The sequence below is a fragment of the Pseudophryne corroboree genome, chromosome 8 (genome assembly GCF_028390025.1).
Source record: "Pseudophryne corroboree isolate aPseCor3 chromosome 8, aPseCor3.hap2, whole genome shotgun sequence".
NCBI classification, from domain to species: Eukaryota; Metazoa; Chordata; class Amphibia; order Anura; family Myobatrachidae; genus Pseudophryne; species Pseudophryne corroboree.
In genome coordinates, this window is record NC_086451.1 from 165,186,661 (window position 1) to 165,250,398 (window position 63,738).

The 63,738-nt window shown below is 46.3% G+C and overlaps 20 non-coding genes and 2 pseudogenes across 20 annotated transcripts; 9 read left to right on the forward strand and 13 right to left on the reverse strand.

Moving 5' to 3' along the window:
• The first annotated feature begins 14,791 nt into the window (after positions 1-14,791).
• Positions 14,792-14,955, forward strand: LOC134951865 (U1 spliceosomal RNA). The gene has a single exon (XR_010184525.1). It is a non-coding gene; the product is annotated as a U1 spliceosomal RNA (small nuclear RNA).
• A 152-nt stretch (positions 14,956-15,107) lies between these two features.
• On the forward strand, positions 15,108-15,270 carry LOC134952201 (U1 spliceosomal RNA). The gene has a single exon (XR_010184775.1). It is a non-coding gene; the product is annotated as a U1 spliceosomal RNA (small nuclear RNA).
• A 674-nt stretch (positions 15,271-15,944) lies between these two features.
• Positions 15,945-16,108, forward strand: LOC134951867 (U1 spliceosomal RNA). Its single transcript, XR_010184526.1, has one exon. It is a non-coding gene; the product is annotated as a U1 spliceosomal RNA (small nuclear RNA).
• A 152-nt stretch (positions 16,109-16,260) lies between these two features.
• On the forward strand, positions 16,261-16,423 carry LOC134952272 (U1 spliceosomal RNA). The gene has a single exon (XR_010184832.1). It is a non-coding gene; the product is annotated as a U1 spliceosomal RNA (small nuclear RNA).
• Positions 16,424-17,093: 670 nt separating this feature from the next.
• Positions 17,094-17,257, forward strand: LOC134951426 (U1 spliceosomal RNA). Its single transcript, XR_010184169.1, has one exon. It is a non-coding gene; the product is annotated as a U1 spliceosomal RNA (small nuclear RNA).
• A 152-nt stretch (positions 17,258-17,409) lies between these two features.
• On the forward strand, positions 17,410-17,572 carry LOC134952522 (U1 spliceosomal RNA). The gene has a single exon (XR_010185027.1). It is a non-coding gene; the product is annotated as a U1 spliceosomal RNA (small nuclear RNA).
• A 670-nt stretch (positions 17,573-18,242) lies between these two features.
• On the forward strand, positions 18,243-18,405 carry LOC134953081 (U1 spliceosomal RNA). Its single transcript, XR_010185416.1, has one exon. It is a non-coding gene; the product is annotated as a U1 spliceosomal RNA (small nuclear RNA).
• Positions 18,406-19,076: 671 nt separating this feature from the next.
• Positions 19,077-19,240, forward strand: LOC134951195 (U1 spliceosomal RNA). The gene has a single exon (XR_010183981.1). It is a non-coding gene; the product is annotated as a U1 spliceosomal RNA (small nuclear RNA).
• Positions 19,241-19,392: 152 nt separating this feature from the next.
• On the forward strand, positions 19,393-19,555 carry LOC134952009 (U1 spliceosomal RNA). The gene has a single exon (XR_010184635.1). It is a non-coding gene; the product is annotated as a U1 spliceosomal RNA (small nuclear RNA).
• A 2,025-nt stretch (positions 19,556-21,580) lies between these two features.
• On the reverse strand, positions 21,581-21,744 carry LOC134951052 (U1 spliceosomal RNA). The gene has a single exon (XR_010183863.1). It is a non-coding gene; the product is annotated as a U1 spliceosomal RNA (small nuclear RNA).
• A 672-nt stretch (positions 21,745-22,416) lies between these two features.
• On the reverse strand, positions 22,417-22,577 carry LOC134952680 (U1 spliceosomal RNA). Its single transcript, XR_010185152.1, has one exon. It is a non-coding gene; the product is annotated as a U1 spliceosomal RNA (small nuclear RNA).
• A 152-nt stretch (positions 22,578-22,729) lies between these two features.
• Positions 22,730-22,893, reverse strand: LOC134951820 (U1 spliceosomal RNA). The gene has a single exon (XR_010184489.1). It is a non-coding gene; the product is annotated as a U1 spliceosomal RNA (small nuclear RNA).
• A 695-nt stretch (positions 22,894-23,588) lies between these two features.
• On the reverse strand, positions 23,589-23,730 carry LOC134953435 (U1 spliceosomal RNA; annotated as a pseudogene).
• A 145-nt stretch (positions 23,731-23,875) lies between these two features.
• On the reverse strand, positions 23,876-24,030 carry LOC134953625 (U1 spliceosomal RNA; annotated as a pseudogene).
• A 671-nt stretch (positions 24,031-24,701) lies between these two features.
• Positions 24,702-24,864, reverse strand: LOC134953006 (U1 spliceosomal RNA). The gene has a single exon (XR_010185356.1). It is a non-coding gene; the product is annotated as a U1 spliceosomal RNA (small nuclear RNA).
• Positions 24,865-25,016: 152 nt separating this feature from the next.
• On the reverse strand, positions 25,017-25,180 carry LOC134951603 (U1 spliceosomal RNA). Its single transcript, XR_010184312.1, has one exon. It is a non-coding gene; the product is annotated as a U1 spliceosomal RNA (small nuclear RNA).
• A 671-nt stretch (positions 25,181-25,851) lies between these two features.
• LOC134952523 (U1 spliceosomal RNA) lies at positions 25,852-26,014 on the reverse strand. The gene has a single exon (XR_010185028.1). It is a non-coding gene; the product is annotated as a U1 spliceosomal RNA (small nuclear RNA).
• Positions 26,015-26,166: 152 nt separating this feature from the next.
• LOC134951523 (U1 spliceosomal RNA) lies at positions 26,167-26,330 on the reverse strand. Its single transcript, XR_010184247.1, has one exon. It is a non-coding gene; the product is annotated as a U1 spliceosomal RNA (small nuclear RNA).
• A 671-nt stretch (positions 26,331-27,001) lies between these two features.
• On the reverse strand, positions 27,002-27,164 carry LOC134952153 (U1 spliceosomal RNA). Its single transcript, XR_010184737.1, has one exon. It is a non-coding gene; the product is annotated as a U1 spliceosomal RNA (small nuclear RNA).
• A 152-nt stretch (positions 27,165-27,316) lies between these two features.
• Positions 27,317-27,480, reverse strand: LOC134951923 (U1 spliceosomal RNA). Its single transcript, XR_010184569.1, has one exon. It is a non-coding gene; the product is annotated as a U1 spliceosomal RNA (small nuclear RNA).
• A 673-nt stretch (positions 27,481-28,153) lies between these two features.
• On the reverse strand, positions 28,154-28,316 carry LOC134952789 (U1 spliceosomal RNA). The gene has a single exon (XR_010185212.1). It is a non-coding gene; the product is annotated as a U1 spliceosomal RNA (small nuclear RNA).
• Positions 28,317-28,468: 152 nt separating this feature from the next.
• On the reverse strand, positions 28,469-28,632 carry LOC134950497 (U1 spliceosomal RNA). Its single transcript, XR_010183406.1, has one exon. It is a non-coding gene; the product is annotated as a U1 spliceosomal RNA (small nuclear RNA).
• Between the last annotated feature and the right edge of the window lie 35,106 nt (positions 28,633-63,738).

Sequence of the window (63,738 nt, forward strand, 5' to 3'; positions counted from 1 at the left end):
CATCCCCTCAGATAAGGCATTTGTCCATGCCGCTACAGCACTACACACCCAGGTCGACGCAATTGCCGGTCTGAGTAAGGTACCTGAATGTGTATAAATGGACTTCAGGGTAATCTCCTGTTTGCGGTCAGCACACTCTTTGAGGGTAGCCGTATCCTGGGACGGGAGGGCTACCTTCTTGGATAAGCGTGTTAATGCTTTGTCCACCCTAGGGGAGGATTCCCATCGTAACCTATCCGTTGATGGGAAAGGATACGCCATAAGAATCCTTTTGGAAATCTGCAGTCTTTTATCTGGAGATTTCCAAGCTTTTTTACATAACTCGTTCAGCTCGTGTGAGGGGGGAAAGGTTACCTCAGGCTTCTTTCCCTTGTACATATGTACCCTCTTGTCAGCGACAGGGGGTTACTCTGTGATGTGCAAAACATCTTTTATTGCCATAATCATAAATCGAATGGATTTTGCCAATTTTGGCTGTAACTTTGCATCATCGTAATCGACACTGGAGTCAGAATCCGTGTCGGTATCTGTGTCAACAAACTGGGATAGTGGGCGCTTATGAGACCCTGACAGTCCCTGCAACATAGGATCAGGCATGGGATGAGACCCTGACTGTCCCAAAGCTTCTGCCTTGTCTAATCTTTTGTGCAATGAGTTTACACTAGCATTTAAAACATTCCACATATCCATCCAATCAGCTGTCGGCGGAGACACCACATTCATTTGCTCCCGCTCCTCTCTAATATAGCCTTCTTCCTCAGACATGTCGACACACGTGTACCGACACACCACACACACAGGGAATGCTTTTTCTGAAGACAGTTTCCCCACAAGGCCCTTTGGAGAGACAGAGAGGGAGTATGCCAGCACACACCCCAGCGCTATATAACCCAGGAATAAAACAGTAACTTAATGTTTGCCCAGTAGTGCTGCTGTATGTAATTTGCGAATTATGTGCCCCCCCCCCTCTTTTCAACCCTCTTGTCTAACGTGGTATAAGCAGGGTAGAGTCCGGGGAGCTTCCTCTCAGCGGTGCTGTGGAGAAAAAATGGCGCTGGTGAGTGCTGAGGGAGAAGCCCCGCCCCCTTGGAGGCGGGCTTCTGTCCCGCTTAAACTGTAAAATTGGTGGGGGCTCATACATATATACAGTGCCCAGCTGTATATATGTTATATTTTTGCGAAAGAGGTTTATATTGCTGCCCGGGGCGCCCCCCCTGCGCCCTGCACCCTTACAGTGACCGGAGTATGTGAGGTGTATGGGAGCAAAGGCACACAGCTGCAGTGCTGTGCGTAACCTCAGTGAAGATCATGAAGTCTTCTGCCGCCTCTGAAGTCTTCTTTTCTTCTCATACTCACCCGGCTTCTATCTTCCGGCTCTGCGAGGGGGACGGAGGCGCGGCTCTGGGACGGACGGCGAGGGTGAGATCCTGCGTACCAATCCCTCTGGAGCTAATGGTGTCCAGTAGCCTAAGAAGCAGGACCTTGCAACTCAGAGAGTAGGGCTGCTTCTCTCCCCTCAGTCCCTCGATGAGGGAGTCTGTTGCCAGCAGTGCTCCCTGAAAATTAAAAACCTAACAAAATACTTTCTGTCAGAAAGCTCAGGAGAGCTCCTGAAAAGCACCCAGTCTCCACTGGGCACAGTATCAAACTGAGGTCTGGAGGAGGGGCATAGAGGGAGGAGCCAGTGCACACCCAGAACTAAAGTCTTTCTTAAAGTGCCCATGTCTCCTGCGGAGCCCGTCTATCCCCATGGTCCTTACGGAGTCCCCAGCATCCTCTAGGACTTTAGAGAAAATAGGATTTTAATACCTACTGGTAAATCCTTTTCTCTTAGTCCGTAGAGGATGCTGGGCACCCGTCCCAGTGCGTACTGTGTCTGCAGTTATTAAATGGCCCTTAACTCCAGAACATTTATGTGGAGACAACTTTCCTGACTTGAAAATCTTCCTTGGATGTTTTCCCCCTGTGTGACTGCTCTCCAGCCTCGGAGGGTTGCATCCGTGGTCCCTAGGATCCCGTCCTGGATCCCAAACCATCACCCCTCTAGGTGGTGAGAACTGTGCAGCCACCAATGGAGTGAGATTCTGGTCTTGGAAGACAGGATTATCCTCCGGTGCATGTGTAGGTGGGATCCGGACCACTTGTCCAACAGGTCCCACTGGAACACTCTGGCATGGAGCCTGCCAAACTGAATGGCCTCGTAGGCCGCAACCATCTTCCCCAGCAACTGAATGCATTGATGGATTAACACTCTTGCTGGTTTCAGAATTTGTTTGACCAGACTCTGGATCTCCAGAGCCATTCCACTAGAAGAAAACCTCTTCTGTGTCCAGTATCACTCCCAAAAACAACAACCGCGTCATTAGGACCAACTGCGATTTTGGCAAGTTTAGGAGCCAACCATGTTGTTAAAGAACTGTCAGGGAGAGTAGATGTTTTGCACCAACTGGTACCTGGATCTCGCCTTTATCAGGAGATCATCCAAGTACGGGATAATTGTGACTCCTTGCTTGCGAAGGAGAACCATCATTTCCGCCATCACCCTGGTGAAAATCCTCGGAGCCGTGGACAGACCAAACGGCAACGTCTGAAATTGGTAATGACAATCCTGAATTGCAAACCTCAGGTAGCTTGATGCAGTGGCTAAATGGGAACATGTAAGTAGGCATCCTTTATGTCTACCAAAACCATGAAATCTCCTTTATCCCCCGGACTGGAGATCACTACCCTGAGAGATTCCATCTTGAAATTGAATTTCTTTAGGTAGAAATTAAGGGATTTCAGATTTCAGATTGGTCTGACTGAGCCGTCCGGCTTCGGGACCACGAAGAGGCTTGAATAAAAACCTTCTCCCTGCTGACTAAGGCTGATTTGAACAATCGGTGAGGGGGAACTTCTTGAAACCCCAGTTTGTACCCTTGGGACACTATTTGTAAAACCCACGAGTCCAGGTCCGAATGAATCCAGAACTGACTGAAGAGTTTTAGACGTGCCCCCCAGTGGCGGAACTAGCGAGCAGTGGGCCCATGTGCGACAAAATGGCTTGGGCCCCCCCCCCATCCCATCCCATCCAAGTCCACCCCCTCACCCCTGGAGAGGATCTGGTGAGGGGGGCCTGCTCAGGGAAGTGGATACCTAGCAACAGTGCCGTAACTAGACATTTTAGCAGTGTGTGCAAGAAACGGCATTGGAGCCCCACCCCTGCATGCAAAACAGGGGCAGTGCGCGCCGTAGGCGCGCGCAAAAAAACATAGTGGCGTGGCTTCGTGGTTAAGCGGTGTGGCCACAAAATAATACCAATTCATAACACGGTGCACAGTAGTCTACATTATTCAAATTACGCCGCACAGTAGCACCACTACACCAGGTTGAGACCCTTTTACACCTTACGGCGGACAGATTCCTCTTTTTACACATTACAGCAGACAGCGTCCTCTTTTTACACATTACAGCAGACAGCGTCCCCTTTTTACACATTACGGCAGACAGCATCCCCCTATTTTACACAACGGCAGACAGCGTGCCCTTGTTACACATAGCGGCAGACAGCGTACATTTTTTTCACATAACGGCAGACAGCCTGCCCTTGTTAAACATAGCGGCAGACAGCGTACACTTTTTACACATAACGGCAGACAGCCTGCCCTTGTTAAACATAGCGGCAGACAGCGTACACTTTTTTCACATAACAGCAGTCAGCCTGCCCTTGTTACACATAATGGCAGACATCGTACACTTTTTACACATTACAGCAGACAGCTTGCCCTTGTTACACATTACAGCAGACAGCTTGCCCTTGTTACACATTATGGCAGACAGCGTGCCCTTGTTACACATTACGGCAGACAGCATCCCCCTTGTTACACATTACGGCAGGCAGATTCCCCCTTGTTACACATTGCGGCAAGCAGATTCCCCCTTTTTACACATTGCGGCAAGCAGCTTCCCCCTTTTTACACATTGCGGCAGGCAGATTCCCCCTTTTTACACACTGTGGCAGGCAGTCCCCCTTTTTACACATAGCTGTAGGCAGATTCCCCCTTTTTACACATAGCGGCAGGCAGATTCCCCCTTTTTACACATTGCGGCAGGCAGTCCCCCTTTTTACACATAGCTGCAGGCAGATTCCCCCTTTTAACACATAGCTGCAGGCAGATTCCCCCCTTTTACACATAGCTGCAGGCAGATTCCCCCTTTTTACACATAGCGGCAGGCAGATTCCCCCTTTTTACACATAGCGGCAGGCAGATTCCCCCTTTTTACACATAGCGGCAGGCAGATTCCCCCTTTTTACACATAGCGGCAGGCAGTCCCAACAAAGAAAGAAAGAGACGAAAGAAAGAAAGAAAGAAAGAAAGAAAGAAAGAAAGAAAGAAAGAAAGAAAGAAAGAAAGAAGAATTATACTTACCCTCTCCGCTGGCTCAAGCTCCTCGTGCAGCTTGACGATTCCCGGGCAGTAGAGAAGGAGGAGGAGGGAGGTGGAGGAGGGAGCAGCAGCAGCGCTGTGTTATTGGTGGAGGCGCTGCTGCTGCTGCCCCTCTGCTTCACTATAGGCTGTTCTCGGAAGACAGCCTATAGTGAAGCAGAGGGGCAGCAGCAGCAGCGCCTCCACCAGTAACAAAGCGCTGCTGCGGCTCCTTCCTTCACCTCCCTCCTCCTACTCCTCCCCCCCGTGCCGCTGCTCCTCTCATCTCCAAGCGACCCTCCTCCCTCTTCGTGTGTTACAGAGGCGGCAGCGTGTCTGGTGCTGCGGCTGCTGCCCGTAGTGCCCTGGCCTGATCTGTTCGTTACGACGGGCGGGCGGCGGGAGTCGCAGGACGCAGACCCGACGGGAGCGCTGGTGTGCGGCTGCGGCATGATACAATGAGTCATTGTGACTTATTGTAATGCCGGCGGCTGTGGGCCCTTGAGTGCGGCGGGGCCCCAGTGCAATGCACTGCCTGCCCTGCCAGTAGTTCCGCCCCTGGTGCCCCCCACTGGTGTGGGCTCCTGCAAGAGAGCCCCAGCGTCATGCAGTGGATTTGGCAGAAGCAGAGGACTCTGCTCCTGCGATCTTGAAGAGGCTTCTTGGAGTCAGCATCAGCATTCCCTTGGTGAATCCACAATGCCCTCCTATCCGAGACTGCCATGAAATTGGCCCGTGTGCACTTGTGCCCGGTGTAGGATTTTTAAATATGTGTAGTTTACTGTATGCAAGGGTTTAAAACCTTTTAGGAACTGAGATCTAAGGTGTATTACATGTAGTTTAAAAAAAACAAAAAAGGTTTATTTTATGGCAGTAGTTTCCAAACTGGGGTTCTTGCACTGGTAGCATAGTTTGGTGGTCCAGGACCAATTAAAATTATTTATACTTTATTAAATTGCCAAAACCATTCCCTCACAACATAACTGAACCTGAGGATGACATGCTATAAACACAATTTACTTAATTTTATATTTTTTTCTGAATTTCTCAATAAAAAAAACTTTGGCCTAGGGGTGCCGTGAAACAAATTTTGATACTATTTATTTATATAGTGCTCTTTCTCCAACAGGACTCAAGGCGCTTGAGATATGGCTTCTGGAACTGAACACAGGATTCTAAATGTGGCAGTACCAAGGACCTATACAGTGGCATTACAGGTTGAGTATCCCTTATCCAAAATGCTTGGGACCAGAGGAATTTTGGATATCGGATTTTTCTGTATTTTGGAATAATTGCATACCATAACGAGATATTATGGTGATGGGACCTAAATCTAAGCACAGAATGCATTTATGTTTCATATATACCATATACACACAGCCTGAAGGTCATTTTAGCCAATATTTTTTATAACTTTGTGCATTAAACAAAGTGTGTGTACATTCACAGAATTCATTTATGTGTCATATACACCTTATACACACAGTCTGAAGTTCATTTAATACAATATTTTTAATAACTTTGAGTATTAAACAAAGTTTGTGTACACTGAGCCATCAAAAAACAAAGGTTTCACTATCTCAGTCTCACTCAAAAAAGTCCGTATTTCGGAATATTCCGTATTTCGGAATATTTGGATATGGGATACTCAACCTGTATTACTTTTTTCTGCTACTGGTTCTTTACCTATGCAAACAAGCATCTGACTTGCCTTTCCTATTGCTTTGTTACATTGCTCACCTGAAATAGTAATACTTAGATAGCTTTCCTCTTGCCATTATAATGCCCTTAATATTATAGTTAGCCTTTGTATTTTTGAGACGTGTATGATTTTGCATTTTTTGGCATTAAATGTTGCCATGTTCTTGACCATTCCTCTAGTCCAGGGGCGGAACTGCCAGAGACAACGGAGTCAGTTGCCGCCGGGCTCCAGCCCTAAAGGGGCTTCCTCCATTGCCCTCCGGCTGTTACGTGCCCTTCCTATTAAATAGACAAAGGCGCTACCAGCAGGGTCTCGCAGTTTGTACATTCCATGCCGTAACACCCTTCTTTCCACCTTTTTCAAGACCCAGCCCAGCAGCCTCGCCGCTGCCACCACCGCTAGCTGCAGCACTGCCAGCGGTGGGGTGCCCCTGCTTCTTCTCACACCACAGATAGCTGGGCAGCACTGCAACTGCCTGCCTGATTGCTCCGCCCCCTTCCGGCTCCCAAGCACCTCTGCTGCCCAGTGATCCAGGAGCCTGCTGCTAGGAAGAAGTGGCCGAGCTTCAGCAAGCGAGTCTGGACACTGGCGGAGGAAGCCATGATAACCAGATAATGGGGAGTGGAGAGCCAGTTCCAAGGAAATACTTTATACAGCTGGTTGAGATCCTGGTCGGTGGATATGGATTCCAAGAAAACCCTGGAGGTGCTTCCTTTCAAGGGAGACACTCTCTTTGGAGAAGACCTCAATAAGATTGTAGCTGATCTGGCTACTGCTAAAACAGCTTGCCTACCTAGTATGACTCCTACCACGCAGAAGGCTAAAAGTACTTTCCCTTGGCCCTTTCATCCTCAAGGTAAAGCGTACCCAAGGTCAGGCATACCCAAAGCAAGCTCATGCTTCCAGACCTGCCAAGCCCAGACTGAAGCAAGCCTGGGCTGCCCATCAGCCTGCTTCCAAAACGGACAAGCCTGCCGCATGACGGTGCAGGCCTCCCTCTGGGGGATCCCAGGGTGGGGGGCCCGACTTCTAGGTTTGGCATAATTCTAAGCTAGAGAATTCTGTTTGGAGCTCACCTTGTACTTTGTGAAGAAATAATCAGCATTGTGGCTGAGCAGATACATGTAGTGTGTGGCTGCAAACTGCATGGATCTGCTGCGTTGTAATGCTGATACTTTTTTTTTCAAAGTACCAATAGCTTCATATAATGTTCACAATTTTTATGCAGGATCAAATAGCTCAATAGGTAGGGTGTTTGATTAGAATTCAACAGGTTATAGGTTTGAATCCTGGGTATGGTAGTTTGAGATGTGTTATTTAATAAAGTATGTTGTTCTGACTGCCGGCATCCTATCACCTGGGATATCATACTAAATAAATGGAGTTGATCAATTTTTTTTTATTTTTTTTTTAAACTAGGGACAATTTCCAGATACTTTTCTTTATAACTGAGATTGCCCCCTGGAACTTCACATCAGTTGACAACTATGCATGAGTGGGCAGTGCTTGCTCTGGATCTGCCCACCCATTTATGTGCCGTCATAAAAGAAAGCACAACTGACAGTTATCCTGGGCGTACACTACACAATTATCTGTCAGGCTATCTATCCAGTCTGGATGGATGGAATGAAAATCTGGTAATGTATCGGAGCAAATGTCAATTAACCATTTGCTCCCAAACACTAGAAAAGTGGTCAAAAATGGTCATTACACAAATTGGTTAAACCCAAAATTTAACCAATTTGTTTAGGGGACCATTTTTGTCCATTTTCTAGTGTTTGAGAGTAAATCGTTGATGGTCATTTGCTCACATAGATAACCGGATTTCTATTCCAACCAGCCAGTGTTGGAGATATGGTCTGCCAGATTACATAATGCATACCAGAGCCATAACTAGACTTTTTGGTGCCCTGTGACAGATAATTATATGCGCCCCCCCCTCCCCATTTTTGCAATATGGACAAAAGGCGCATGCCTTGTGGGGAAGGGACATAACAAGATTGGTCTCAGAGAAAGCACATGAGATATGAAGATATATCTAGTATACTTGACACTCAATGGTTTGTGGTATTGCCGGGGTGCCCTCCTTAAATGCATATACAGTCACACATGGCGTGTTTGTGCAAATGGCATATCAGCAGTCAGCACTAACTGGTGACATGCCATTTGTACAAGTAAGCCATGTGTGACTAATATATAAACATACTTTATTAAATAACACCTCAAACTATCATACCCAGGATTCAAACCTATAACCTGTTGAATTCTAATCAAATACCCTACCCATTGAGCTACTTGATCCTGCATCTATTCTAACCTCCAAAAACAGATTCAGTTGCATTTTCCAGCGTGTTTTGTTTGCGCCTTTGCAAATGTCTTACATCGACAAACTTATTTAGTACTATTTTGCAAATAGGGTTACATTGTCGCAACATTGTGTTCCCTAATTGCTTGATTTTTTTAAATGCAACAATTGATAAAGACACCTGATAATTGCTCTGTGGAGTCTTATTTTGTGTCTACTTCTTATCTACATTTAATTCCCTACCTCTAATCAAGGCATTTTTAAATGCTGGGGGCTGCCAGGACGTGAGGCCTACCTAGACTTTAGATCTGAATTTGAATGTACTTGTGAACTAACTTAATTTCCTACTTCTAAATTCATTCCTAAATTCACTACTTACATTAATCCTGTAGTTGGGCATTTTGAGCCTTCAATTGTGGGCATTGTTTTGTGTCCAGACCAGCAGCTGGTGGTGTGCATTTGCTGGAAAGGCATCGAAGACCTCCGATATGCTGCATCTCCTGATGTGTGTCTCCCTCAAGTGGCTGTCAGCAAATGCATGCTAGACACCCCATTCCAAGCTGATTGTGACATCACGGAACATGCATCATAGAACAGGCATGCTAGAATATGGGTCTTCAACCTGCGACCCTCCAGCTGCTGTGGAACTACATATACCAGCATGCCCTGCCTCAGTTTTAGCATACCTTAATAGCAAAACTGTGGCAGGGCATGCTGGGATGTGTAGTTTCACAGCAGCTGGAGGGCCACAGGATGAAGACCCATGTGCTAGAGCCAAGCCGCAGGTATATTGAATGCTAGCAAGCTGAATGTTTAAATCATTTTTGTTCCGCAGCATTCCAATGCGGAAGATTCCATGGAACCAGAGATTATTCCATTGAGAAGGACATGCTGCCTGGATGACTACACTGTGCAAATTAAATCACGGAGCCAGTTGGTTTGTGGGTGGCTCTGGTGACTGGGTGGTTGGGTGGGTGGTGTGTCTGAGGTGGAGCACATGCAAATGATTGTGTATCATCCAGCTAGTGAGAGAGAAAACTCATGCAGGAGTGTGCCTGCTTGTCAGTGGGTTATGCACCTTGCCAGACGTCAAATCTACATAGAGCAGCTGGAGTAGACAAGAGCAGGTTTGCAAAATATAGATAGAAGAGCATATATGCTGGCACATTCTCCATGATTGTGTCAGCTTATGTTTTGGTGCACTGCACTTTCCTCCACTAAGTTTTAGCCATTTTTGTTAAGCTCAAGTGTAGTTGCTTCTCGGCCTTTTGGCTGTGATCTTGTATCGTGGTTGAAGGGTCTGCTGGAGGGAGGGATTGTTTTCTTCATTGGCGAAAGACCAAAGATATTCCAGGTAGTGATGGGAAATCTAGTTCAGTTCGGTGATTAGTTCATTATGATCTAGTTCACTGAAAAGATTAGTTCAGAAGATTAGTTCATCTAGTTCATTTAGTTCATCATTTCACTCACTGACTCTGAGACTGAAAGGAGTGATTAGATTTAGAACTAGTCTAGACTATTACACATAGAGTAGGCATTTCTAATACTAGCTCATTGTAGGAGTTATAATCTTTTTCAAATGATCAGATGTGTGTAATATGTCAGATTTTTTATTTTTAAGAAAAGCAATAAGTTATATAGCAACCTTATACTGACATATGTATCTCTGCAATATTAATCCCATTGTTGGTACTCCTTTTTACTTCATAATAGGCAAGTGAAAGACCCAAATCCAGAGTAATGTCATAAATCACTTTTAGTTTTTTCTGCTTTTAAAATATAGTAATTAAAAGAAAAAGTCCCTTTGCCCCAATGTAACAGACCTTAGAGAGATAAAGTGGAGATGTTGCAAAGCAACCCATCAGCTTCTGTCATTTATGTTCAACAGTATATAAAGTGACAGAAGCTGATTGGTTGCTAGGGGCAACTGCTCAACTTTATGTCACTTGAAGGTTCATAGTACATATACCCCTGTGTCTTGTGTGGAGTAATCATACCCTACAGAAGGCATGTCCAAACTGCGGCCCTCCAGCTGTTGTGAAACTACATATCCCAGCATGCCCTGACACAGTTTTTCCGTCAGAGAATGCTAAAGCTGTGTCAGGGCATGCTGAGATGTGTAGTTTCTCAACAGCTGGAGGGCCGCAGTTTGGACATGCCTGCGCCTACAGGATAGCATGCAGCACTCAGCACTGTGTCTTTAGCTGATTGGGAGTGTAGCTTGTCACCTAATATACTGGAGGAATGAATCATGGCTATATGCAGTTCAGCATCAGCTCCATACAATGCATATGCCTGAGCACAGCAGTGCCACACATGGTAGCTGAGAAGTACTGCACTGACTCGTATGGCTGTATGAGTCATTGAGTCAGTGAACTGATCAGTGAACTGTAATGAATCACTGAACTACTGAACTACTTGCTGAACTACTGAACTACTTGCAAGGAGAGTGACTCGTGAGTCGTCAGGACAATGCAGTTCAATCAGCTTCATAGAGTCCACCACTGACTCCATGAGCACAGCAGTGACCCCTGTGGCAACTGAGGTAAACTGACTCATGAGAATTCAGTATTCACTCACACACACACACACACACACACACACACACACACACACACACACACACACACACACACACACATTGGTTGCTATGGGCAACATCACTTCTATAGAACTACCTAAGTATATGTACCATCATATTTTTAATTATTTCAAGACTGAAGGTTCATCAGACAGACATACATATCCCCCTATGTCTTGTGTAGAGTAATCAGTCCCTACAGCAGGCATGTCCAAACTGCGGCCCTCCAGCTGTTGAGAAACTACATATCCCAGCATGCCCTGACACAGCTTTAGCATTCTCTGACATCTGACAGCAAAACTGTGTCAGGGCATGCTGGGATATGTAGTTTCACAACAGCTGGAGGGCCGCAGTTTGGACATGCCTGCCCTACAGGATAGCATGCAGCACTCAGAATTTGTCTTTGGTTGATTGGTAGTGACAGTGTACCTTGTGACCACCTAATATGCTAGGTGAATTAATCATGGCTATATGCAGTTCAGTATCAGCTCCATACAATGCATATGCCTGAGCACAGCAGTACCACACATGGTAGCTGAGAAGTACTGCACTGACTCGTATGGCTGTATGAGTCATTGAGTCAGTGAACTGATCAGTGAACTGTAATGAATCACTGAACTACTGAACTACTTGCTGAACTACTGAACTACTTGCAAGGAGAGTGACTCGTGAGTCGTCAGGACAATGCAGTTCACTCAGCTCCACAGAGTGAGTCCAATCCATGTCTGAACACAGCAGTGACCCCTGTGGCAGCAGAGATGTACTGACTCATGAGTACTGCTGAGTGAGAGCTGAATAAAAACAGTGCTGCAGCAGCACCTACACAACACCCAGCAGAATATTTAGCACAGCAATATGCACAGGAACCAGTAGTACCAGAAGTAGCAGCAAGTGTTTGGACATCTGGACTAATAGGACAGTGATTGTATCACAGAAAGGTGAGCAGCATGACCACACATGCTCACTCACAGACACACATAGGGGTAAATTTACTAAGGTGGGAGATTTTTAGAACTGGTGATGTTGCCCATGGCAACCAATCAAATTCTACTTACCATTTATCTAGCTGCTTCTAGCAGATAATAAATATAATCGGATTGGTTGCTATGGGCAACATCACCAATTCTAAAAAATCTCCCACCTTAGTAAATTTACCCCATACACTTTGGCTAGGCAGTGCAGATGCTATTTTTTATTAGATCTGATTGCTGGGCTGTGTTGTACTTTTAACTTTCATTTCACAGCATCAGATTCAGGAAGTGAAAATCCAGTGAATGAGACAGTGAGAAGCCTAATGCTGGCTCTATTCTGTCTGTGTCTGACTCCTCCTTCCTGATGAACTAATCTTTGCCAAAGCTGTGAACTGAACGAACTAGTTCACTTTGAAGATTAGTTCATTTTGAACTAATCATTCATGAACTACCCATCACTAATTCCAGGATGGAAGGCTTGGGAACACTATCCGTTTTTCAGTTGTGGAAGAGCACAGAGGTCGGATTGGACTACATTCTATAGTAAAGGATACCTTTCTATTTATTGCCCCTCCCCTTATATGTGTCTGTGTTACAATAAAGCTTTGGTCTTGTGATTCCCTCACCCTCTTACACTCCACACACATAGCCTTATTAACTGTTGTATTATTGTATAGTTTAAATGTATAGTGCAGTTCATGATTTATAGTGTAGGCTGGCCTGTGCTGTAGTTCTTGAACTGTACTATACCGACAGCATTTGTATTGTGTTTTGGCTGTGCTGCAACACAGTACTTATGTGTGTAATGTTTATGTATGTTTTTTTGCTTCTTTATGTCAATAAAGACTGCTTTTTCAATCCAATATCTGAAAACAATCAATGTTTATCTTTGATGGCAATAGAAGTGGTATGATATTTGCTGCTTTTGAAAGGCAATATCTGATATGTCCCCTATCTGGAAACCATATATTAAATGGCTTTTCAGAAAAGGGAGATGGTAGAAGAGCTTTCAGTACTTGTAGGACCGATGCACATTTCCTATTCTAGCCTCCAAAAACAGATTCAGTTGCATTTTCCAGCGTGTTTTGGATGCGCCTTTGCAAATGTCTTACATCGACAAACGTATTTAGTACTATTTTGCAAATAGGGTTACATTGTTGCAACATTGTGTTCCCTAATTGCTTGATTTTTTAAATGCAACAATTGATAAAGACACCTGATAACTGCTCTGTGGAGTCTTATTTTGTGTCTACTTTTTATCTACATTTAATTCTCTACCTCTAATCAAGGCATTTTTAAGTGCTGGGGGCTGCCAGGACGTGAGGCCTACCTAGACTTTAGATCTGAATTTGAATGTACTTGTGAACTAACTTAATTTCCTACTTCTAAATTCATTCCTAAATTCACTACTTACATGAATCCTGTAGTTGGGCATTTTGGGACTTCGATTGTGGGCATTGTTTTGTGTCCAGACCAGCAGCAGGTGGTGTGCATTTGCTGGAAAGGCATCGAAGACCTCCGATATGCTGCATCTCCCTCAAGTGGCTGTCGGCAAATGCCTGCTAGACACCCCATTTCAAGCTGATTGTGACATCACGGTACATGCATCATAGAACAGGCATGCTAGAACACGGGTCTTCAACCTGCGACCCTCCAGCTGCTGTGGAACTACACATCCCAGCATGCCCTGCCTCAGTTTTAACATACCTTAATAGCAAAACTGTGGCAGGGCATGCTGGGATGTGTAGTTTCACAGCAGCTGGAGGGCCACAGGATGAAGACCCATGTGCTAAAGCCAAGCCGCAGGTACATTGAATGCTAGCAAGCTGAATATTTAAATCCTTTTTATTCCGCAGCATTCGAATGTGGAAGATTCCATGGAACCAGAGATCCTTCCATTGAGAAGGACATGCTGCCTGGATGACTACACTGTGCAAATTAAATCACGGAGCCAGTTGGCTTGTGGGTGGCTCTGGTCACTGGGTGGTTGGGTGGGTGGTGTGTCGGAGGTGGAGCACATGCAAATGATTGTGTATCATCCAGCTAGTGAGAGAGAAAACTCATGCAGGAGTGTGCCTGCTTGTCAGTGGGTTATGCACCTTTCCAGACGTCAAATCTACATGGAGCAGCTGGAGAGGACAAGAGCAGGTTTGCAAAATATAGACAGAAGAGCTCTCCAGCCTAGTTTGCTGTCTGTTTCCACTTCTCTTTTCTTGAGCCGCTCCCTTCTATGCCCTAGCGCACTATCCTGACTTCTCCCATCTGCTTACTTTGTGCCTTCCAACGCACAATGCGAACTACAGGTAGTGCTGCAGGGCCCACACCCTTTTACTTGCCATACAGAGCAGCTCTGGAGCTGTTACAGTGCCCAGCTTCTGCAAGAAATCAGCTTGAATGCTTCAGGGGCTGGGGCATAGCCAACATGAGCCCCACACCGAAGGAGGGTGGAGGTGTTTAATGCGAACTAGGGGTCATCCAAGCACCGCAAAAGGCCGCCATGCCCTGCACGCCCCTTTTCTCTTTTCATATGCAGACGAGGGTTGAAGCCAACTTTGACCCACTGCTTGGATGATATCACCATATGCAAATCCATCTGCTGCAGGCCTTCCCCCAGGAATGCTTGCACTAGTTGTTGCATTTGGTTTGTTGTTTGGGGGTGCTTCAGTATTAGGCAGCCTTCTGCCCTCCCATGTTCATCTGAAAATATGTGTTCTCCCTGCAGTTGTTGTCCCCAGATGAGAGTTCCCTTGTGCTGCCTCAGTTGAATCTCCTTTACTTGACAGAGATGTGCCTGAGCAGCGGCCCTCCCCAGCCCTATCCCAAATCATACTTATTTTGCATAGGAGATATCATGGTAATGAAGACTGTTATCCCAGGGTGAGGTTCATTCATTGCATTCTGGGTATGCTGACCCCTGTGATTTCCCCAAATGTGGGAAACTCGACTTCATTATTTGTGGTAGTGGGGGACTGTGTTTGTGCTTTCCTCTGGTCAGCTCTGGTAAAAGTCAGATTTATTTGTCTCAGATCTTCCTCTAGCCTTGTTCTTCTTTCGAGAGTTCCCTTGTGCTGCCTCAGTTGGATCTCCTTTACTTGACAGGGGGGTGCCCAAGCAGCGACCCTCCCCAGCTCTAGCCCAACTCCTACTTACCTGCCAGGTGAGATACTATGATCATGAAGGTGCTTCTCCCAGGGCAAGGCTCACCCATTGCACTCTGGGTGTGCTGCCCCTGTGATTTCCCCAAATGTGGGAAACTTGACTGCATAATTTGTGTTTCCACTGGTCGGCTTTCATATAATTCAGATCTCTTTGTCTCAGGTCTCTCTCCAGCCTAGTTTGCAGTCTGTTTCCACTTCTTTTTTTTTGAGCCCCTCCCTTCTATACCCTTGTGCACTATCCTGACTTCTCCTCCTGTCTGCTTACTTTGTGCCTTCCAATGCACAATGCAAACTACAGGTAGTGCTGCAGGGCCCACAAACTTTTACTTGCATTACAGAGCAGCTCTGGAGCTGTTACAGTGCCAAGCTGCTGCAAGAAATCAGCTTGAATGCTTCAGGGGCTGGGGCATTGCCAACATGAGCCCCACACCGAAGGAGGGTGGGGGTGTTTAATGCGAACTAAGGGTCATCCAAGCGCCGCAAAAGGCCGCCATTCACTGCATACCCCTTTTCTCTTTTCATATGCAGATGAGGGTTCCAGCCAACTTTGGCCCACTGCTTGGATGACATCACTGTATGCAAATCCGTCTTCTGCAGACCTTCCCCCAGGAATGCTTGTACTAGTTGTTGCATTTGGTTTGTTGTTTGGGGGTGCTTCAGTATTAGGCAGCCTTCTGCCCTCCCATGTTCATCTGAAAATATGTGTTCTCCCTGCAGTTGTTGTCCCCAGATGAGAGTTCCCTTGTGCTGCCTCAGTTGAATCTCCTTTACTTGACAGAGATGTGCCTGAGCAGCGGCCCTCCCCAGCCCTATCCCAAATCATACTTATTTTGCATAGGAGATATCATGGTAATGAAGACTGTTATCCCAGGGTGAGGTTCATTCATTGCATTCTGGGTATGCTGACCCCTGTGATTTCCCCAAATGTGGGAAACTCGACTTCATTATTTGTGGTAGTGGGGGACTGTGTTTGTGCTTTCCTCTGGTCAGCTCTGGTAAAAGTCAGATTTATTTGTCTCAGATCTTCCTCTAGCCTTGTTCTTCTTTCGAGAGTTCCCTTGTGCTGACTCAGTTGGATCTCCTTCACTTGACAGGGAAGTGCCCGAGCAGCGACCCTACCCAGCTCTAGCCCAACTCCTACTTACCTGCCAGGTGAGATACTATGATCATGAAGGTGCTTCTCCCAGGGCAAGGCTCACCCATTGCACTCTGGGTGTGCTGCTCTTGCGATTTCCCCAAATGTGGGAAACTTGACTGCATAATTTGTGTTTCCCCTGGTCGGCTCTCGTATAATTCAGATCTCTTTGTCTCAGGTCTCTCTCCAGCCTAGTTTGCTGTCTGTTTCCACTTCTCTTTTCTTGAGCCGCTCCCTTCTATGCCCTTGCGCACTATTATGACCTCTCCTGTCTGCTTACTTTGTGCCTTCCAACGTCAATGCAAACTACAGGTAGTGCTACAGGGCCCACACCCTTTTACATGCTTTACAGAGCAGCTCTGGAGCTGTTACAGTGCCCAGCTGCTGCAAGAAATCAGCTTGAATGCTTCAGGGGCTGGGGCATAGCCAACATGAGCCCCACACCGAAGGAGGGTGGAGGTGTTTAATGTGAATTAGGGGTCATCCAAGCGCCGCAAAAGGCCGCCATGCCCTGCACATCCCTTTTTTCTTTTCATATGCAGACGAGGGTTGAAGCCAACTTTGACCCACTGCTTGGATGACATCACCATATGCAAATCCATCTGCTGCAGGCCTTCCCCCAGGAATGCTTGCACTAGTTGTTGCATTTGGTTTGTTGTTTGGGGGTGCTTCAGTATTAGGCAGCCTTCTGCCCTCCCATGTTCATCTAAAAATATGTGTTCTCCCTGCAGTTGTTGTCCCCAGATGAGAGTTCCCTTGTGCTGCCTCAGTTGAATCTCCTTTACTTGACAGAGATGTGCCTGAGCAGCGGCCCTCCCCAGCTCTATCCCAAATCATACTTATTTTGCATAGGAGATACCATGGTCATGAAGATTGTTCTCCCAGGTTGAGGTTCATTCATTGCATTCTGGGTATGCTGACCCCTGTGATTTCCCCAAATGTGGGAAACTTGGCTGCATTATTTGTGGTAGTGGGGGACTGTGTTTGTGCTTTCCTCTGGTCAGCTCTGGTAAAAGTCAGATTTCTTTGTCTCAGATCTTCCTCTAGCCTTGTTCTTCTTTCGAGAGTTCCCTTGTGCTGACTCAGTTGGATCTCCTTCACTTGACAGGGGGGTGCCCGAGCTGCGACCCTCCCCAGCTCTAGCCCAACTCCTACTTACCTGCCAGGTGAGATACTATGATCATGTAGGTGCTTCTCCCAGGGCAAGGCTCACCCATTGCACTCTGGGTGTGCTGCCCCTGTGATTTCCCCAAATGTGGGAAACTTGACTGCATAATTTGTGTTTCCCCTGGTCGGCTCTCGTATAATTCAGATCTCTTTGTCTCAGGTCTCTCTCCAGCCTAGTTTGCTGTCTGTTTCCACTTCTCTTTTCTTGAGCCGCTCCCTTCTATGCCCTTGCGCACTATTCTGACCTCTCCTGTCTGCTTACTTTGTGCCTTCCAACGCACAATGCAAACTACAGGTAGTGCTGCAGGGCCCACACCCTTTTACATGCTTTACAGAGCAGCTCTGGAGCTGTTACAGTGCCCAGCTGCTGCAAGAAATCAGCTTGAATGCTTCAGGGGCTGGGGCATAGCCAACATGAGCCCCACACCGAAGGAGGGTGGAGATGTTTAATGCGAATTAGGGGTCATCCAAGCGCCGCAAAAGGCCGCCATTCCCTGCACATCCCTTTTTTCTTTTCATATGCAGACGAGGGTTGAAGCCAACTTTGACCCACTGCTTGGATGACATCACCATATGCAAATCCATCTGCTGCAGGCCTTCCCCAGGAATGCTTGCACTAGTTGTTGCATTTGGTTTGTTGTTTGGGGGTGCTTCAGTATTAGGCAGCCTTCTGCCCTCCCATGTTCATCTGAAAATATGTGTTCTCCCTGCAGTTGTTGTCCCAAGATGAGAGTTCCCTTGTGCTGCCTCAGTTGAATCGCCTTTACTTGACAGAGATGTGCCTGAGCAGCGGCCCTCCCCAGCCCTATCCCAAATCATACTTATTTTGCATAGGAGATACCATGGTCATGAAGATTGTTCTCCCAGGGCAAGGCTCACCCATTGCACTCTGGGTGTGCTACTCCTGCGGTTTCCCCAAATGTTGGACACTTGACTGCATAATTTGTGTTTCACCTGGTCGGCTCTCGTATAATTCAGATCTCTTTGTCTCAGGTCTCTCTCCAGCCTAATTTGCTGTCTGTTTCCACTTCTCTTTTCTTGAGTTGCTCCCTTCTATGCCCTTGCGCACTATCCTGACTTCTCCCGTCTGCTTACTTTGTGCCTTCCAACGCACAATGCAAACTACAGGTAGTGCTGCAGGGCCCACACCCTTTTACTTGCCTTACAGAGCAGCTCTGGAGCTGTTACAGTGCCCAGCTGCTGCAAGAAATCAGCTTGAATGCTTCAGGGGCTGGGGCATAGCCATCATGAGCCCCACACCGAAGGAGGGTGGAGGTGTTTAATGCAAACTAGGGGTCATCCAAGCACCGCAAAAGGCCGCCATGCCCTGCATGCCAATTTTATCTTTTCATATGCAGACGAGGGTTGAAGCCAACTTTGACCCACTGCTTGGATGACATCACCATATGCAAATCCATCTGCTGCAGGCCTTCCCCCAGGAATGCTTGCACTAGTTGTTGCATTTGGTTTGTTGTTTGGGGGTGCTTCAGTATTAGGCAGCCTTCTGCCCTCCCATGTTCATCTGAAAATATGTGTACCTCCTGCAGTTGTTGTCCCCAGATGAGAGTTCCCTTGTGCTGCCTCAGTTGAATCTCCTTTACTTGACAGAGATGTGCCTGAGCAGCGGCCCTCTCCAGCCCTATCCCAAATCATACTTATTTTGCATAGGAGATACCATGGTCATGAAGATTGTTCTCCCAGGGTGAGGTTCATTCATTGCATTCTGGGTATGCTGACCCCTGTTATTTCCCCAAATGTGGGAAACTTGACAGCATTATTTGTGGTAGTGGGGGACTGTGTTTGTGCTTTCCTCTGGTCAGCTCTGGTAAAAGTCAGATTTCTTTGTCTCAGATCTTCCTCTAGCCTTGTTCTTCTTTCGAGAGTTTCCTTGTGCTGCCTCAGTTGGATCTCCTTCACTTGACAGGGGGGTGCCCGAGCAACGACCCTCCCCAGCTCTAGCCCAACTCCTACTTACCTGCCAGGTGAGATACTATGATCATGAAGGTGCTTCTCCCAGGGCAAGGCTCACCCATTGCACTCTGGGTGTGCTGCTCCTGCGATTTCCCCAAATGTGGGAAACTTGACTGCATAATTTGTGTTTCCCCTGGTCGGCTCTCGTATAATTCAGATCTCTTTGTCTCAGGTCTCTCTCCAGCCTAGTTTGCTGTCTGTTTCCACTTCTCTTTTCTTGAGCCGCTCCCTTCTATGCCCTTGCGCACTATCCCAGGATAATTATTGTAGCTGGTCTGCGGGTAACAGCTCTCAGATCCACTTCTAGAAAAAATGCAACAATGTAATTTGAGTGACAAACTGCAGAGATGAACGCTTTCTGTGACTGCTGCACAGGGATCACACAAACTCTATTCATAGGGCTGACTTCACTTAGGGGAGATGTTCTCGCCCCGCAAAGAAGTGCGAGTATATACCGCACTTACGGTACCATTGGATTTACAGATATTTTTTTGCAATACACTATGGGGGTCATTCTGAGTTGATTGCTCGCTATTTAAAACGGTGGAGTTAACATATCTCACGTGGAAGGTGGTCATGTTATTAGCCTTGGCTTCGGCTAGGCGAGTGTCGGAATTAGCGGCTTTGTCACATAAAAGCCCATATTTGGTGTTCCATGTGGATAGAGCGGAATTGCGGACCCATCCTCAATTCCTACCAAAAGTGGTCTCTTCTTTTCATATGAACCAACCTATTGTGGTGCCTTTGGCTACGCGTGACTTGGAGGATTCCGAGTTACTTGATGTGGTCAGGGCTTTGAAAATTTACGTGGCCAGGACGGCTAGAGTCAGGAAAACTGAAGCGCTGTTTGTCCTGTATGCAACCAACAAGATTGGTGCCCCTGCTTCAAAGCAGGCTATTGCTCGCTGGATTTGTAACACGATTCAGCAAGCGCATTCTATGGCTGGATTGCAGTTACCGAAATCGGTCTAGGCCCATTCCACGAGGAAAGTGGGCTCTTCTTGGGCGGCTGCCCGAGGGGTCTCGGCACTACACCTTTTCAAAATACTATAAGTTTGATACCCTGGCTGAGGAGGAACTCATGTTTGCTCAATCGGTGCTGCAGAGTCATCCGCACTCTCCCGCCCGTTTTGGAGCTTTAGTATAATCCCCATGGTCCTTACGGAGTCCCCAGCATCCTCTAGGACGTTAGAGAAAATAAGATTTTAAACCTACCGGTAAATCTTTTTCTCGTAGTCCGTAGAGGATGCTGGGCGCCCGTCCCAAGTGCGGACTACTTCTGCAATACTTGTATATAGTTATTGCTTCAATAAGGGTTATGTTATAGTTGCATCGGTCCTGCACTGATGCTACAGTATGTTGTTTTTTCGTACTCATAACTGGGTAGTTTATCACAAGTTATACGGTGTGATTGGTGTGGCTGGTATGAATCTTGCCCTGGATTAACAAAATCCTTTCCTCATACTGTCAGTCTCCTCTGGGCACAGTTTCTCTAACTGTGGCATAGAGGCGCATAGAGGGAGGAGCCAGTGCACACCCAGAACTAAAGTCTTTCTTAAAGTGCCCATGTCTCCTGCGGAGCCCGTCTATCCCCATGGTCCTTTCGGAGTCCCCAACACCCTCTACGGACTACGAGAAAAAGATTTACCGGTAGGTTTAAAATCTTATTTTCTACTTTATTCTTTTCTATCCTAGTTTATTACGACCAACTCTCATCCAAGGAGTTTGATATTCTACTACCTGCATGCAATTTAAATTGCTTAAATTGTTTATATGGTTGATTTGTCCTTCACAACCCATAATCTGCAACTTGGATGTACTTGTGTCATTGAAAATCTTATAATAAAAATGTTTACATATTGAAAAAAAAAGTTATAAGACATATGCATTCAATATTTGAAGAAACAAAATAAAATAAAGCTATGTATTGGGTTTCACTAACAAGCACATTGGAAGACTTGACTACTGTTAAAAGACATGCATTACATGGTAAAGAGCCACAAACCACAATGTAGTAAAATAAAAACAAACTTACATGTGCTAGAGCTGGGGAGGGTCGCTGCTCGGGCAGCCCCCTGTCAAGTGAAGGAGATCCAACTGAGGCAGCACAAGTGAACTCTCGAAAGAAGAACAAGGCTAGAGGAAAATCTGAGACAAAGAAATCTGACTTTTACCAGAGCTGTCCAGAGGAAAGCACAAACACAGCCCCCCACTACCACAAATAATGCAGTCGAGTTTCCCACATTTGTGGAAATCACAGGGGTCAGCATACCCAGAATGCAATGAATGAACCTCACCCTGGGAGAACAATCTTCATGACCATGGTACCTCCTATGCAAAATAAGTATGATTTGGGATAGGGCTGGGGAGGGCCGCTGCTCAGGCACATCTCTGTCAAGTAAAGGAGATTCAACTGAGGCAGCACAAGGGAACTCTCATCTGGGGACAACAACTGCAGGGAGAACACATATTTTCAGATGAACATGGGAGGGCAGAAGGCTACCTAATACTGAAGCACCCCCAAACAACAAACACAATGCAACAACTAGTGCAAGCATTCCTGGGGGAAGGCCTGCAGCAGATGGATTTGCATATGGTGATGTCATCCAAGCAGTGGGTCAAAGTTGGCTTCAACCCTCGTCTGCATATGAAAAGAGAAAAGGGGCGTGCAGGGCATGGCAGCCTTTTGCGGCGCTTGGATGACCCCTAGCTCGCATTAAACACCTCCACCCTCCTTCGGTGTGGGGCTCATGTTGGCTATGCCCCAGCCCCTGAAGCATTCAAGCTGATTTCTTGCAGCAGCTGGGCACTGTAACAGCTCCAGAGCTGCTCTGTAAGGCAAATAAAAGGGTTTGGGACCTGCAGCACTACCTGTAGTTCGCATTGTGCGTTGGAAGGCAAAAAGTAAGCAGACGGGAGAAGTCAGGATAGTGCGCAAGGGCATAGAAGGGAGGGGCTCAAGAAAAGAGAAGTGGAAACAGACAGCAAACTAGGCTGGAGAGAGACCTGAGACAAAGAGATCTGAATTATACGAGAGCCGACCAGGGGAACACAAATTATGCAGTAAAGTTTCCCACATTTGGGGAAATCGCAGGAGCAGCACACCCAGAGTGCAATGGGTGAGCCTTGCCCTGGGAGAAGCACCTTCATGATCATAGTATCTCACCTGGCAGGTAAGTAGGAGTTGGGCTAGAGCTGGGGAGGGTCGCTGCTCGGGCACCCCCTTCTCAAGTGAAGGAGATCCAACTGAGGCAGCACAAGGAAACTCTCGAAAGAAGAACAAGGCTAGAGGAAGATCTGAGACAAAGAAATCTGACTTTTACCAGAGCTGACCAGAGGAAAGCACAAACACAGTCACTCACTACCACAAATAATGCAGTCAAGTTTCCCACATTTGGGGAAATCACAGGGGTCAGCATACCCAGAATGCAATGAATGAACCTCACCCTGGGAGAACAATCTTCATGACCATGGTATCTGCTATGCAAAATAAGTATGATTTGGGATAGGGCTGGGGAGGGCCGCTGCTCAGGCACATCTCTGTCAAGTAAAGGAGATTCAACTGAGGCAGCACAAGGGAACTCTCATCTGGGGACAACAACTGCAGGGAGAACACATATTTTCAGATGAACATGGGAGGGCAGAAGGCTGCCTAATACTGAAGCACCCCCAAACAACAAACCAAATGCAACAACTAGTACAAGCATTCCTGGGGGAAGGTCTGCAGAAGACGGATTTGCATACGGTGATGTCATCCAAGCAGTGGGCCAAAGTTGGCTGGAACCCTCATCTGCATATGAAAAGAGAAAAGGGGTATGCAGGGCATGGCGGCCTTTTGCGGCGCTTGGATGACCCCTAGTTCGCATTAAATACCCCCACCCTCCTTATGTGTGGGGCTCATGTTGGCCATGCCCCAGCCCCTGAAGCATTCAAGCTGATTTCTTGCAGCAGCTGGGCACTGTAACAGCTCCAGAGCTGCTCTGTAAGGCAAGTAAAAGGGTGTAGGCCCTGCAGCACTACCTGTAGTTTGCATTGTGCATTGTAAGGCACAAAGTAAGCAGACGGGAGGAGAAGTCAGAATAGTGCACAAGGGTATAGAAGGGAGGGGCTCAAGAAAAAAGAAGTGGAAACAGACAGTAAACTAGGCTGGAGAGAGACCTGAGACAAAGAGATCTGAATTATATGAGAGCCGACCAGGGGAAACACAAATTACGCAGTCAAGTTTCCCACATTTGGAGAAATCACAGGGGCAGCACACCCAGAGTGCAATGGGTGATCCTTACCCAGGGAGAAGCAACTTCATGATCATAGTATCTCACCTGGCAGGTAAGTAGGAGTTGGGCTAGAGCTGGGGAGGGTCGCTGCTCGGGCACCCCCCTGTCAAGTGAAGGAGATCCAACTGAGGCAGCACAAGGGAACTCTCGAAAGAAGAACAAGGCTAGAGGAAAATCTGAGACAAAGAAATCTGACTTTTACCAGAGCTGACCAGAGGAAAGCACTACCACAAATAATGCAGTCGAGTTTCCCACATTTAGGGAAATCACAGGGGTCAGCATACCCAGAATGCATTGAATGAACCTCATCCTGAGAGAACAATCTTCATGACCATGGTATCGCCTGTGCACAATAAGTATGATTTGGGATAGGGCTGGGGAGGGCCGCTGCTCAGGCACATCTCTGTCAAGTAAAGGAGATTCAACTGAGGCAGCACAAGGGAACTCTCATCTGGGGACAACAACTGCAGGGAGAACACATATTTTCAGATGAACATGGGAGGGCAGAAGGCTGCTTAATACTGAAGCACCCCCAAACAACAAACCAAATGCAACAACTAGTGCAAGCATTCCTGGGGGAAGGCCTGCAGCAGATGGATTTGCATATGGTGATGTCATCCAAGCAGTGGGTCAAAGTTGGCTTCAACCCTCGTCTGCATATGAAAAGATAAAATTGGCATGCAGGGCATGGCGGCCTTTTGCGGTGCTTGGATGACCCCTAGTTTGCATTAAACACCTCCACCCTCCTTCGGTGTGGGGCTCATGATGGCTATGCCCCAGCCCCTGAAGCATTCAAGCTGATTTCTTGCAGCAGCTGGGCACTGTAACAGCTCCAGAGCTGCTCTGTAAGGCAAGTAAAAGGGTGTGGGCCCTGCAGCACTACCTGTAGTTTGCATTGTGCGTTGGAAGGCACAAAGTAAGCAGACGGGAGAAGTCAGGATAGTGCGCAAGGGCATAGAAGGGAGCAACTCAAGAAAAGAGAAGTGGAAACAGACTGCAAATTAGGCTGGAGAGAGACCTGAGACAAAGAGATCTGAATTATACGAGAGCCGACCAGGTGAAACACAAATTATGCAGTCAAGTGTCCAACATTTGGGGAAACCGCAGGAGTAGCACACCCAGAGTGCAATGGGTGAGCCTTGCCCTGGGAGAAGCACCTTCATGATCATAGTATCTCACCTGGCAGGTAAGTAGGAGCTGGGCTAGAGCTGGGGAGGATCGCTGCTCGGGCACCCCCCTGTCAAGTGAAGGAGATCCAACTGAGGCAGCACAAGGGAACTCTAAAAAGAAGAACAAGGCTAGAGGAAGATCTGAGACAAAGAAATCTGACTTTTACCAGAGCTGATCAAAGGAAAGCACAAACACAGTCCCTCACTACCACAAATAATGCAGTCCAGTTTCCCACATTTGGGGAAATCACAAGGGTTAGCATACCCAGAATGCAATGAATGAACCTCACCCTGGGAGAACAATCTTCATGACCATGGTATCTCCTATGCAAAATAAGTATGATTTGGGATAGAGCTGGGGAGGGCCGCTGCTCAGGCACATCTCTGTCAAGTAAAGGAGATTCAACTGAGGCAGCACAAGGGAACTCTCATCTGGGGACAACAACTGCAGGGAGAACACATATTTTCAGATGAACATGGGAGGGCAGAAGGCTGCCTAATACTGAAGCACCCCCAAACAACAAACCAAATGCAACAACTAGTGCAAGCATTCCTGGGGGAAGGCCTGCAGCAGATGGATTTGCATATGGTGATGTCATCCAAGCAGTGGGTCAAAGTTGGCTTCAACACTCATCTGCATATGAATAGAGAAGAGGGGCGTGCAGGGCATGGCGGCCTTTTGCTGCGCTTGGATGACCCCTAATTCGCATTAAACATCTCCACCCTCCTTCGGTGTGGGGCTCATGTTGGCTATGCCCCAGCCCCTGAAGCATTCAAGCTGATTTCTTGCAGCAGCTGGGCACTGTAACAGCTCCAGAGCTGCTCTGTAAAGCATGTAAAAGGGTGTGGGCCCTGCAGCACTACCTGTAGTTTGCATTGTGCGTTGGAAGGCACAAAGTAAGCAGACAGGAGAGGTCAGAATAGTGCGCAAGGGCATAGAAGGGAGCGGCTCAAGAAAAGAGAAGTGGAAACAGACAGCAAACTAGGCTGGAGAGAGACCTGAGACAAAGAGATCTGAATTATACGAGAGCCGACCAGGGGAAACACAAATTATGCAGTCAAGTTTCCCACATTTGGGGAAATCACAGGGGCAGCACACCCAGAGTGCAATGGGTGAGCCTTGCCCTGGGAGAAGCACCTACATGATCATAGTATCTCACCTGGCAGGTAAGTAGGAGTTGGGCTAGAGCTGGGGAGGGTCGCAGCTCGGGCACCCCCCTGTCAAGTGAAGGAGATCCAACTGAGGCAGCACAAGGGAACTCTCGAAAGAAGAACAAGGCTAGAGGAAGATCTGAGACAAAGAAATCTGACTTTTACCAGAGCTGACCAGAGGAAAGCACAAACACAGTCCCCCACTACCACAAATAATGCAGTCAAGTTTCCCACATTTGGGGAAATCACAGGGGTCAGCATACCCAGAATGCAATGAATGATCCTCAACCTGGGAGAACAATCTTCATGACCATGGTATCTCCTATGCAAAATAAGTATGATTTGGGATAGAGCTGGGGAGGGCCGCTGCTCAGGCACATCTCTGTCAAGTAAAGGAGATTCAACTGAGGCAGCACAAGGGAACTCTCATCTGGGGACAACAACTGCAGGGAGAACACATATTTTCAGATGAACATGGGAGGGCAGAAGGCTGCCTAATACTGAAGCACCCCCAAACAACAAACCAAATGCAACAACTAGTGCAAGCATTCCTGGGGGAAGGCCTGCAGCAGATGGATTTGCATATGGTGATGTCATCCAAGCAGTGGGTCAAAGTTGGCTTCAACCCTCGTCTGCATATGAAAAGAAAAAAGGGATGTGCAGGGCATGGCGGCCTTTTGCGGCGCTTGGATGACCCCTAATTCACATTAAACACCTCCACCCTCCTTCGGGGTGGGGCTCATGTTGGCTATGCCCCAGCCCCTGAAGCATTCAAGCTGATTTCTTGCAGCAGCTGGGCACTGTAACAGCTCCAGAGCTGCTCTGTAAAGCATGTAAAAGGGCGTGGGCCCTGCAGCACTACCTGTAGTTTGCATTGTGCGTTGGAAGGCACAAAGTAAGCAGACGGGAGAAGTCAGGATAGTGCGCAAGGGCATAGAAGGGAGCGGCTCAAGAAAATAGAAGTGGAAACAGACAGCAAACTAGGCTGGAGAGAGACCTGAGACAAAGAGATCTGAATTATACGAGAGCCGACCAGGGGAAACACAAATTATGCAGTCAAGTTTCCCACATTTGGGGAAATCGCAAGAGCAGCACACCCAGAGTGCAATGGGTGAGCCTTGCCCAGGGAGAAGCACCTTCATGATCATAGTATCTCACCTGGCAGGTAAGTAGGAGTTGGGCTAGAGCTGGGTAGGGTTGCTGCTCGGGCACTTCCCTGTCAAGTGAAGGAGATCCAACTGAGTCAGCACAAGGGAACTCTCGAAAGAAGAACAAGGCTAGAGGAAGATCTGAGACAAATAAATCTGACTTTTACCAGAGCTGACCAGAGGAAAGCACAAACACAGTCCCCCACTACCACAAATAATGAAGTCGAGTTTCCCACATTTGGGGAAATCACAGGGGTCAGCATACCCAGAATGCAATGAATGAACCTCACCCTGGGATAACAGTTTTCATTACCATGATATCTCCTATGCAAAATAAGTATGATTTGGGATAGGGCTGGGGAGGGCCGCTGCTCAGGCACATCTCTGTCAAGTTAAGGAGATTCAACTGAGGCAGCACAAGGGAACTCTCATCTGGGGACAACAACTGCAGGGAGAACACATATTTTCAGATGAACATGGGAGGGCAGAAGGCTGCCTAATACTGAAGCACCCCCAAACAACAAACCAAATGCAACAACTAGTACAAGCATTCCTGGGGGAAGGTCTGCAGAAGACGGATTTGCATACAGTGATGTCATCCAAGCAGTGGGCCAAAGTTGGCTGGAACCCTCATCTGCATATGAAAAGAGAAAAGGGGTATGCAGGGAATGGCGGCCTTTTGCGGCGCTTGGATGACCCTTAGTTCGCATTAAACACCCCACCCTCCTTCGGTGTGGGGCTCATGTTGGCAATGCCCCAGCCCCTGAAGCATTCAAGCTGATTTCTTGCAGCAGCTTGGCACTGTAACAGCTCCAGAGCTGCTCTGTAATGCAAGTAAAAGTTTGTGGGCCCTGCAGCACTACCTGTAGTTTGCATTGTGCATTGGAAGGCACAAAGTAAGCAGACAGGAGGAGAAATCAGGATAGTGCACAGGGGTATAGAAGTGAGGGGCTCAAAAAAAAAGAAGTGGAAACAGACTGCAAACTAGGCTGGAGAGAGACCTGAGACAAATAGATCTGAATTATATGAAAGCCGACCAGTGGAAACACAAATTATGCAGTCAAGTTTCCCACATTTGGGGAAATCACAGGGGCAGCACACCCAGAGTGCAATAGGTGAGCCTTGCCCTGAGAGAAGCACCTACATGATCATAGTATCTCACCTGGCAGGTAAGTAGGAGTTGGGCTAGAGCTGGGGAGGGTCGCTGCTTGGGCACCCCCCTGTCAAGTGAAGGAGATCCAACTGAGGCAGCACAAGGGAACTCTCGAAAGAAGAACAAGGCTAGAGGAAGATCTGAGACAAAGAAATCTGACTTTTACCAGAGCTGACCAGAGGAAAGCACAAACACAGTCCCCCACTACCACAAATAATGCAGTCAAGTTTCCCACATTTGGGGAAATCACAGGGGTCAGCATACCCAGAATGCAATGAATGAACCTCACCCTGGGAGAACAATCTTCATGACCATGGTATCTCCTATGCAAAATAAGTATGATTTGGGATAGGGCTGGGGAGGGCCGCTGCTCAGGCACATCTCTGTCAAGTTAAGAAGATTCAACTGAGGCAGCACAAGGGAACTCTCATCTGGGGACAACAACTGCAGGGAGAACACATATTTTCAGATGAACATGGGAGGGCAGAAGGCTGCCTAATACTGAAGCACCCCCAAACAACAAACCAAATGCAACAACTAGTGCAAGCATTCCTGGGGGAAGGCCTGCAGCAGATGGATTTGCATATGGTGATGTCATCCAAGCAGTGGGTCAAAGTTGGCTTCAACCCTCGTCTGCATATGAAAAGAGAAAAGGGGCGTGCAGGGCATGGCGGCCTTTTGCGGCGCTTGGATGACCCCTAGTTCGCATTAAACACCTCCACCCTCCTTCGGTGTGGGGCTCATGTTGGCTATGCCCCAGCCCCTGAAGCATTCAAGCTGATTTCTTGCAGAAGCTGGGCACTGTAACAGCTCCAGAGCTGCTCTGTATGGCAAGTAAAAGGGTGTGGGCCCTGCAGCACTACCTGTAGTTCGCATTGTGCGTTGGAAGGCACAAAGTAAGCAGATGGGAGAAGTCAGGATAGTGCGCAAGGGCATAGAAGGGAGCGGCTCAAGAAAAGAGAAGTGGAAACAGACAGCAAACTAGGCTGGAGAGCTCTTCTGTCTATATTTTGCAAACCTGCTCTTGTCCTCTCCAGCTGCTCCATGTAGATTTGACGTCTGGAAAGGTGCATAACCCACTGACAAGCAGGCACACTCCTGCATGAGTTTTCTCTCTCACTAGCTGGATGATACACAATCATTTGCATGTGCTCCACCTCTGACACACCACCCACCCAACCACCCAGTGACCAGAGCCACCCACAAGCCAACTGGCTCCGTGATTTAATTTGCACAGTGTAGTCATCCAGGCAGCATGTCCTTCTCAATGGAAGGTTCTCTGGTTCCATGGAATCTTCCACATTGGAATGCTGCGGAATAAAAAGGATTTAAATATTCAGCTTGCTAGCATTCAATGTACCTGCGGCTTGGCTTTAGCACATGGGTCTTCATCCTGTGGCCCTCCAGCTGCTGTGAAACTACACATCCCAGCATGCCCTGCCACAGTTTTGCTATTAAGGTATGCTAAAACTGAGGCAGGGCATGCTGGGATGTGTAGTTCCACAGCAGCTGGAGGGTCGCAGGTTGAAGACCCATGTTCTAGCATGCCTGTTCTATGATGCATGTACCGTGATGTCACAATCAGCTTGGAATGGGGTGTCTAGCAGGCATTTGCTGACAGCCACTTGAGGGAGACACACATCAGGAGATGCAGCATATCGGAGGTCTTCGATGCCTTTCCAGCAAATGCACACCACCTGCTGCTGGTCTGGACACAAAACAATGCCCACAATCGAAGTCCCAAAATGCCCAACTACAGGATTCATGTAAGTAGTGAATTTAGGAATGAATGTAGAAGTAGGAAATTAAGTTAGTTCACAAGTACATTCAAATTCAGATCTAAAGTCTAGGTAGGCCTCACGTCCTGGCAGCCCCCAGCACTTAAAAATGCCTTGATTAGAGGTAGAGAATTAAATGTAGATAAAAAGTAGACACAAAATAAGACTCCACAGAGCAGTTATCAGGTGTCTTTATCAATTGTTGCATTTAAAAAATCAAGCAATTAGGGAACACAATGTTGCAACAATGTAACCCTATTTGCAAAATAGTACTAAATAAGTTTGTCGATGTAAGACATTTGCAAAGGCGCATCCAAAACACGCTGGAAAATGCAACTGAATCTGTTTTTGGAGGCTAGAATAGGAAATGTGCATCGGTCCTACAAGTACTGAAAGCTCTTCTACCATCTCCCTTTGTACATTCAAATTCAGATCTAAAGTCTAGGTAGGCCTCACGTCCTGGCAGCCCCCAGCATTTAAAAATGCCTTGATTAGAGGTAGAGAATTAAATGTAGATAAGAAGTAGACACAAAATAAGACTCCACAGAGCAGTTATCAGGTGTCTTTATCAATTGTTGCATTTAAAAAATCAAACAATTAGGGAACACAATGTTGCAACAATGTAACCCTATTTGCAAAATAGTACTAAATAAGTTTGTCGATGTAAGACATTTGCAAAGGCGCATCCAAAACACGCTGGAAAATGCAACTGAATCTGTTTTTGGAGGCTAGAATAGGAAATGAGCATTGGTCCTACAAGTACTGAAAGCTCTTCTCCCATCTCCCTTTTCTGAAAAGCCATTTAATATATGGTTCCCAGATAGGGGACATATCAGATATTGCCTTTCAAAAGCAGCAAATATCATACCACTTCTATTGCCATCAAAGATAAACATTGATTGTTTTCAGATATTGGATTGAAAAAGCAGTCTTTATTGACATAAAGAAGCAAAAAAACATACATAAACATTACACACATAAGTACCGTGTTGCAGCACAGCCAAAACACAATACAAATGCTGTCGGTATAGTACAGTTCAAGAACTACAGCACAGGCCAGCCTACACTATAAATCATGAACTGCACTATACATTTAAACAATACAATAATACAACAGTTAATAAGGCTATGGGTGTGGAGTGTAAGAGGGTGAAGGAATCACAAGCCCGAAGCTTTATTGAAAGACAGACACATATAAAGGGAGGATTAATAAATACAAAGATATCCTTTACTATAGAATGTAGTCCAATCCGGTCTTTCAACTCTTCCACAACTGAAAAACGGATAGTGTTCCCAAGCCTTCCATCCTGGAATATCTTCAGTCTCTCGCCAATGAAGAAAACAATCCCTCCAGCAGACTCTTCAACCACGATACAAGATCACAGCCAAAAGGGCGAGAAGCAACTACACTTGCGTTTAACCAAAATGGCTAAAACTTAGTGAAGGAAAGTGCAGTGCACCAAAACATAAGCTGACACAATCATGGAGAATGCGCCAGCATATATGCTCTTCTATCTATATTTTGCAAACCTGCTCTTGTCCCCTCCAGCTGCTCCATGTAGATTTGACGCCTGGCAAGGTGCATAACCCACTGACAAGCAGGCACACTCCTGCATGAGTTTTCACTCTCACTAGCTGGATGATACACATTCATTTGCATGTGCTCCACCTCCGACACACCGCCCACCCAACCACCCAGTCACCAGAGCCACCCACAAGCCAACTGGCTCCGTGATTTAATTTGCACAGTGCAGTCATCCAGGCAGCATGTCCTTCTCAATGGAATAATCTCTGGTTCCATGGAATCTTCCGCATTGGAATGCTGCGGAACAAAAATGATTTAAACATTCAGCTTGCTAGCATTCAATATACCTGCGGCTTGGCTCTAGCACATGGGTCTTCATCCTGTGGCCCTCCAGCTGCTGTGAAACTACACATCCCAGCATGCCCTGCCACAGTTTTGCTATTAAGGTATGCTAAAACTGAGGCAGGGCATGCTGGTATATGTAGTTCCACAGCAGCTGGAGGGTCGCAGGTTGAAGACCCATATTCTAGCATGCCTGTTCTATGATGCATGTTCCGTGATGTCACAATCAGCTTGGAATGGGGTGTCTAGCATGCATTTGCTGACAGCCACTTGAGGGAGACACACATCAGGAGATGCAGCATATCGGAGGTCTTCGATGCCTTTCCAGCAAATGCACACCACCAGCTGCTGGTCTGGACACAAAACAATGCCCACAATTGAAGGCTCAAAATGCCCAACTACAGGATTAATGTAAGTAGTGAATTTAGGAATGAATTTAGAAGTAGGAAATTAAGTTAGTTCACAAGTACATTCAAATTCAGATCTAAAGTCTAGGTAGGCCTCACGTCCTGGCAGCCCCCAGCATTTAAAAATGCATTGATTAGAGGTAGGGAATTAAATGTAGATAAGAAGTAGACACAAAATAAGACTCCACAGAGCAATTATCAGGTGTCTTTATCAATTGTTGCATTTAAAAAAATCAAGCAATTAGGGAACACAATGTTGCGACAATGTAACCCTATTTGCAAAATAGTACTAAATAAGTTTGTCGATGTAAGACATTTGCAAAGGCGCAAACAAAACACGCTGGAAAATGCAACTGAATCTGTTTTTGGAGGTTAGAATAGATGCAGGATCAAGTAGCTCAATGGGTAGGGTATTTGATTAGAATTCAACAGGTTATAGGTTTGAATCCTGGGTATGATAGTTTGAGGTGTTATTTAATAAAGTATGTTTATATATTAGTCACACATGGCTTACTTGTACAAATGGCATGTCACCAGTTAGTGCTGACTGCTGATATGCCATTTGCACAAACACGCCATGTGTGACTGTATATGCATTTAAGGAGGGCACCCCGGCAATACCACAAACCATTGAGTGTCAAGTATACTAGATATATCTTCATATCTCATGTGCTTTCTCTGAGACCAATCTTGTTATGTCCCTTCCCCACAAGGCATGCGCCTTTTGTCCATATTGCAAAAATGGGGAGGGGGGGCGCATATAATTATCTGTCACAGGGCACCAAAAAGTCTAGTTATGGCTCTGGTATGCATTATGTAATCTGGCAGACCATATCTCCAACACTGGCTGGTTGGAATAGAAATCCGGTTATCTATGTGAGCAAATGACCATCAACGATTTACTCTCAAACACTAGAAAATGGACAAAAATGGTCCCCTAAACAAATTGGTTAAATTTTGGGTTTAACCAATTTGTGTAATGACCATTTTTGACCACTTTTCTAGTGTTTGGGAGCAAATGGTTAATTGACATTTGCTCCGATACATTACCAGATTTTCATTCCATCCATCCAGACTGGATAGATAGCCTGACAGATAATTGTGTAGTGTACGCCCAGGATAACTGTCAGTTGTGCTTTCTTTTATGACGGCACATAAATGGGTGGGCAGATCCAGAGCAAGCACTGCCCACTCATGCATAGTTGTCAACTGATGTGAAGTTCCAGGGGGCAATCTCAGTTATAAAGAAAAGTATCTGGAAATTGTCCCTAGTTTAAAAAATAAAATAAAAAAAATTGATCAACTCCATTTATTTAGTATGATATCCCAGGTGATAGGATGCCGGCAGTCAGAACAACATACTTTATTAAATAACACATCTCAAACTACCATACCCAGGATTCAAACCTATAACCTGTTGAATTCTAATCAAACACCCTACCTATTGAGCTATTTGATCCTGCATAAAAATTGTGAACATTATATGAAGCTATTGGTACTTTGAAAAAAAAAGTATCAGCAGTACAACGCAGCAGATCCATGCAGTTTGCAGCCACACACTACATGTATCTGCTCAGCCACAATGCTGATTATTTCTTCACAAAGTACAAGGTGAGCTCCAAACAGAATTCTCTAGCTTAGAATTATGCCAAACCTAGAAGTCGGGCCCCCCACCCTGGGATCCCCCAGAGGGAGGCCTGCACCGTCATGTGGCAGGCTTGTCCGTTTTGGAAGCAGGCTGATGGGCAGCCCAGGCTTGCTTCAGTCTGGGCTTGGCAGGTCTGGCAGTGCTGCAGCTAGCTGTGGTGGCAGCGGCGAGGCTGCTGGGCTGGGTCTTTAAAAAGGTGGAAAGAAGGGTGTTACGGCATGGAATGTACAAACTGCGAGACCCTGCTGGTAGCGCCTTTGTCTATTTAATAGGAAGGGCACGTAACAGCCGGAGGGCAATGGAGGAAGCCCCGTTAGGGCTGGAGCCCGGCGGCAACTGACTCCGTTGTCTCTGGCAGTTCCGCCCCTGGACTAGAGGAATGGTCAAGAACATGGCAACATTTAATGCCAAAAAATGCAAAATCATACACGTCTCAAAAATACAAAGGCTAACTATAATATTAAGGGCATTATAATGGCAAGAGGAAAGCTATCTAAGTATTACTATTTCAGGTGAGCAATGTAACAAAGCAATAGGAAAGGCAAGTCAGATGCTTGTTTGCATAGGTAAAGAACCAGTAGCAGAAAAAAGTAATACAGGTTGAGTATCCCATATCCAAATATTCCGAAATACGGAATATTCCGAAATACGGACTTTTTTGAGTGAGACTGAGATAGTGAAACCTTTGTTTTTTGATGGCTCAGTGTACACAAACTTTGTTTAATACTCAAAGTTATTAAAAATATTGTATTAAATGAACTTCAGACTGTGTGTATAAGGTGTATATGACACATAAATGAATTCTGTGAATGTACACACACTTTGTTTAATGCACAAAGTTATAAAAAATATTGGCTAAAATGACCTTCAGGCTGTGTGTATATGGTATATATGAAACATAAATGCATTCTGTGCTTAGATTTAGGTCCCATCACCATAATATCTCGTTATGGTATGCAATTATTCCAAAATACAGAAAAATCCGATATCCAAAATTCCTCTGGTCCCAAGCATTTTGGATAAGGGATACTCAACCTGTAATGCCACTGTATAGGTCCTTGGTACAGCCACATTTAGAATCCTGTGTTCAGTTCCAGAAGCCATATCTCAAGCGCCTTGAGTCCTGTTGGAGAAAGAGCACTATATAAATAAATAGTATCAAAATTTGTTTCACGGCACCCCTAGGCCAAAGTTTTTTTTATTGAGAAATTCAGAAAAAAATATAAAATTAAGTAAATTGTGTTTATAGCATGTCATCCTCAGGTTCAGTTATGTTGTGAGGGAATGGTTTTGGCAATTTAATAAAGTATAAATAATTTTAATTGGTCCTGGACCACCAAACTATGCTACCAGTGCAAGAACCCCAGTTTGGAAACTACTGCCATAAAATAAACCTTTTTTGTTTTTTTTAAACTACATGTAATACACCTTAGATCTCAGTTCCTAAAAGGTTTTAAACCCTTGCATACAGTAAACTACACATATTTAAAAATCCTACACCGGGCACAAGTGCTCACGGGCCAATTTCATGGCAGTCTCGGATAGGAGGGCATTGTGGATTCACCAAGGGAATGCTGATGCTGACTCCAAGAAGCCTCTTCAAGATCGCAGGAGCAGAGTCCTCTGCTTCTGCCAAATCCACTGCATGACGCTGGGGCTCTCTTGCAGGAGCCCACACCAGTGGGGGGCACCAGGGGCGGAACTACTGGCAGGGCAGGCAGTGCATTGCACTGGGGCCCCGCCGCACTCAAGGGCCCACAGCCGCCGGCATTACAATGAGTCACAATGACTCATTGTATCATGCCGCAGCCGCACACCAGCGCTCCCGTCGGGTCTGCGTCCTGCGACTCCCGCCGCCCGCCCGTCGTAACGAACAGATCAGGCCAGGGCACTACGGGCAGCAGCCGCAGCACCAGACACGCTGCCGCCTCTGTAACACACGAAGAGGGAGGAGGGTCGCTTGGAGATGAGAGGAGCAGCGGCACGGGGGGGAGGAGTAGGAGGAGGGAGGTGAAGGAGCCGCAGCAGCGCTTTGTTACTGGTGGAGGCGCTGCTGCCCCTCTGCTTCACTATAGGCTGTCTTCCGAGAACAGCCTATAGTGAAGCAGAGGGGCAGCAGCAGCAGCGCCTCCACCAATAACACAGCGCTGCTGCGGCTCCCTCCTCCACCTCCCTCCTCATCCTTCTCTACTGCCCGGGAATCGTCAAGCTGCACGAGGAGCCTGAGCCAGCAGAGAGTGTAAGTATAATTCTTCTTTCTTTCTTTCTTTCTTTCTTTCTTTCTTTCTTTCTTTCTTTCTTTCTTTCTTTCTTTCTTTCTTTCTTTCTTTCTTTCTTTCTTTCTTTCTTTCTTTCTTTCTTGGGACTGCCTGCCGCTATGTGTAAAAAGGGGGAATCTGCCTGCCGCTATGTGTAAAAAGGGGGAATCTGCCTGCCGCTATGTGTAAAAAGGGGGAATCTGCCTGCCGCTATGTGCAAAAAGGGGGAATCTGCCTGCAGCTATGTGTAAAAGGGGGGAATCTGCCTGCAGCTATGTGTTAAAAGGGGGAATCTGCCTGCAGCTATGTGTAAAAAGGGGGACTGCCTGCCGCAATGTGTAAAAAGGGGGAATCTGCCTGCCGCTATGTGTAAAAAGGGGGAATCTGCCTACAGCTATGTGTAAAAAGGGGGACTGCCTGCCGCAGTGTGTAAAAAGGGGGAATCTGCCTGCCGCAATGTGTAAAAAGAGGGAATCTGCTTGCCGCAATGTGTAAAAAGGGGGAATCTGCTTGCCGCAATGTGTAACAAGGGGGAATCTGCCTGCCGTAATGTGTAACAAGGGGGATGCTGTCTGCCGTAATGTGTAACAAGGGCACGCTGTCTGCCATAATGTGTAACAAGGGCAAGCTGTCTGCTGTAATGTGTAACAAGGGCAAGCTGTCTGCTGTAATGTGTAAAAAGTGTACGATGTCTGCCATTATGTGTAACAAGGGCAGGCTGACTGCTGTTATGTGAAAAAAGTGTACGCTGTCTGCCGCTATGTTTAACAAGGGCAGGCTGTCTGCCGTTATGTGTAAAAAGTGTACGCTGTCTGCCGCTATGTTTAACAAGGGCAGGCTGTCTGCCGTTATGTGAAAAAAATGTACGCTGTCTGCCGCTATGTGTAACAAGGGCACGCTGTCTGCCGTTGTGTAAAATAGGGGGATGCTGTCTGCCGTATTGTGTAAAAAGGGGACGCTGTCTGCTGTAATGTGTAAAAAGAGGACGCTGTCTGCTGTAATGTGTAAAAAGAGGAATCTGTCCGCCGTAAGGTGTAAAAGGGTCTCTACCTGGTGTAGTGGTGCTACTGTGCGGCGTAATTTGAATAATGGAGACTACTGTGCACCGTGTTATGAATTGGTATTATTTTGTGGCCACACCGCTTAACCACGAAGCCACGCCACTATGTTTTTTTGCGCGAGCCTACGGCGCGCACTGCCCCTGTTTTGCATGCAGGGGTGGGGCTCCAATGCCGTTTCTTGCACACACTGCTAAAATGTCTAGTTACGGCACTGTTGCTAGGTATCCACTTCCCTGAGCAGGCCCCCCTCACCAGATCCTCTCCAGGGGTGAGGGGGTGGACTTGGATGGGATGGGATGGGGGGGGGGCCCAAGCCATTTTGTCGCACATGGGCCCACTGCTCGCTAGTTCCGCCACTGGGGGGCACGTCTAAAACTCTTCAGTCAGTTCTGGATTCATTCGGACCTGGACTCGTGGGTTTTACAAATAGTGTCCCAAGGGTACAAACTGGGGTTTCAAGAAGTTCCCCCTCACCGATTGTTCAAATCAGCCTTAGTCAGCAGGGAGAAGGTTTTTATTCAAGCCTCTTCGTGGTCCCGAAGCCGGACGGCTCAGTCAGACCAATCTTAAATCTGAAATCCCTTAATTTCTACCTAAAGAAATTCAATTTCAAGATGGAATCTCTCAGGGTAGTGATCTCCAGTCCGGGGGATAAAGGAGATTTCATGGTTTTGGTAGACATAAAGGATGCCTACTTACATGTTCCCATTTAGCCACTGCATCAAGCTACCTGAGGTTTGCAATTCAGGATTGTCATTACCAATTTCAGACGTTGCCGTTTGGTCTGTCCACGGCTCCGAGGATTTTCACCAGGGTGATGGCGGAAATGATGGTTCTCCTTCGCAAGCAAGGAGTCACAATTATCCCGTACTTGGATGATCTCCTGATAAAGGCGAGATCCCGGTACCAGTTGGTGCAAAACATCTACTCTCCCTGACAGTTCTTTAACAACATGGTTGGCTCCTAAACTTGCCAAAATCGCAGTTGGTCCTAATGACGCGGTTGTTGTTTTTGGGAGTGATACTGGACACAGAAGAGGTTTTCTTCTAGTGGAATGGCTCTGGAGATCCAGAGTCTGGTCAAACAAATTCTGAAACCAGCAAGAGTGTTAATCCATCAATGCATTCGGTTGCTGGGGAAGATGGTTGCGGCCTACGAGGCCATTCAGTTTGGCAGGCTCCATGCCAGAGTGTTCCAGTGGGACCTGTTGGACAAGTGGTCCGGATCCCACCTACACATGCACCGGAGGATAATCCTGTCTTCCAAGACCAGAATCTCACTCCATTGGTGGCTGCACAGTTCTCACCACCTAGAGGGGTGATGGTTTGGGATCCAGGACGGGATCCTAGGGACCACGGATGCAATCCTCCGAGGCTGGGGAGCAGTCACACAGGGGGAAAACATCCAAGGAAGATGGTCAAGTCAGGAAAGTTGTCTCCACATAAATGTTCTGGAGTTAAGGGCCATTTAATAACTGCAGACACAGTACGCACTGGGACGGGTGCCCAGCATCCTCTACGGACTAAGAGAAAAGGATTTACCAGTAGGTATTAAAATCCTATTTTCTCTAAAGTCATAGAGGATGCTGGGGACTCCGTAAGGACCATGGGGATAGACGGGCTCCGCAGGAGACATGGGCACTTTAAGAAAGACTTTAGTTCTGGGTGTGCACTGGCTCCTCCCTCTATGCCCCTCCTCCAGACCTCAGTTTGATACTGTGCCCAGTGGAGACTGGGTGCTTTTCAGGAGCTCTCCTGAGCTTTCTGACAGAAAGTATTTTGTTAGGTTTTTAATTTTCAGGGAGCACTGCTGGCAACAGACTCCCTCATCGAGGGACTGAGGGGAGAGAAGCAGCCCTACTCTCTGAGTTGCAAGGTCCTGCTTCTTAGGCTACTGGACACCATTAGCTCCAAAGGGATTGGTACGCAGGATCTCACCCTCGCCGTCCGTCCCAGAGCCGCGCCTCCGTCCCCCTCGCAGAGCCGGAAGATAGAAGCCGGGTGAGTATGAGAAGAAAAGAAGACTTCAGAGGCGGCAGAAGACTTCATGATCTTCACTGAGGTAACGCACAGCACTGCAGCTGTGTGCCTTTGCTCCCATACACCTCACATACTCCGGTCACTGTAAGGGTGCAGGGCGCAGGGGGGGCGCCCCGGGCAGCAATATAAACCTCTTTCGCAAAAATATAACATATATACAGCTGGGCACTGTATATATGTATGAGCCCCCACCAATTTTACAGTTTAAGCGGGACAGAAGCCCGCCTCCGAGTGGGCGGGGCTTCTCCCTCAGCACTCACCAGCGCCATTTTTTCTCCACAGCACCGCTGAGAGGAAGCTCCCCGGACTCTACCCTGCTTATACCACGTTAGACAAGAGGGTTGAAAAGAGGGGGGGGGGCACATAATTCGCAAATTACATACAGCAGCACTACTGGGCAAACATTAAGTTACTGTTTTATTCCTGGGTTATATAGCGCTGGGGTGTGTGCTGGCATACTCCCTCTCTGTCTCTCCAAAGGGCCTTGTGGGGAAACTGTCTTCAGAAAAAGCATTCCCTGTGTGTGTGGTGTGTCGGTACACGTGTGTCGACATGTCTGAGGAAGAAGGCTATATTAGAGAGGAGCGGGAGCAAATGAATGTGGTGTCTCCGCCGACAGCTGATTGGATGGATATGTGGAATGTTTTAAATGCTAGTGTAAACTCATTGCACAAAAGATTAGACAAGGCAGAAGCTTTGGGACAGTCAGGGTCTCAACCCATGCCTGATCCTATGTTGCAGGGACTGTCAGGGTCTCATAAGCGCCCACTATCCCAGTTTGTTGACACAGATACCGACACGGATTCTGACTCCAGTGTCGATTACGATGATGCAAAGTTACAGCCAAAATTGGCAAAATCCATTCGATTTATGATTATGGCAATAAAAGATGTTTTGCACATCACAGAGTAACCCCCTGTCGCTGACAAGAGGGTACATATGTACAAGGGAAAGAAGCCTGAGGTAACCTTTCCCCCCTCACACGAGCTGAACGAGTTATGTAAAAAAGCTTGGAAATCTCCAGATAAAAGACTGCAGATTTCCAAAAGGATTCTTATGGCGTATCCTTTCCCATCAACGGATAGGTTACGATGGGAATCCTCCCCTAGGGTGGACAAAGCATTAACACGCTTATCCAAGAAGGTAGCCCTCCCGTCCCAGGATACGGCTACCCTCAAAGAGTGTGCTGACCGCAAACAGGAGATTACCCTGAAGTCCATTTATACACATTCAGGTACCTTACTCAGACCGGCAATTGCGTCGACCTGGGTGTGTAGTGCTGTAGCGGCATGGACAAATGCCTTATCTGAGGGGATGGATAGCCTAGACAAGGATACTATTTTATTGACCCTGGGGCATATAAGAGATGCTGTCCTATATATGTGTGTATGCAAACTACCGGTGGTGCTGCAGGGCCCACACCCCTTTACTTGTCTTGTAGAGCAGCTCTGAAGCTGTTACAGTGCCCAGCTGCTGCAAGAAATCAGCTTGAATGCTTCAGGGGCTTGGGCATGGCCAACATGAGCCCCACACCGAAGGAGGGTGGGGGTGTTTAATGCAAACTTGGGGTTATCCAAGCGCCGCAAAAGACCGCCATGCCCCGCATGCCCCTTTTCTCTTTTCATATACAGATGAGGGTTCCAGCCAACTTTGGCCCACTGCTTGGATGACATCACCGAATGCAAATCCGTCTGCTGCAGACCTTCCCCCAGGAATGCTTGCAATAGTTGTTGCATATGGTTTAATGTCTGAGGGTGCTTCAGTATTCGGCAGCCTTCCGCCCTCCCATGTTCATCTGAAAAGATGTGGTCTCCCTGCAGTTGTTGTCCCCAGACGAGAGTTCCCTTGTGCTTCCTCAGTTAAATCTCCTTAACTTGACGAGGGTGTGCCCGAGCAGCCGCCCTCCCCAGCCCTTTCCCAACACATACTTATCTTGCATATGAGATCTCTTGATCATGAAGATAGTTCTCACAGGTTGAGGTTCATCCTGGCCCCGCTCCCCGCTGGAGAGCGCTGATGAGGACAGCAGCGGGGCTTCAGCAGCAGGGTGAGTATGTGTGGCCAGAGACCTCCCTTCCCATGTGCAGGCCTGCAGAGTGTGCCGCGAAGTATGGGGCATGTGACACTCTCCCTCCCTGGGGCTCATCCAGATGTAGCTCCTCAGCAGTATTTTTCCCGGGCTGCGCGGCGCTCTCCCCGACTGGCATCCGCCCTGGAACACTGCCTTCCTCAACGCAACATCAGCAGGGGGCCCGGGCCTCATCACCATCCCAGGTCTTTCTCATGTATGTATCATGTATGTGTGTGTGATATATGTATGAATCATATATGTTTGTGATATCTATCTATCTAATCTATCTATCTATCTATCTATCTATCTATCTATCTATCTATCTATCTATCTATCTATCTATCGTATGTGTGTGTGTATATATGTATCTATCATGTATGTATGTATGTATGTATGTATGTATGTATCTTGTATGTATGTGTTCTATCTATCTATCTATCTATCTATCTATCTATCTATCTATCGTGTGTGTGATATATGTATGTATCTATCATGTATGTGTTATATGTATGTATCACACCTTCCTCTATACATATACATACATACATACATACATACATACATACATACATACACCTATATCTGTACGTACACTGACATACACACACCAACATCTATACATAAACACGCTGACCCCTAAACGTACACCAACGTACCCACATGTGAATCTATACATACATGTGCTGACACCTGGACATACACTGATGTACCCACACCTAACATCTATACATACACATGCTAACAACTGGACGTATACAGACGTACCCACATTTGCATCCATGCATATATAGATGTAGGTGTGTGTACGTCAGTGTACGTCCAGGTGTCAACGCGTGTATGTATAGATGCAGGTGTGGGTACGTCTGTGTATGTCCAGGTGTCAGAATGTGTATGTATAGATGCAGGTGTGGGAACGTCAGTGTAGGTTCAGGTGTCAGCGCGTGTATGTATAGATGCAGGTGCTTGTATGTCCAGATGTCAGTGCATGTATGTATAGATGCAAGTGTGGGTACGTCGGTGTATGTCCATTTGTCAGCGCGTGTATATATAGATGCAGGTGCTTGTATGTTGGTGTATGTCCAGGTGTCAGCATGTGTATGTATAGATGCAGGTGTGGGAATGTTGGTGTATGTCCAGGTGTCAGGGCGTGTATGTATGGATATTAGGTGTGGGTACATCAGTGTATGTCCAGGTGTTAGCGCATGTATGTATAGATGCAGGATAATAATCGCACAGCGTGCCCCCCGCCAACCACAAACCTCCCCCACCCCCCTGTATGACATAAACACCGCTAATTCCACTTACACACAATAATTTCAGTTTGCGACCAGGAGCCGGCAATGTATGTGCACCCAAATGAAGCCACTGTACATGCCCTGCAGGCTGCTATGTACTGCACAGGTGCAACAAATTTAAATGCCCTATCTTTAAAATGGGGCATATTTTACTAAATTAAAAAAACCTGTAACTTTCTGTAAAACCTTAACCCCAAAAGGCACTACACTAACATCGGGGTGTAGAGTTGGATGTTGATCCAAGGCACCAACAGGCTAAAGCTTTGACTGTTCCCAGGATGCCTTGCACCGCCTCCTCTATAACCCTGCCCAGTGGCGTAACTAGACCTTTGTGGGCCCCATAGCAAAATTCTGAATGGGCCCACCAGCACTCAACAAGAATGAGTGGCGTTTGGGGTCAGAAAAGTAGAGGGGAAGGGGTCTGACAGAGTAGGGGGCAGGACATGAATGAATAGAAACTGAGGTCTCCATTATATAAAGAAATACAGTATGTGTGTCTGTGTGTATATCACACACACACACATATAAGGGAAATTCAAATGCCCTCAATTATTGCGCCCATTACACTCTGGTTTAGGTGCACAAAGCACCTAAACCTGAATAAAGTAATGGGCGCGATCGTGAAAAGACACCGTTTGGTTGCCCAAATGGGTCTCTTTGCACACATTTCAGCTTGTTTCCCCTGGGGGTAGCGAGCTGAAATAAACATGTCGCACCCGTTGGCAGCAACATTAGAATAGCTGCTGACGGGCACGATTGAGGGAGGAAAGGGACATTTGAATCCAGCCCATAGATGCAATGTGAATATGTAATTTGTACCTTCCTATCTTAAAATGTATATAGTAGTGTATACACTAGAGGTCTTTCCGAACCCCCTAATCCTAACATTGTAATTTGCTTTAGGGCGCACCTCCAATTAGTCTAGTGTTTCGTATTTTCACATTAAATACTTTCTTGCATTGGTTGGTTAAAGATTAGATCGTATATTTTTCTAGATATAGCTGTGCATAGTCTACAAGGCTACATGCTTCTCCCCTAACTAGAGATGTGCAGCGGGCATTTTTCGTGTTTCATGTTTTGCTTTTGGTTTCGGATCCGCAGTTGTGTTTTAGATACGGACGCGTTTTGGCAAAACCACCCTTTCGGGTTTTGGATTCGGGTGATTTTTTTTTAAAACCTCAAACAGCTAAAATCATAGAATTTGGGGGTAATTTTGATCCTATAGTATTAAGCTCAATAACCATATTTTCTACTCCTTTCCAGTCTATTCTGAACACCTCACACCTCCCAATATTATTTTTAGTCCTAAAATTTGCACCAAGGTCCCTGGATGACTAAGCTAAGCGACCCAAGTGGGTAGCACAAACACCTGGCCCATCTAGGAGTGGCACTGCAGTGTCAGACAGGATGGCACTTAAAAAAATAGCCCCAAACAGCACATGATGCAAAGATAAATAAAAAAAGAGGCGCAATATGAAATTGTAGTGTGTCTCTCCTGCTCAGTGTCAGTTCTCAGTAGTATCCTCATCAGTGCTCAGTATCACTGCTCATTGTCTTGTGCTGCATTGTGGTGCTCAGTATACTAGAGTACATTACTAATAGTCCAGTGCTGCATCTTGCTGCTCAGTGTCAGTTCTAGTATCCTCATCAGTGCTCAGTATCACTGCTCATTGTTTTGTGCTGCATTGTGGTGCTCAGTATACTACAGAACATTACTAATAGTCCAGTGCTGCATCTGGCTGCTCAGTGTCAGTTCTAGTAATCTCATCAGTGCTCCGTATCACTGCTCATTGTCTTGTGGTGCTCAGTATACTACAGTACATTACTAATACTCCAGTGTCTTGTGCCGCATATGGCTGCTGTAGGGTGCTGTGGTAGTGTCCTGTCACTGTGCATATGTCATCATTCCAGTCACAGTGACATACCCTCCAACTGTACCTTTTTAATAGGTACAGTACCTTTTTTTCATGGTCTGTACCTATTTTTGGCTCTCCAAACTTCCATTGAAAGTATAGGAAAAGGGGCGTGGCCACGCCCCTTTTACCCGTGACCACGCCCCTTTTTCTAATTTGTACCGATTTTTGTGTGTAAAATGTTGGAGGGTATGCAGTGATATCTGGTATCTATCTAGTGGTATCTAATTCCAGACATTACCACCGTCTAATTCCAGATATATTACTGGCATATAATTCCACACATTAAAAAATGGAGAACAAAAAGGTGGAGGGTAAAATAGGGAAAGATCAAGATCCACTTCCACCTAGTGCTGAAGCTGCTGCCACTAGTCAAGGCAGAGACAATTCAATGCCATCAACATTATGTAATGATTATACGATACATTATATATCATATCATTGTATGGTTGTAAAATACAACTTAAAAACTTTAATGAATAAATACATAAAGTAGCTTTTATGTAACCTTTTTAAACCTATTAGCATAGACCGAATCTCATCGTGTGTATAGGCCTTTAGTTCAACAACAGCATGGGACCAGTTAGTGTGTTTTGACCACTGCACAGCACCTGGTGTTATATAGTAAGCACCACTATGGCATAGTATACAGCATTATGGGCCTGATATGAGTGTGACCAGCGGTGATGTGGAATGCAGTAGGAGGTGCTGTTTAGTAAGCACCACTTCTATATTCACCATGCAGTATATTGTGTGAATATAGAAGTGTTGGCTGTGTTATGTATTAGAGTAATTATTGCAGCTCCCAGCTAAAATTGCAACAATGTAATTTAGTGACAAGCTGCAGAGATTAACCCTTTCTGTGGCTGCTGCACATCCTCTATTCATATCGCTGAATTCAATTAGGGAGATGTTCTCACCCCGCGAGCAAGCGCAGGTATATGCCACACTTATGGTAACATTGGATTTGCAGATATTTTCTTGCAGGGGTGTTTCTAAACAATTTGGCTTCAAATGCGTGCCCCCCGCCACCATTGGCATTAAAAATTGTGCCCCTCCCCCATATATATATATATATATATAAAAAAAACTATATTTGCGTGAGCGCTCCGGACGGCATGGGGGGGCGTGACCTCGCAAAAATGGGTATGGTCTCCATAAAATGGGCGTAGCCTTGCAGGCAAAGACTACCTTACACCCCAGTTCTTGACCCTGCACCAACAGACCTCGGCCACCACAGGGAAAAAAGTACAGTAATTTCCACCATGTTAAGCCCCACACATTAATGCCCTTTGGAACATATTATGTCACTCACCACAATATCTGTGATACACTATGCCCTACAGTAAAGCTTCTAATTACTTTTACAAAAACTGCTCAATGCCAAGAGTTTCACGTGCTGGGTGTCATGCTCATTGCCAGGGGTTTCACTCTCTGGGTGTCATGCTCATTGCCAGGGGGAACGCAGTAGGAGGTGTTATATAGTAAGCACCACTATGGCATAGTATATAGCATTATATATATTGTGAGCACTGGTGATGTTGAGTGCAGTAGAGCTGCTGCTGGGTAATTACAATTGACTACAACCACCAATATATTCTGCTGCACTATATATATGCAAAGCTAATTCTGCTGGGTAATTACAACTGACTACAACCACCAATATATTCTGCTGCACTATATCTATATTTGCAAAGCTAATTCTGCTGGGTAATTACAATTGACTACAACCACCAATATATTCTGCTGCACTATATCTATATATGCAAAGCTAATTCTGCTGAGTAATTACAATTGACTACAACCACCAATATATTCTGCTGCACTATATCTATATATGCAAAGCTAATTCTGCTGGGTAATGCAAATTGAAACATTATTGCATAGTATGTGATTTTGAAGTACTTTTTTAAAGTTTTGAATGATATAGACCCAGTTTAATCTTTGTGGAATGCCTGGTTGTTGTTTTTAAGGTAATTTATTGCCTGGCATTTGAGGGGGTGGGGTGTGGTTACAGATTTCAATTATTGGTTTCACTTGTAATAGTCTTCTACTTAAGTCCAATGGTGTAGGCTGTGCAAAGCCGTTTGGCTGTGCATTTATTGATCTAAGCGTGCATTTTTATCAAAGCGTGATAAAATTGACACATAACAGCAGCGTTCAATCAGCGTTAATTTATCTTCAGCTGATATTGATTGTGAATTGACGTTTCTTCTCTTCTTGTCACCTACAGGTAATTACAATTGACTACAACCACCAATATATTATGCTGCACTATATCTATATATGCAAAGCTAATTCTGCTGGGTTATGCAAATTGAAACATTGGGGTATATTTACTAAGCTCCCGATTTTGACCGAGATGCCGTTTTTTCATCAAAGTGTCATCTCGGTCAATCTCGGTCATTTACTAAACACTAATCACGGCAGTGATGAGGGCATTCGTAATTTTTTTCTAGTTCAGGTAAAAAATTACGAATGAATACACCATCGGTCAAATTACGCCTGTTTAAGTATGAATCTCGGTCATTTACTAAGAAGTGCAAAGCAAAAAAACCCAAAACACTGCCGTGAAAAATTACAATTCGTAAAAAAGTCCTAAAAAAAAACAGACCTGCTTTTTTTATTCGTGATTTGAGATGCATGCAGGGATCCATGAGATCCGTGCATGTATATCAGTGGGAAGGGGTTGGAAAGTGCTTTTTTTTGCCAAAAAAAATTGCGTGGGGTCCCCCCTCCTAAGCATAACCAGCCTCGGGCTCTTTGAGCCGATCCTGGTTGCAGAAATATGGGAAAAAAAATGACAGGGGTTCCCCCATATTTAAGCAACCAGCATCGGGCTCTGCGCCTGGTCCTGGTCCCAAAAATACGGGGGACAAAAAGAGTAGGGGTCCCCCGTATTTTTAAAACCAGCACCGGGCTCCACTAGCTGGACAGATAATGCCACAGCCGGGGGTCACTTTTATACAGCGCCCTGCGGCCGTGGCATCAAAAATCCAACTAGTCACCCCTGGCCGGGGTACCCTGGGGGAGTGGGAACCCCTTCAATCAAGGGGTCCCCCCCCCCCCAGCCACCCAAGGGCCAGGGGTGAAGCCCGAGGCTGTCCCCCCCCCATCCAATGGGCTGCGGATGGGAGGGCTGATAGCCTTTGTTGTAAAATAAAAGATATTGTTTTTAGTAGCAGTACTACAAGTCCCAGCAAGCCTCCCCCGCATGCTGGTACTTGGAGAACCACAAGTACCAGCATGCGGCGGAAAAACGGGCCCGCTGGTACCTGTAGTACTACCACTAAAAAAATACCCAAAAAAACACAAGACACACACACCGTGAAAGTATAATTTTATTATATACATACACACATACATACATACATACTTACCTTATGTTCCCACGCAGGTCGGTCCTCTTCTCCAGTAGAATCCAAGGGGTACCTGTTGAAGAAATTCTACTCACCAGATCCCGGGGTCCAGGCTCCTCGGCAAATCCAGGGATAATCCACGTACTTGAATAAAACAAAAAAACGGTTGCCCGACCACGAACTGAAAGGTGACCCATGTTTGCACATGGGTCACCTTCCCACGAATGCCAGAAACCCACTTTGACTTCTGGCTAAGTGGGTTTCTTCAGCCAATCAGGGAGTGCCACGTTGTAGCACTCTCCTGATCAGCTGTGTGCTGCTGTCCTCACTGACAGGCGGAACACGGCAGTGTTACAATGTAGCGCCTATGCGCTACATTGTAACCAATGATGGGAACTTTCTGCCCTGCGGTTGACCTAAAGTGACGTCACCGCTGAGCAGAAAGTTCCCATCATTGGTTACAATGTAGCGCATAGGCGCTACATTGTAACACTGCCGCGTGCTGCCTGTCAGTGAGGACAGGAGCACACAGCTGATCAGGAGAGTGCTACAACGTGGCACTCCCTGATTGGCTGAAGAAACCCACTTAGCCAGAAGGCAAAGTGGGTTTCTGGCAATCGTGGAAAGGTGACCCATGTGCAAACATGGGTCACCTTTCAGTTCGTGGTCGGGCAACCGTTTTTTTGTTTTATTCAAGTACGTGGATTATCCCTGGATTTGCCGAGGAGCCTGGACCCCTGGATCTCGTGAGTAGAATTTATTCAACAGGTACCCTTGGATTCTACTGGAGAAGAGGACCGACCTGCGTGGGAACATAAGGTAAGTATGTATGTATGTATGTGTGTATGTATATAATAAAATTATACTTTCACGGTGTGTGTGTCTTGTGTTTTTTTGGGTATTTTTTTAGTGGTAGTACTACAGGTACCAGCGGGCCCGTTTTTCCGCCGCATGCTGGTACTTGTGGTTCTCCAAGTACCAGCATGCGGGGGAGGCTTGCTGGGACTTGTAGTACTGCTACTAAAAACAATATCTTTTATTTTACAACAAAGGCTATCAGCCCTCCCATCCGCAGCCCATTGGATGGGGGGGGACAGCCTCGGGCTTCACCCCTGGCCCTTGGGTGGCTGGGGGGGGGGGCCCCTTGATTGAAGGGGTTCCCACTCCCCCAGGGTACCCCGGCCAGGGGTGACTAGTTGGATTTTTGATGCCACGGTCGCAGGGCGCTGTATAAAAGTGACCCCCGGCTGTGGCATTATCTGTCCAGCTAGTGGAGCCCGGTGCTGGTTTTAAAAATACGGGGGACCCCTACTCTTTTTGTCCCCCGTATTTTTGGAACCAGGACCAGGCGCAGAGCCCGATGCTGGTTGCTTAAATATGGGGGAACCCCTGTCAATTTTTTCCCCATATTTCTGCAACCAGGATCGGCTCAAAGAGCCCGAGGCTGGTTATGCTTAGGAGGGGGGACCCCACGCATTTTTTTTGGGGATTTTACATTGTTTAATTAAAAAAAAAAAAAATAAGAACCCCAGCACGGATCACACAGATCCGGCCGAGATTGATTGTAAAAAAAAACGGCAGTGTTTTGCTAATCACTGCCGTAAAAATAGGTAAAAAAAAACGAATGACATCGACATCGGAAGCAAAGAAAAATACGAATACGACAGCTTAGTAAATCCATCGTAATCAATTCAAAAAGTTGCAGTTTTACACTGTCGATGTCATTCGTGATTGAACTTTGACCTATTTTCGGAAATTACGAATCTTAGTAAATATACCCCATTATTGCATAGTATGTGATTTTGAAGTACTTTTTTAAAGTTTTGAATGATATAGACCCAGTTTAATCTTTGTGGAATGCCTGGTTGTTGTTTTTACGGTAATTTATTGCCTGGCATTTGAGGGGGTGGGGTGTGGTTACAGATTTCAATTATTGGTTTCACTTGTAATAGTCTTCTACTTAAGTCCAATGGTGTAGGCTGTGCAAAGCCGTTTGGCTGTGCATTTATTGATCTAAGCGTGCATTTTAATCAAAGCGTGATAAAATTGACACATAACAGCAGTGTTCAATCAGCATTAATTTATCTTCAGCTGATATCGATTGTGAATTGACGTTTCTTCTCTTCTTGTCACCTACAGGTAATTACAATTGACTACAACCACCAATATATTCTGCTGCACTATATCTATATATGCAAAGCTAATTCTGCTGGGTAATGCAAATTGAAACATTATTGCATAGTATGTGATTTTGAAGTACTTTTTTAAAGTTTTGAATGATATAGACTCAGTTTAATCTTTGTGGAATGCCTGGTTGTTGTTTTTAAGGTAATTTATTGCCTGGCATTTGAGGGGGTGGGGTGTGGTTACAGATTTAAATTATTGGTTTCACTTGTAATAGTCTTCTACTTAAGTCCAATGGTGTAGGCTGTGCAAAGCCATTTGGCTGTGCATTTATTGATCTAAGCGTGCATTTTTATCAAAGCGTGATAAAATTGACACATAACAGCAGTGTTCAATCAGCGTTCAATCGAAGTGAAAAAGAAGGAAAACAGAAACACACCAATCTAACAAAACAAAGAAAACTGAAGAACTAATAACAAATGTGAGTCACTTACTCCTCAGATCACTCACCTCCTGATTGTTGCATCTGATTACATAGCACAGAACTACCTTACTTGGACATTGTTATGCACACCAGTGCCAGCAGGAAAGTACTGGTGTCAGAACTGTTATGCACTCCAGTGTCTGCAGGAATGTACTGGTGTTTGAACTGTTATGCAAAACAGATGGACTCACAGACAAACTGGGGGATATGACATAACGTACACAGAAGGTGATAGGGTAACAAAATACACACAAAGTGAACAGAGAAGCCCAGAGGCTAAGGAACTGGGTATCTCCCTTGTATTAGAACTGCTAAGATGGAAAAAGCAAGATGTTGTGTTTTAATACGTAGAGTACCCGAAATGCTGTTGCTAAGGGCAACAGCAAAACCCTAAAGGGTTACCAACGGGTGTGGCAGTATACTCCTTGGTCAGAGATGGAATGATAGACACAAGGAGAATCTCCACAATCCAAATTCTCACTTGCAGTGCACAGGTTTTAGCTTACTGCCACTAAACTGACCCCTGACACCTAGCACAGTGAGACAGGATTAGACAGGCAAGTCTTAGAATACAGCCGCAAACTTGCTAAGTTCACAGAGTAGTAACAGAACCCCAGCAAGCTAAACGACTGACTCCAGTCTTACTGCTAGGTCTGGATTGGCAGAGTGTAATACCAAATTCCCAGGCCTATTTGCAGTAAGCAACAAACAAATACAAAGCTACACAGTACTGGCTAACGTTCATGAACTGACTAACCAACAAAGATTCAGCAGCATCTGCTTACCCTGAAAAGAGGCCTTATAAAGCAGGTGCTGTCCACGCCCCACTCAGACCTCACAGACTGTGAGCACAAAAACCAGCACCGGATCCCCTGCCGTGCACAGAGCCTATAACCACTGCACAGCAAAAGACCCGAACCGGAGTATCAGCTGCGCTCAGGTTACTCCACTAGCACTTGTCTCCCGGTTGCCATGACGACGTGGCAGCACAGGGCAGGAGACCCTAACAGTACCCCCCCTCTGACGAGGGGTCAAAGAACCCCTACCACCGGGTTTATCGGGGAACTGCGAGAAGAAAGAGCGTATCAGTCTGGGGGCATGAAGATCACAACTGCGCACCCACGACCGCTCCTCCGGGCCATACCCCTTCCAGTGCACCAAAAATGACAGCCGACCCCGAACCACATTGGAGTCAAGAATCCTTTCAACAACAAACTCCCTCTGGCCACGTATCAGAAGAGGGGAAGGTCTTCCACTGGTAGAAAGATTACTAATCGCCCGTTTTAAAAGGGAACAATGAAATGTTTTATTGATACCCAAAGAACGGGGCAGATCTAACTGAAATGCCACCGGATTGATAACCCTGGTGATCTTATAAGGGCCGATGAACCGGGGCCCTAACTTATGAGATGGCTGTCTCAACTTCAAATTCTTGGTAGACAACCAGACGAAGTCTCCTAATTTGAAGCTGCAGGGTCTTTTCCGCTTATCAAAAACCCTTTTGGTCACTAATGACACAGACACAAGGGCTTTCTTCACTTTCCGCCAAATACCTCTAAGGACCGAAACCACAGAGGAACCACCAGGCGTGGAGTCCACGGGGTCAAAAGAATTGGCCTTAGGATGATGCCCATACACACAAAGGAAGGGAGAGATCCCTGTAGCAGAGTGAGCCGCGTTGTTATAGGCAAACTCCGCCATGGACAGATGAGCAACCCAGTCAGTCTGACACTTGGAGACATAACACCTGAGGAACTGCTCCAAGGACTGGTTCACCCTTTCAGTCTGCCCATTAGACTGCGGATGGTAGCCTGACGACAAGCTGACAGAAATCTGGAGATCGGAACAAAATGCCCTCCAGAATTTGGCCACAAACTGGGATCCGCGGTCAGAGACCACATCAAGTGGCAACCCGTGGAGACGCACAACATGCAGCATAAATAATTCAGACAGGCGTCTGGCTGATGGCAGCCCAACCAGTGGAACGAAGTGCGCCATCTTCGAAAACCTGTCAACGACAACCCAGATGGCTGTCATCCCCGAGGATTTGGGCAAGTCCACCACAAAATCCATTGAAATGTGGGTCCATGGCTTAGATGGGATAGAGAGTGGATGTAATGGGCCAACAGGAACCCCTCTAGGAGTCTTATTTCGGGTACAGATGTCACATGCCCGAACCCACTGATCCACATCCTTAGCCACCGAGGGCCACCACACCGCCCTAGATAGCAACTCCCGAGTTCTGGCAATACCCGGGTGACCTGCCGACTTCTTGGCATGGAATTCCAGGAACACTCGCTGTCTTAACCTAGGAGGCACAAACAAAAGACCTACCGGAAGGTCTGGAGGAGCCTGCTCCTGTGCTCTAAGGACTAATGATAAGAGGTCCTGGGTAATGCCCACTTTAATACATGATGGGGAAACAATGGGCAACGGCTCCTCGGTGGTCTCCTGGATTGGAGCAAAACTCAGCGAGAGCGCATCAGCCTTGATGTTTTTTGACCCAGGGCGATATGTTATCAAAAAATTAAAGCGAGCAAAAAACAAAGCCCATCGTGCCTGCCTGGCATTGAGACGCTTCGCTGACTCTAAATATGCCAGATTCTTATGGTCAGTGAGAATTGAGACCACAAACTTAGCCCCCTCAAGCCAGTGTCTCCACTCCTCGAGTGCATCCTTAATAGCCAACAATTCCCGGTTACCCACGTCATAATTCATCTCGGCAGGCGAAAATTTACGGGAAAAGTAAGCACAGGGATGAAGGCGATTATCAGACACTCCCATCTGAGAAAGCACTGCCCCAATACCCATCTCAGAGGCATCCACCTCCACCACAAAAGGACGCTCTGGATCTGGGTGTCGCAGCACCTTGGCCGAAACAAATGCCCTTTTGAGACGGGCAAAAGCCGCTTTAGCCTCACAAGACCAGTGAGCAACATCCGCCCCTTTCTTAGTGAGTGCCACCAAGGGCGCCACTATAGACGAAAATCCAGCGATAAATCGTCTATAAAAATTCGCAAAGCCCAGGAAACGCTGAAGCGCCTTCAAACTAGTGGGCTGCACCCAATCCAGGACTGCCTGTACCTTGGAACCCTCCATTTGGAAACCTTCTGGGGAGATAATATATCCTAGAAATGCGATTTGCTGAACTTCAAATTCGCACTTCTCCAGCTTTGCCCCAAGCCGGTGGTCTCTGAGTTTCTGGAGGACTAAGCGTACATGCTTCCGATGTTCCTCCAGGGAATGGGAGAAGATTAGGATGTCATCTAAGTATACAACTAAGAATCTATCCAAATATTCCCTGAGCACATCATTCATGAAATCCTGGAAGACTGCCGGGGCATTACAGAGCCCAAAAGGCATCACCAAATATTCATAATGCCCTGAGTGGGTATTAAAGGCAGTCTTCCATTCATCCCCCTCTCTTATTCGGATTAGATTGTACGCACCGCGTAGGTCAATCTTAGAAAAAATGGTGGCAGTACGAAGCTGGTCAAACAAGACCGAAATGAGAGGCAGTGGGTATGAGTTTTTAATCGTGATACGGTTCAATTCCCTGAAGTCGATGCAGGGTCGCAACGAACCGTCCTTTTTACCCACGAAGAAGAACCCCGACCCAACTGGAGACTGTGAAGGTCTGATAAATCCCTTAGCCAAGTTCTCCTGAATGTACTCTGCCATAGCCTGAGTCTCAGGACGTGACAGGGAGTACAACCTGCTCTTGGGAAGCTTAGCATTTGGCAACAAATCAATGGCACAGTCATAGGGGCGATGGGGAGGTAGTACCTCTGCAACTTTTTTGGAGAACACGTCCGCAAAATCTGCATAACACCCTGGCAATCCTGGCAAACTTAGCTGCGAGAGCCTGACTGGAAGGCTCAAGCAACTCCTGAAACAATCAGTACCCCAACTAAGAATCTCCCCAGAGACCCAGTCAAATTGAGGATTGTGGGCCCTTAACCAGGGTAACCCCAACACCAATGGGGCAAAAGTACAGACAGTCACATAAAAGGACAATTTTTCAGAGTGTGTGGCTCCAATAAACAAAGAAATCTGGCTAGTGCAAGAGGTAATTTTACCTTGGGATAATGGTTCCCCGTTTAACCCACAAATCTCAATTTCCGATGCCAAGGGTACTAAGGGAACAGAGTGTTTCAGGGCGAATTGGCGGTCCATAAAAACCCCGTCGGCCCCACTGTCCACAAAGGCCTCAGTCTTGACAGTTTGACCGAGGATCTTCAAGGTCACCGGAATGATAAAAGTCTTCTTGGGAAATTCTGACTTCTGGCCTGACAGGATATTTCCCATCACCCTCAGGCCCTGAAGTTTTCCGGCTTTTCTGGGCATGATACTACCACATGACCTTTATTCCCACAGTACAAACACAACCCCTGCTGTCTCCTCCGCGTCTTCTCACGCGAGGAGAGGCGGGTAGCCCCAATCTGCATAGGCTCCTCAGAAAATTCCTCAGAGTCTGAGGTTCCCTTGGGAAGGAAGGAAATCTCAGTCTCCCTTTCAAGCCTACGCTCTCTCAGCCGTCTATCCACCCGGATGGATAACTGCATGAGCTGATCCAAGCTATCAGGCAAGGAATATTGTACCAGTTGGTCCTTTATCTGGTTAGAAAGACCTCTTCGGTACTGGTGTCTCAGGGCTGGGTCATTCCACTGGGTATCATGGGCCAACCACCGAAACTCCGTACAGTAAACCTCAACTGGCCTGCGCCCTTGCTTAAGGATCGAAATCTGAGCCTCGGCTGAGGCCGTCTTGTCAGGGTCATCATACAACATGCCCAGTGCCGTAAAAAAAGCATCAACACTTTTAAGCGACGGACAGTCAGGCTGCAACCCATATGCCCAGACCTGTGGGTCTCCTTGTAGCAAGGAAATCACTATGCCCACCCGCTGAATCTCCGACCCAGAAGACTGAGGCCTAAGCCGGAAGTATAGCTTGCAGCTCTCCTTGAAACAAAAGAACTGCGAGCGATCTCCAGAAAAACGATCCGGGAGATTTACTTTCGGCTCCTTAACCCCTGCAGGTGCTGCTGCTGCGGGAGCTCCGCCAGCAGCCTGGGAGGTGTGCATTTTAATGGACAAATCATTAAATTGTCGAGTCAGGACCTGCACCTGATCGACCACCTGTTGCAACGTATTTTGAGGGGTATGCTCCATATTCCCACAAAATTTCAACAGGAGTATTAGGCTGCTGAATATGTTATGCACACCAGTGCCAGCAGGAAAGTACTGGTGTCAGAACTGTTATGCACTCCAGTGTCTGCAGGAATGTACTGGTGTTTGAACTGTTATGCAAAACAGATGGACTCACAGACAAACTGGGGGATATGACATAACGTACACAGAAGGTGATAGGGTAACAAAATACACACAAAGTGAACAGAGAAGCCCAGAGGCTAAGGAACTGGGTATCTCCCTTGTATTAGAACTGCTAAGATGGAAAAAGCAAGATGTTGTGTTTTAATACGTAGAGTACCCGAAATGCTGTTGCTAAGGGCAACAGCAAAACCCTAAAGGGTTACCAACGGGTGTGGCAGTAAACTCCTTGGTCAGAGATGGAATGATAGACACAAGGAGAATCTCCACAATCCAAATTCTCACTTGCAGTGCACAGGTTTTAGCTTACTGCCACTAAACTGACCCCTGACACCTAGCACAGTGAGACAGGATTAGACAGGCAAGTCTTAGAATACAGCCGCAAACTTGCTAAGTTCACAGAGTAGTAACAGAACCCCAGCAAGCTAAACGACTGACTCCAGTCTTACTGCTAGGTCTGGATTGGCAGAGTGTAATACCAAATTCCCAGGCCTATTTGCAGTAAGCAACAAACAAATACAAAGCTACACAGTACTGGCTAACGTTCATGAACTGACTAACCAACAAAGATTCAGCAGCATCTGCTTACCCTGAAAAGAGGCCTTATAAAGCAGGTGCTGTCCACGCCCCACTCAGACCTCACAGACTGTGAGCACAAAAACCAGCACCGGATCCCCTGCCGTGCACAGAGCCTATAACCACTGCACAGCAAAAGACCCGAACCGGAGTATCAGCTGCGCTCAGGTTACTCCACTAGCACTTGTCTCCCGGTTGCCATGACGACGTGGCAGCACAGGGCAGGAGACCCTAACAGACATTTCATAAACCATCCATTTCACCTACAAATGCCTGTATCTGTATTATTGTAATTTTGTTTTTTAAGCACAGCTGCACCAATGCAATTTTACCTGCAAACACTTAAAACATCTAACATAATTACCATTGCTTCTTAAACCTCTCACAATCCTTTCATTTCTTACACTCCAAATACTTTTCTGCCCCCACTTTATCTACGCTTTTGACTCATTTCATACTAAATCTACACCCCTTGAGCCTACACTGCTTTTCTCACCTGCATTTCTGCAATTCTTCTGCTCGGATTGCCTTACAGTCTCCTCTCCTACTTCCACTTTCCCTCAACCTTGATAAAGCTAAATATTTATCTTATTTAAAACCCTTTAAGAGGCCTAAGAACACTGTACGCTATTGACGTATGGAGTACCGTAAGGGTACGCACGTTGCGTAGCAATCGCTTAGCCGAGGTCGAGACGCTCAAGCGTCACGTTCGCTCACGGCCAAGAGATCACAGGCAGGCACGCTATTGGCTGCTGACTAACGTAATGGTTCGCTATAGCGTAGCGGACGCTCGGGACCACGAGGAGATCACCAGCGGCGCAGACGCTCACAATGTTAAACCTTTATCTCTAAACCATAAACAATGTAATATGCAGTAAAACCTTAGTGTAGAGATAGGGTGTAGATGCAACACAGTGTAACCTTATTAACTTAAAAGCTGTTTGAGCGTCACCGACGCTCTGTGAATACTTAACACTATAATAAATACACAACTACCGGGCTTAGGGTCTAACGCCTTATATGAATGTTTATACTTGCAAAAAGAATAATACAGTACAAGTCATACACTACAATATAACACAGACTAACTAACCAGGTAACTACACAGGAAATACAATACAATACTATTACGTTTAAGAGAATACGAGAGAAAGAGGAGAAGAGAGAGAGAGATATGGCTCACAATAACAAGAAAGACAATATGATTGCGGAGAAAACTTACGCACAAAGGGGAACGATCGCATGCGCCTCTGGACATCCAGCTCCCGATTATCAGCAATGAGAACCGTTGAAGAGTGAGCTGGATGTGATCGGCTTGTCTATTTATGCCCCACACACAATACAATTCAATGGTCCCTACAATCTCATTGTTCATTGGACACAGGAATTCCTCTTCGCATTATAACAAAAGGTCATAGGTTGATTCATACAGGTGGGCTGTGACGATTTCCAACTGCTCAGGTGGGTGGGAAACTAGGTTTCCCGCCGCATGGATAAGTAAGTGCAAATAATAGTAAATGGACATAAACTTCTTATGTCCATAACTATTCGCACGAGCGATTAATCTGTTTCAAACCAACACAGGAATATTGCTAATTAAATACTCTTCCGATGGATACTAAACACCACTGTATTACTCCTGTCTGACCCTTCGTATCAAACAAAGAGGGATTTCTCTGTCCATGAACATGCTACATTAACCAAACTTTCAGAATCTATCAAAGGGACCATAATCTACAAAATACATTATATAGTTAAAATATGTTATGAACGAGTCGCCCGCTAGACGCATACAATCTCTACCGTAAATGCGCACACCGTGCGCCTGCGGGTGCCCGCAACAGCGAGTATGCGCACGCACGGGAGAGCGCACGCATGCGCAGCAGGGACACATATGAGGTGCAAATATGGCAGTGTGCATCATGATATTTCTCTGACTTTGACAGTCCACCCTTTGGCAGTCAACAATAACTGCCACTTCCTAAAACATTTCAAAAAGAGAAAAATATATGTCAAGTGTAAATACATTTCCATGGTTGGGTAGGGGAGGAGAGGAGAAGGTAGGAAAAGGGTATGACCTAGTGAGATAGCAGAAGCATGTGTGTATGAATCCGTGTTTGGGGGTCATGTATCATCGTGCCGTACGTGTTTTAAATCAAGCTTCGAGGTATTGCGAAGTATACATTGGAATTCCTTCTTATCCCGTGGTACGGGTCTGTGGATAGGCTGTCAAACTTTACCGAGCTCTCTTCGGCTGTGGTTGTAACAAAATGGGGAGCACATTTTAGTTGATGATACATGAATGGGGGAATATGTGATTGCTGATATCTGTGCCTGTATTCCCTATCGACTATGTGTGTAATTACCTGAAGGTTGTAGAGATGAAGATAAAGAACACTTATGGTAAAATGCAGTGGTATTCTATGTCAGGTTAATGAACATTTGTCGGTTGAAGGCTTGTTCGGTGTCTGTTGAATGCAGTCTTCTTTGTGCTTTTGCCAAAAGGCGTGTGGGCAAAAAGCTTTGTCAATGTCCATAGACTTACAAAAGTGTTGGGCTAGCGTAATTTTAAAATTTCTAGGGAAACTGGGGGTCTATGGCATAGTTCATCAAATCTCTGTGTATAAGGTTGTCAAAACTTCTTCTTTAATCCATCCGTTGTCTGTATACAGGATCATCAAATTCCTCGTCAAACGTCGGTCTTGTTACCTTGGAGAAACCGGAAAAAAACAGGTGAAAGAAACGGACCGTAGAAATCGCATTTTCATCACATCATTGTTTCTACAGTTGGGTCATAAATCAAATCCATTGGAATTACAATTTCCTCACTCCTTAGACTCATTACCCTGGTACTACGTTTGCACTTCATTAAAGCCTGACCGCATCTAAATATCAAGCCAATCGTTATGACAACACCTAAGATACATAGAAGAAACTTCCCAACATCCATTATGACTCCTTGAGCCCATTCTCCTAAACCAGAGAACCAATTTCGCGGGTTCAACCATGACACCCAACTAGTCAGCTCATTACTCACAGCAGCAAGGGTGAGATTGTGTCTCCTGCGAAATTCCCACTTCAATTGGAGAATATCGTCCATCTTTTGGTCTATGACCTCGACCGGGTCCTCGGTTCTATTCGTTATATATGTGCAGCATTTCACGCCGTACTGCGCTGCCAGTGTGACACAATATCTACCTGTTACTGCTGTGAGATAATTAAGAACCATTCTATGCTGAACTAGTTCTGTTTTATAAGCTTGAAGTTGTCTTCCAGTATACCTAAACGTGTCATCATACATTTCTGTGATATTGTCTAACAAATTTGCAAGCGCAGAGATGTATCTATAGTTCAGCACTCCTCTAGCGGTGCGAGTGATATCTAACGCGATTAGAAACTGAATCCCGGTGGATTCATGGATCATGTCAGAGGCCGGATGCTCTGTTCTTTCTATCAGGTGCCGTTTAACTACGTGCTCGTAATGAGTATGAGTATAAGGAGCTTGGGCAACACGGTGAATATCTTTCATTTTGGCATGTGATACAGTCATTACTTCAGGCAGTACTTTTCCAATATAACACAATCCTTCAGAGTTTGGGGCAAGCCACTTATACGCCTTCCTCCCGCATATGAAATATGCATCATCGGGGAGAACATATGGGACGGAGTAGGACATAACCATATTACACATCTTCCATGTGAAATCTCCTAACCCTAATTCTCCCATCTGTCTAGTACACGTATCAGCTTGTACGATATGTGCACAGTATCCTGGTGATACCTCTCCAACTCTCGTAATCCTATTTCCTAGGGTATACCTATATCGGAAAGATTTTCCTCTACTGGCTATGTGGCGTATAAGCTCTGTATCTGTCGGCATTCTATCTGCTCTATATGAAAAGGTCATGGTTTGGTTACTCCATGACACTTCCCAATTTCCCGGCTTTCGGGGATTGGAAATGTTAAAACATATTAGGGATCTATCCACATGATATTGGTGGAGCTTCAAACTAGGAGGACTGGAGATATTAAACCTCCTGTCCACCGGCCTCCCACCACTTAGCTCAAGTACCTCCCCTATCGTTAAAGGAAATGGTACTAGTCCTGATTTGCTATGACCTTGAGGTACTTGAGAGCATACCCAACAATCTGTTTGATTTAACACACTACCCACTAAGGAGTGATAGTCACTCAAGGGATGCCGGTCCATGTGGATATTAAAACTGGATTGGCATTTCTTGATGCACCCATCCTCAACTACATTGTCACAGAGCCTACAGATACAGTTTTCTTCAGCTAACAATCCTTCACAATTCCTTCTATGGTCAATGCTATCGGATCGTTTTCTGATACTCGCCTTTGCTTGTTGATTATGTTGTTCTTGGGAAACTACGCCTCCATCTCTGCCATCAGAACCCATTCCAGAACCTCTCTCGACCTCCATGGTACTCTCGCCGGAACAGACTGCTCTGGTCAACATCATGGTTAACAGGAAAATCCGGATCACAGTCTCTTGGGGCAAGTCCATCTTATAGGAGGAAACGAAGAAGAATGAGAAGGGGGAAAAATAATTTGAGGGAGAGGGGATGGGAAGTGGAGGAAAACAATAAAAGGGAACAGGGAATCGACAACTGCTTTTGATCTTGTGATTCTCGATGCTCAGGTGCCGCCTCAGTCCTCCTGGAACAGACACTCCAGTGATACAACTTCCTCTACCGTCTGTTCCTTATCACGGGACCTCTCTGGATCAGCAACCTTCTTACAATGGGACGAATGAACCCAAGTCTCTCTCTCGGCAACTTTCAATGCTGTAGTGCTAGTCAATAAGACTTGGTATGGTCCTTCCCATCTGTCAATAAGGCAACCTGAGCGTAGAAAATTCCGTATCATTACATAATCCCCAGGTCCAATGTCATGACAATTACTATCTGGTAAATCAGGAATCACTAGCTTCAGATTGTCATTTTGATTCCTTAGCTGTTTACTCATATTAACCAGGTACTTTACAGTCACTTCATTGTTACACTTCAAATCATCCTGAGGGTTAATCATAACATGCGGTTGTCGGCCAAACAAGATTTCAAAGGGAGACAGATTAAGAGGGGACCTGGGAGTGGTTCTCATGCTGTATAGTACAATGGGTAAAGCTTCTGGCCATGTCAATCCTGTTTCTGCCATGACTTTGCTCAGTTTATTTTTAATAGTGCTGTTCACTCTTTCCACCTTCGCACTCGCCTGTGGACGGTATGGAGTGTGCAGCTTGCTGTCAATTCCCATCAACTTACACATTCCTTGAAAGACATCACCTGTAAAATGGGTACCCCTATCACTTTCAATTATTCTAGGGATACCATATCTACATACAAATTCCTGCACAATTTTCTTAGCAGTGAACATAGCGGTATTTGTGGCCGCAGGAAATGCTTCGACCCAATTTGAGAACACATCTATACAAACTAGTACATATTTCAAATTTCGACAAGGGGGTAATTGAATAAAGTCAATCTGTATTACCTGAAAAGGACCGCCTGTAGGTGGGATATGAGATGGTTCTGTTGGTATTGCCTTTCCGATATTCTTTCTCAAGCATGTAAGGCATGACATTGCTCTCTTACTTGCATGAGATGAAAATCCTGGGGCGCACCAATATGCTCTTACCAACTTGCACATTCCTTCCTTGCCCTGATGAGTCAGCCCGTGAGCTGCCTCAGCTAAACATGGGAGATATGCTCTGGGGGCCACTGGTTTACCTTGTCCATCCGTCCAGAGTCCTGAGGACTCCTGGCCATATCCCTTTGCCTTCCAGACTGCCTTTTCCTGTGTGGAACACAAATTTTGCATTTCACACAGCTTCTGTGTGTTGATGGTATTAAATACCATCAGTTGTGTGGTGTCTGTCTGTCTGGGGGTACCAGCTGCTAACTTAGCAGCTTCGTCTGCTCGGCTGTTACCAAGTGATACTGGGTCCTGGCTATATGTGTGTGCTTTACACTTGATAACAGCCACTCTGTCGGGTTCCTGTATCGCTGTTAGAAGCCTTTTGATGTGAGCTGCATGCGCTACCGGTGTACCAGCTGCCGTCATGAAATTTCTGAGGCGCCATAGGGCTCCGAAATCATGGACTACCCCGAATGCGTATCTAGAGTCGGTGTAGATATTGGCTGATTTGCCCTTAGCCAATTCACATGCTCTGGTTAGGGCGACCAGTTCAGCAACCTGGGCTGAGTGAGGTGGGCCTAGCGGTTCCGCTTCTATGGTGCCTTGGTCATCTACGACTGCGTATCCAGTACACAAGTCTCCCGAGTCTGACTGTCTGTGACAACTACCGTCCGTGTAGAAAGTTAGATCTACATCTTCCAGTGGGTTGTCACTGATGTCAGGCCTTGCGGTAAAATTTTGGGTCAAATATTCCATACAATCATGTGTGTCATCCTTTGTATTAAATCCTCCTTCCCCACCACTCTCATCCTCCACCCTTTGTGCCTGTCCAGGCACACCTGGGAGATATGTTGCAGGATTTAATGCACTGCATCTCCTTATGGTGATGTTTACGGGGGCCATTAGTGCCAATTCCCATCTTGTAAACCGCGCTGATGAGACGTGTCTGGTTTGGGCAGAATTTAGCAAGGCTGACACTGCATGTGGTGTATGAATTGTGAGGTTGTGACCTAGCACTACATCTTCGCTTTTCGTTACTAGCAATGCTATCGCAGCAACGCTTCGCAAGCATGTGGGGAGGGATCGCGCTACCGTATCTAGTTGAGCGCTATAGTATGCTACTGGCCTGCTGGCATCACCGTGTTTTTGGGTTAGGACGCCTGCCGCGCAACCAGCACTTTCTGTTCCGTACAGCTCAAAGGGTTTCCCATAGTCTGGCATACCTAATGCTGGTGCCTGCGTTAGGCACTGTTTAAGTCTCTCAAATGCCATCTCGGACTCGTCTGTGTGCGAAATCCGATCAGGCTTGTTTGAGGAAACCATCTCCTGCAAAGGTAATGCTAGAATGGAAAATCCTGGGATCCAGTTACGGCAATACCCACACATTCCTAAAAACGTTCTGATCTGTTGCTGGGTTTGTGGCAGAGTCATGTCTCTAATTGCTTGAATTCTATCAGCGGTCAGGTGTCTCAGTCCTTGTGTTAGACAGTGTCCCAAATATTTTACCTTAGTTTGGCATAATTGCAACTTGTCTTTGGAAACCTTGTGTCCAGTGTCTGAAAGATGAAACAGGAGCTG